Source organism: Ictidomys tridecemlineatus, chromosome 8 (genome assembly GCF_052094955.1).
Source record: "Ictidomys tridecemlineatus isolate mIctTri1 chromosome 8, mIctTri1.hap1, whole genome shotgun sequence".
Taxonomy (NCBI): domain Eukaryota; kingdom Metazoa; phylum Chordata; class Mammalia; order Rodentia; family Sciuridae; genus Ictidomys; species Ictidomys tridecemlineatus.
Genome location: NC_135484.1, coordinates 124,635,638 through 124,706,443, shown reverse-complemented (window position 1 = coordinate 124,706,443; position 70,806 = coordinate 124,635,638). Strand labels below are relative to the sequence as shown.

At 41.4% G+C, this 70,806-nt stretch overlaps 4 protein-coding genes and 1 long non-coding RNA gene across 7 annotated transcripts; 2 read left to right on the top strand and 3 right to left on the bottom strand.

Moving 5' to 3' along the window:
• Positions 1-13,396: 13,396 nt before the first annotated feature.
• LOC144366303 (uncharacterized) lies at positions 13,397-49,407 on the bottom strand. Its single transcript, XR_013425326.1, has 2 exons — positions 49,306-49,407; positions 13,397-15,678 (listed from the first exon to the last, which is right to left on the bottom strand). It is a non-coding gene; the product is annotated as an uncharacterized LOC144366303 (long non-coding RNA).
• LOC101956707 (putative uncharacterized protein ZNRD1-AS1) lies at positions 43,818-49,238 on the bottom strand. 2 transcript variants are annotated; one of them, XM_013364527.4, is made up of 3 exons: positions 48,839-49,238; positions 44,935-45,010; positions 43,818-44,584 (listed from the first exon to the last, which is right to left on the bottom strand). In XM_013364527.4, exons 1-3 carry the CDS (start codon positions 48,934-48,936, stop codon positions 43,829-43,831), a joined length of 930 nt encoding a protein of 309 aa, XP_013219981.1. In that variant the 5' UTR covers positions 48,937-49,238; the 3' UTR covers positions 43,818-43,828. The 2 variants fall into 2 exon arrangements, with proteins under 2 accessions (XP_013219981.1, XP_040138180.2); XM_040282246.2 differs by lacking the exon at positions 48,839-49,238 and adding an exon at positions 45,454-47,181.
• A 368-nt stretch (positions 49,408-49,775) lies between the features above and the next one.
• Polr1h (RNA polymerase I subunit H) lies at positions 49,776-54,056 on the top strand. Of its 2 annotated transcripts, none has more exons than XM_021735609.3 (4): positions 49,776-49,911; positions 50,127-50,227; positions 51,467-51,576; positions 53,828-54,056. In XM_021735609.3, the coding sequence occupies exons 1-4, from the start codon at positions 49,776-49,778 to the stop codon at positions 53,850-53,852; spliced, it is 372 nt and encodes a 123-aa protein (XP_021591284.1). In that variant the 3' UTR covers positions 53,853-54,056. The 2 variants fall into 2 exon arrangements, with proteins under 2 accessions (XP_021591284.1, XP_077876536.1); XM_078020410.1 differs by lacking the exon at positions 53,828-54,056 and adding an exon at positions 52,637-53,793.
• Positions 54,057-57,230: 3,174 nt separating this feature from the next.
• Positions 57,231-60,553, top strand: Ppp1r11 (protein phosphatase 1 regulatory inhibitor subunit 11). The gene is made up of 3 exons (XM_005338818.5): positions 57,231-57,524; positions 58,598-58,706; positions 59,316-60,553. The coding sequence occupies exons 1-3, from the start codon at positions 57,237-57,239 to the stop codon at positions 59,516-59,518; spliced, it is 600 nt and encodes a 199-aa protein (XP_005338875.4). The 5' UTR covers positions 57,231-57,236; the 3' UTR covers positions 59,519-60,553.
• On the bottom strand, positions 60,492-65,819 carry Rnf39 (ring finger protein 39). Its single transcript, XM_005338817.5, has 4 exons — positions 65,215-65,819; positions 63,604-63,626; positions 63,283-63,374; positions 60,492-61,900 (listed from the first exon to the last, which is right to left on the bottom strand). Exons 1-4 carry the CDS (start codon positions 65,575-65,577, stop codon positions 61,320-61,322), a joined length of 1,059 nt encoding a protein of 352 aa, XP_005338874.2. The 5' UTR covers positions 65,578-65,819; the 3' UTR covers positions 60,492-61,319.
• Positions 65,820-70,806: the final 4,987 nt, after the last annotated feature.

Sequence of the window (70,806 nt, the reverse complement as noted above, 5' to 3'; positions counted from 1 at the left end):
CCTTAATTTTTCCTCCCAAGTGTTGGTTTTAAACATCTAGCAAGCCAGTTTTACCATTCTTAAAGTAGGAGTACTGGGTTTTACAGTTATTTACCCCTATTTGTATTTTATTTAATTGGGGTTAGTATTAGTATTGGAAGACAGCCTTATATCCTGTCTGTCCTATAGGTGATGGCTTATTATCTTAAATTAACTTAGGTTGTTGTATTAGAAGCTGTACTTCTGCAAGGCACTAACAGACAATAGTTATAATGTTTACAAGGAAAATACAAAATGAACTTAACAAGAGTAAGAACATATTTAGTTCATATAATGCTATGAACTAAGAAACCCAATTTTTATAATTCCAAACCTTTACTTTAAACTTTAATTTGAAGAATACCAGCTTGGTAAAATGTTCTAAGCTTTATATTTTAAAGATCTGTATATTTGGAAGATATCAATACATCTAGTATACAAAGAAACCAGGAACAGCACCACAATTATACTGATGTTCTTATATTAGCAAAATTTAGGTTTTAAAGAAGAATTTAGAATCTGCAGTGTAGCATAATACTCTAAAATGACAGTTGTTTAACCAGAGTTGTACAAATGTTAATCTTTTTAAGAGTAGTTTTCCCAAATAAAACCCAACAGACACAAGAAATTATCTTGTTAGATAAGAGCAGACCATTTTTTTGGGGGGGAGGGGGACTGGGGATTGAACTCAGGGGCACTCAACCACAGAATCACATCCCCATACCTATTTGTATTTTATTTAGAGACAGGGTCTCAGTGAGTTGCTTAGTGCCTCACTACTGCTGAGGCTGGCTTTGAACCTACAATTCTCTTATCTCAGCCTCCTTAGCTGCTGGGATTACAGGTGTGCACCATCACACCCAGAAAGACCAGGCCAATGTTTTAGGAAACCCTTGTTACTCTAATACACAGAGAATAAAATTCTGGTTCATATCAGTACACTAAAAACATTAAATAACTTATTGTGCTAATTATATCCAACTTAGTCACACACAAACTTTTTGACATTTACCCTTCACAAACCTTGTGTAACTTATTTAGATGTTCTACAACTTGTTACATACTTAGTTTTTCCACTTTTTCACAAGAATATTACTTTACCAGACAAAACACCCTCTGATCCAAAAATGTTTCTTTTACCTTCTCATTTTCCATACCAAAAATATATTTCCATATCTATAACTTTCCTTTATCTTTTTCAGTTTCAGACCAACTTATGTGCAGCCAATTTGGAAAGCAGTATGGAGATTTCTTGGAAAGCTGGGAATGGAACCACCATTTGACCCAGCTATTCCCCTTCTCGGTCTATTCCCTAAAGACCTAAAAAGAGCATGCTACAGGGACACTGCTACATTGATGTTCATAGCAGCACAATTCACAATAGCAAGACTGTGGTACCAACCTAGATGCCCTTCAATAGACGAATGGATAAAAAAAAATGTGGCATTTATACACAATGGAGTATTACTCTGCATTAAAAAAATGACAAAATCATAGAATTTGGAGGGAAATGGATGGCATTAGAGCAGATTATGCTAAGTGAAGCTAGCCAAGCCCTAAAAAACAAATGCCAAATGTCTTCTTTGATATAAAGAGAGTAACTAAGAACAGACTAGGGAAGAAGAGCACGAGAAGAAGACCAACATTAAACAAGGATGAGAGGTGGGAGGGAAAGGGAGAGAGAAGGAAAACTGCATGGAAATGGAAGGAGATCCTCAGGGTTATACAAAATTACATACAAGAGGAAGTGAGGGGAAAGGGAAAAAATAATACAAGGGGGAGGAATGAATTACAGTAGAGGGGGTAGAGAGAGAAGAGGGGAGGGAAGGGGAGGGGAGGGGGGATGTAGAGGATAGGAAAGGCAGCAGAATACAACAGACATGAGTATGTCAATATGTAAATCAATGGAAGTATAACTGATGTAATTCTGCAAGCTGTATACGGGGTAAAAATGAGAGTTCATAACCCACTTGAATCAAACTGTGAAATATGATATATCAAGAACTATGTAATGTTTTGAACAACCAACAATAAAAAAAATAAAACTTATATTCTGAAACAATCTTTATGAATGTTTTCTGTCAGAGTCCAGCTCCAACAGGGGGTCTCAGGAGACGAACGGATGGTGAGGAGTCGGCAAAAGGGGGATGGAGAAACAACACAGACACCAAAGTGAAGGTGTTGATCCCAGTCTTTACTTGTGAAGTTGATCATATATACTTTTCATTTTGGGAGGCTCACAGTACTTTGTGGTTACAAAACAGAAATCATTATTCAAAGAAACAAAATATTACGTAGCTACAATTAGAATAGAAGAATGTATCTTGGCTTATGCATAAGCAAGCATTTTTCCTTTCAGTTCGAGTTTTGCTTTGAGCTGTTTCTGCTTAGTTAACTTTTAATAATAGTTAGAAATGTCCCAACTATTGGCCTACACCTTGACTATTCTTTCTTGACTTACTGACTGGAACCGGTGCCATGGTTACGGCAAGTGGTTGACTTGTTATTAATTTTAATCAAACAAGAGTAAGAGCACAAACCATTGTGCACAGGAACAAGAACAAGTTGCCCAGTACTAAGCACTTATCTGTCTTCTTAACATTAATTTTTTTTCTCTAGATTTTAATTTAATTTCTCAAAAACTTCCTTGACAGGAATACAGGGAGTTTTTCATTAGACATTAACAATTTACACTCCACAGCTGAATCATTGCATTTAGAGCAAACAGATCTATTCTTTAGAAGTAGTTGCATTAATTGGGAAAGTCATGTTTTTCCTTCATACTTAATGGTCATATGAGAAATTGCAACTATACTTATTAAAGGAATACAAAAACAAACCAGCCCATTCCCAGAAACATACTGCACTCCTCCAGAGGATGGACGCCTTGCGCCATCCATCTCAGTAGGGCCTTGCCTTTGCCTGAGTCAGGGGAGGGGCGCAGCAGTTTTCTATGCCTAATTTACACAAAAAATTTCATCCTGGGAGAGGAATCAGACAATCTAGCATATACAAAAATTGTGCCTTAATCTTTTTCAGAGGTTTCATTCAAGGATTGGAGCACAGGATATTTGGTCCTTACGTGTCTCCCTTATCATTATCATAATGTCATCAACTTTAATGAGTTTTTCACCATCAATTGTACCCAGTCTCCTTTTTGGGGCCCTTTTTCCTCATACCAGTCATATTGCTATCTAGTGAAAGAGGCTCCAGTGAGGTGATCTGCAGCTGCCTGGGCCAGGCTGAGAAACAGTGTTGGGACTGCCAGCACTGGATTAAAAGGATTCAACTCTTTTGTAACCCCTTCTTTTGGTGTTCTGCTATCCTTGCATAATAGAGACACTGCCTTTGGCACCCTCAACTTAGTTCCTGACTGTTCAGACTCCTTATCATATAACTGGACAAATATCTGTATGGAATCTTCTATATACTTTATATATACTAATGACAAACCCCAACTGTAAGACTTTATAATTATCCATAAAACCATTTAAAGGCCAGATTTGTTATAGTGAAACATCTTTCTCTTAAACAGGTCCATACTATAGATAGCCCATTCAGTCAAAAATGTTTCCAAGACACTACTGGTGAGATTAATGTAGTATGGCCTATGTCTTAAAGGGCCAGTAAAAGATAGGAAAAACAGACAAGAGTGGATCACTAAAACCAGTACTGACAGATGGGAACTGTTAGACCAGGATGCAAGAAAAGACCACTGATTCCAATTAAAATCAAATTAAAGCAAGCTTATTATTTTGACCGGCTGGGCTGCCTTTCCCACCCAAAACCACAGGAACAAGACAGCAGCCTCAGCTTTCCTGCAGCCTAGTTTTATAGCCCAGAAAGTTACACAAAGGGGGGGTTACAGATAACAAAATTCTGACGAGCATAACATTTTTGCTGGCCCTGGCATCGGAATTTATGAAGGTCATTAGAGCCTCAGAGAAGGTCGTTATCTGGCAAGGGAAGGCCAAGATTTATGAGGCATCACTAAAGTTTCAGAGAGGGCTGCTATCTGGTCAGAGAGCAAGGCATGGGTGAGTTCAAGGCAGGGCAGGCATTCCAAGCTAGTTCAGAATTTGCAGTAATTTATAGTAAAGCTGAAATTATCTTTTCATGGCTTTGTGGCGAGATGGCTCCCAATTTAAAGAGAAAATCAGGCTGGGTCTATCAGGAACATTTAAAATAGACAAACTAGCACATACAAATTTTTCCTTAATATGGATAGTGATGGACACAGGGCATGTGGAGAAGTGGGAGCCACTGCAGCTGCCTCAGATTCTCCTTCTCTTTCATTGTTGGCATTATTCTTGGAGTCAGAAGTCTTTGAGCATTGGCCTTTAGGAAGCCTAAAGTTTGAGTCAGAATACAGAAGGCTTACTATGTCCAAATAAAACAACAGCATTAAATCATCTTCTTAAATCCAATATATGAAAGTAGAATTTTAAACCTTAATCACCTTGCTTTTAGTGATGATCCATAAACAAAGCAATCTAAACTGTCTTTCCACTGACCAACAATTTTTAAAAATTTATAAATGTTTATAAATTTATATTAAATATATTTATATTTATATTAAATCTGATTTACCCATTTTTAACTTATGAAAACCAAGTTTTTAGTTAATATTTTAAGCCATCTTTTTCTGTTGAAGAAAAAATCCCAGAAGCAATGAACATTACACTTTAAACATTTTATAGAAAACAACACCCTTTATTGGCTAATCACCTAGGAAAAAATGTGTGGGTTAGTAATTTCAAAGATGTTTTAAAATCTTTATCTTTTTAACTATTTTAAGTCATATGAACTGAAAGGTATTTGGATCCATTCTTTTAATTTTATGAGGGCTCTTTATATGCTAATTTTTGGAACCATGTACATAATATATAGACACAAGCCTACATGTAGATACAGCACACAATACACAGCTGTGCACCCATATATATGAAGATTAGCAGAAAACAAAGATTTTATAGCTTTTTGCTAGATATGACTTCCATAGGTAGGATACAAGAGCTATAAGGATTTATTATAATAGATTGTCAGATTTAGCTCTTTGTAAGGATGGGCCTTAGGCCTTAGCCTAAGCAACTCCATTTTAAAACTATAGTTTGAAACCTTCAGTCTCACCAGGCACACCTACTGAACCCTCTAGTATGGCCTTCAGGCACAAACAAGTAAGTTCTCCCCACCCTGACAAACTCAGTGAAGTCTCTGGCATGTTGCCCTGGCCCTGATAAGAGTGAAAAGCAAGAAAATCAGGGTGGGGACCACCAGACCAGTTGCTGTAACCTCAGGATGAATGACGTCACTGAGAAATCTGGTAACAACTGATAGGAATTGAAAGGGTGGTCAGAAGTTCCAAAATTCAGTATAAATGATGGAGCAAATGAACAGACATTCAGCCAGCCAACACTGATGCACACAAGCCTGAGAGCCTGATGAGGACCTGGACGGACATCCTAACTCTTCTCATCTGGTTGATATTCTGCATGTTCCTCACCACTCTCAAACTCTACAGCAGCCTCTTGACACTAGTGAGAAAAGGACTTCTCCCTACGATGACTTCCTCAACAAGCTGTCAGCTCCACCCGAGGAGAAGCCTGCCTTGGTTCCTGATCTGATCACCATGGTCTGAGTGAGTGTGTATCTGCTGGACTTAGAGTCTAAGTCTTGAGACTTTTAATCTGACACTTTTTTTTTTTAAACTTTTTTTTTTCTTAAAGAGAGAGTGAGAGAGAGAGAGAGAGAGAGAGAGAGAGAGAGAGAGAATTTTTAATATTTATTTTTTAGTTCTTGGCGGGCACAACATCTTTGTTGGTATGTGGTGCTGAGGATCGAACCCGGGTCGCACGCATGCCAGGCGAGCGACATCCCCAGCCCTAATCTGACACTTGTTCTTAGCTTGCAGAGGGAATGTCTGTCATGAGCCTGTCATGATTAAGTGTGTTTGCAGTACTTAGAATTAGTCTAGAATTGTTTGCTGTGAATTGATTATGTCTATTGCAGTGCCTAGCATTAGGATTGTAATTTTCTTGATTAAGAACCTACAGAGTGAAATTGTATTGTGATTTGAGTGAATAAAGCATTGAAAAGGGCAGAAGTGCGTGGACATTCTTTAATTTCTCCCCCTTGACTGCATAAGTTGCACCATTTGCCCATTGCGACACCCTTAGGAATTAAAATAGTGCCTGTGGAAGTTGGGAATACTAGGAATAAAGTCTTGTTAGTCATGGTTGATGCTGAAGTCAAAGTTTCAGCTGGCCTTTTGTTCTTTGTGGAGGCAGATTTACTACCATTTATTTTTCTGCTTAGGACTCTTCAAAGGAGAAGATCTTTTTCTTTTTCTAGAATATTTGAGCAACTGGCGTCTGAATAAAGATAGTGGAAAGAAAAACAGAGGACAATAAATTTCAGTTAGACAAAACAAGACTAATTGGTTCAGAAGAAAGGGTGAATTCATCATTAAAAAAAAAAAAACTTGAGCTCAGAAGACAAAGACTTAAAACAAAAATGACATGGCCATAACTACTCTTGAAAGGGTGCACATAGAACAACTTTATCAGAACAGAATGTACTTTTGGATCAGATTAGAGTCAGCTCAGATATCTAAAGAATGTGAGAGCCTGTGAAATCCTCAGAATAAAAGTTTTTTAAGAAAAAGAAAATTTGCGCATTTGAGATCTTTCCATTTTCTTCCCTGTGTCCATCTGGAGAGAGGAGAAAACCATTTAGGAAGGAACTTATTGAAAGAACAGAATCTTTCAGGAGAAAACAATCTTGTATGTTCCATAGCTTGGATTTAAAGTGACACCCCCCCCTCCATTCTGCCCAGTATCAGTGTTACAAGACAGACAAGAGTCAGTCATACAAAATATGCAATCCAAAAGGAAATTAGGTGCTTCTTGGTTGAAGGCAAACCATACCCATATAAACCCTGGGCCTGGTCAGAGGTCCTATTACAGGATGTGAATTACCATTATATCATACAAAGTCATCATGGAACCACAGGTTAGGCCTCACTTGGACTCCATAGCACATACCTTGAAGCCATATATAGTTTCATGCTCACTATCACATGCATTCAGGAATTTATATATTACTTCTAAGAATTTTAACATTGTTTTCCTTGTCTCCCCTCTTTCCTGGGAGCTCAGCCTGTACTCAAGCTATTTTTCTTCCACCCTCTCCTTTACAGCTGCATTTCCACTCCAAACCATCCTAGAGTGTACTTATGCTGCTCCAAGAGTTGATCATTCTCTCCTTCTGTTCATAGGGACAGGCCAGACTCTGGTCCTGGGACATACCTTATCCTGTGGCTAATGGTTCCTGGTTGAGTTGGTCTGTTCCTCCTCTGAGTCTGCTTAGGGCTTGTTATGGGGAGTGACCTCAGAAGAATTCAAACAAAAGAGAGCTTTATTTACCTGGCCAAGGACTATCTCCCATGGTAGAAACTGATGCTCTGTGGGAGAATAGCAATTTCCTGGCCTCGGTCTCAGGAATTTAAGGATGAAACACACACACACACACACAAACACACAAAATTCAGGGACTTTTCTCAGCATCATGCAAGCAAACAAGTTACAGAAGCTAAAAAAAAGGGAGTTGGTTAATCACATCTCCAGTCAGAACAAGTGTTAAACAACCGTATCCTGAATTTCAGCTGAGCAGGGGTAATAATCTATTTTAAAGTCATGTAGACCCAAAAATGTACTCAAACCCAGGATGTAGCTCACCACAACCACCACCATATCCTAAGTTGGGTACATTCTGTGGGATACAAAGTACAGAAAAACATTTTTTTTTTGTTTTTTTAAAGCAGACAGCTTTCGTTTCTGTTTCTCAGAAATGGGTCATGCAGTTCCCTCTTCACAGGAGTAGTAATAGAAAAACTAAGATGGAGTCTAGAAAAGCTAAGACAGAGTCCCTGCAGCCACAGTTTTTGTTCATACAGCCACAGTGACTCCATTCCCGCTATCCCAGTATTAGTAACTTATTTGATGCTTGCAGTTATCTCATTTACTCATCATTTTACTACTGATATCTATAAGCCTTATGTCTATATGATCAAGCTAATACAAATGTTTTCAACTATATTGATTTAACCTTATCTTTATCCATACTAATCTATCAGCCTACATTTATCTATAAATATACTGGCTTACTGACTTATCACCTTTCACTGTTCTGTATCTTTTTCCTGTGGCTTAAATCTTATGACTTACAGTTACATGTTATTGTTACTATTACTTAGGCTTATTCCTGATGAACTTATCTATAAACTTATGTTTTACTGTTGTAGGGACAAATGAGGCAAGGCACTGAAGATAGCAGGAAACAGTTTTATTTGGCTGCAGCTGGGTTCAGAGGGCACAGCTTTTGCTGTAATCAATCAATCCCCTGAACCCCAAGTTTAGGGAGTTTCAGAATTTTATACCCAGCATGTAAGTGGAGGGGCTCAGAAGTTCACATAAAAGCAGCCTTTTCTTTCAATGTTTTGGGCAAGTTAACCCTTTAAGGACAGCACCTGAGAAGGGGAGAGCTGCTCCTCCCCTCTCTTTCCTTCCCCTGCCAGCTGTTACCATGGAGCCCAATTGGTAACTTCTCTTATATTAAAAATGTAGATATCTCTGTGAAGCCCAGCTCAAGGCCAGAGGCCTTGTTTGCACATTTCTTCAAAGTACTATACTGGATATGTTTGTGAAAAACTAGTAAGGGGTGTCCAGCACCTGGAGTGCTGGTATCTTCTCGGCCAGTGGCCAAGTAAACAGGGTAACATGAAAACAGGAAGTTTATCTACATTGAACTCTTTTGCACAGACTTTTTTACTGACAGTCCTAAAATCAGTCTGGGTGAAGATTTCTGGATAGGCTCAGTTAAAACTTTTCTTGGAGAAAGGGGGTGCCACTTCATTACTATTGCTTATCCTGTTATCTTACCTTATTCCTATAATCTTTAACCTGTATCTATGACTTATTGATTATATTGATCAGTTCACACCACAACAAGTTCAGCAGTCCTGGGGGACTGAAGTGTCAGCTGAAGGTGTAATGCCAGATTTGTGGGACCCCAATAGACTTCCAGGAGCTATTGAATCCAATGCAATCACACAAGAGTCATTATTGCAAGCTTGAGCCTGGACTCACAGCCATTTCCAACGCAGCAGTCCCAGGGAGTGAGTCTCTGTCCTTTGTTCAGTGAGATTTTATAGATTTTGGGGGGATATTCTATGCGTCACAACACCACACAGCAAATCATTCCATACCACAGGAAAATCTAACAACAACTCTCTCTCTTTTTTTTCCCCCGCCCAGTGCTTTATTGAACTTTTTTTTTAATTGGTTGCTCAAAACATTACAATGCTCTTGACATATCATATTTCACACCACAACTCTTAATGTTGATTAGCACATTAACTGGCAGGAAAAGTTGGGTAGGGGTATTGGTTAGTACAAGAGGGGAATTCATTTGAACTGATTGGTTTAAGCCATGAGGAGTGTACCTGTTAAACTACATGGTTTCCCAAAATGTTATCAACCACCATAAACTACTAGGGGGTCATCTGGTATCCCAGGTATTTTCCCTGTCTCATGCTGATTGGTGGTTGCTAGGGGGTTTCTATGGGTCCCTACCTAGCCTGACTGAGTCAGGGACACCTGGCACCGCAGATCTCTCCTGTTATTTGCAGACAAACTTCTCAGCAGAGTGGGTATGTGCCTAGAAAGGCTCTGTGGGTTTTTTCCAAGGATAAGGGTTACGCCTGAAAGACCTAAGCAACCTCATTCTACTTGGGACCTCATTTTGCTCTGAAACTTAACTCCTGACCTACTGCAGTCCTAAAATACCACAAAAAATCCTAAAATACCACAAAGTCAGGAAAATACCACAGAAAAGCTCTGTGGAAACAGTTCTCGGAAAAGCTGCACATGGTGATTGCCTAAGATAGGCCAAGATATCAAAATATCTGAAATTCCAGATGGCCCCCCACCTAGGTGTGGTGACCAATATCTAAACTAGAAGCCCTGCAGCTTGGCACGTACCCCCCTTATGACACCCTCACAGTTTAAAGCAATCATTTTTAAATGTGTCAACCCCTTGAACTAACCAATAATCCTTTCCAGATTCTTTCCCACCACTTGATATGCTAGTCATGTTTTAGAGTTGTTGTTTGATTTTCCTGTGGTGTGTGATGATTTGCTAAGAGATGCTATGATGTATGTGAAGTCCCCGCCTTCCCCAAAGAGTGTATAAAACTGCTGCAAACCCTGGGCTCAAGGCCTCTCAGCGTCACCAGTTGCTGTGTGCACTTAGCTTGCAATAAACACCTCTTTGCTGCTTACATCAATTTTGGTCTCTGGTGGTCTTTTGTGGTCCCGAATTTGAGCATAACAATGCCCCCTTCCTTAGGACAGGCCCTGAGATAGAAGCTGCTGTTATTTATCTATTTTCAAAAATGGAGTCACATCAGTTTCTCAAAGGGATCCATCAGGTAGTGTACTCTCAAGTCTGTCTTGGTGCTCACTCCCTCCAGTTGGGCCAAGCTGATAAACCCAGCCTAATTCCCTCTTAAGATTTGGAGCCATCTCCCAATCTTAAAAAGTTAAAAAAGTTCATTTCTGTTTTCTGTAAAATATTAGGATTTCTATTTGGCCTGACCATATTTTGATGTTTTAAAACTCACTTGGAATGCCTGCCCATGCCTTGAACTCACCCATACCTGGATTTTCAGAGAGGGTTGTTGGATAACAACCCTCTCTGAAACCTCAGCAGCATCTCATAAATTCTGATGTTGGGATTTGAATTTACTCCCTAACTTGAAATGTTGAGCCATGTAGATCATTAACCTACTATTTTTGTATTATGCTTGAAAAAATCCTGTTAATTGTAAGCTCTCAAGACACCCCCCCCCACCCCGCTTTGCAACTTTTTGCACTATAAAATGTCTTTCTTTCTTGGAGAGCTGGGGGGTTGGTCTCTAGCCCATATTAGGAGAGACAGCTGCTAATCAGCTCTCTTTGTGTACGCAAATACAGCTTGCTTTAATTTGTTTAAAATTGGAGTTGGTGGTCTTTTCTTTGTGTTGGGTTTCCACAAAGCTACTGAAGCAGTAGCTTCAGTGGGCAAACATCCTGGGGCCTCCAGGAAATGTTAAGGAAATCACACACAGCAAATGACCAAGCACCCCTGGAGGATTGGAGAACTCAGGTTTATTTATGCTGGGTGGATTAAGACAAGCTAGTGCTCTAAAGTTCTGGGGCCCAAGTGGAGGTTACATGTGGCTTTTATAGGAAACTTGACATTATTTCTTTCTTTCTTTTTTTTTTTGTTTTTTAAAGAGTTTTTTTTTTTTTTTAGAGAGAGAGAGAGAGAGAGAGAGAGAGAGAGAGAGGGAGAGAGAGAGAGAGAGAGGAGGGAGAGAGAGAGAGAGAATTTTTAATATTTATTATTTAGTTTTTGGCAGACACAACATCTTTGTTTATATGTGGTGCTGAGGATCGAACCCGGGCTGCACGCATGACAGGCTAGCGCGCTACCGCTTGAGCCACATCCCCAGCCCTTGACATTATTTCTTAACCATTATAACCATTATTGGTGAGTTTGAATTCTTGGCCTACTGTGACCAAAGACCATGGACAGGGAATTTGTGATAAGTAGTTCACATGTGTGGAACAAAGACAGTAAAAACACTTGCAAGTGGCCTTCATCACAGGCAGCAGTAACTGAAGATAACTTGAGGTTACTTCCCTAAGAACTATATTCCTAATAACTAAGCCTATAAGATTATAGTTTAGGTCTGGGGATGTGGCTCAAGTGGTAGCGTGCTCACCTGGCATGCGTGCGGCCTGGGTTGGATCCTCAGCACCACATACAAACAAAGATGTTGTGTCCGCCGAAAACTAAAAAATAAATATTAAAATTCTCTCTCTCTCTCTCTCTCTCTCTTTATAAAAAAAAAGATTATAGTTTAGACAGCAGTTAATTGGCCTAGCAATTAAGTGATGTAGCTACATTACAAAGTATGAGAAGAAATGACTCTTTTACAGGCTTCTATTGAATCTCTGGCCTTGAAAGCCTGACACAGGGGTATTTACATTTCAAGAGGGAGTAGTCAGATTCCTAGAGATAGTTATTTATAATCCAATAGGTAGGGAATCTTGGTTAATTAGGCTGACAGTAGAGAAGGGGAGTTAACTTTTCCTCAGGCATTGATTCTTTATCATAATGTACTTATAATTTCATTTTATAATAGGTTAGTTTTCCATCACAATTCCTCATTATGCAATCTCAAATCTCCCCACCCCTAGCTGGGGATAGAACTCAGGAGCACTTCTATCACTGAGTTATATTTCCACCCCTTTTTTTCATTTTGAGACAGGGTCTCACTAGATTACCCAGGCTGGCCTCCAATTTGTGATTCTCTTGCTTCAGCCTCTTAAGTCACTGGGATTACAGAGATGCACCACCATGCTCAGCTAGTCATTTTATTTTATTTATTTATTATTTTTTTTTTAAAGAGAAAGTGAGAGAGGGGGAGAAGAGAGAGAGAGAGAGAAATTTTTTAATATTTATTTCTTAGTTCTTGGCAGACACAACATCTTTATTGGTATGTGGTGCTGGGGATCGAACCCGGGCGCACTACCGTCTGAGCCACATTTCCAGCCCCAGCAGCTAGTCATTTTAAATTAAAGGAATTTAGCAGCAAATGCTGACAGAAGCTCTACTCTAAAGTCCCCTAATCTGCCAAAATCTGGGCCCAGGGTTGTGGGTAAACTATGCCATTAACAGAATGAACATGTTTGTGTCCTTCCACAAAGTCAGAATCTACTGAATAATGGATGAGATAGGAGAATTCAGGGATCCCAATTAAGCCTTTTTAAAATGTAAAGGCCACTCTAAGAGATTAACCTGTAGAAACATTCCAAACATTCCAGCCAACTCCTTGTCCTGGGTTGATGGGAATAGGGAGGTGGGACAGACCTGAAGGCTATGGATTAAAGGGCTAACCAATAGCCTTAACACTTTTCCAATGCCTGTTTAGCATAGATTTTGATCTATGCCCCTAACCAGAAGTTCAATAAGCCCCAAGATTAGTTCACTTAAGTGAACTTGTGATCAGATCCTCTCTCACTTCCAGGAGTTTTATCTCTTTTCCTTTTCATTTAAATGAATCCTGCCTCTTTCACCTTGCCTTCCATTGTTGTCCATGTATTTCATTCTTCAAATTCACAATAAAAGAACTAGGAAAGAAATTGGCCTCTTCTATCCTGCATAATAAATTAGAATACATAAATAATTTAATTAAAAAAACTGGCCTTGAGCTGCTAAGTGTTATGCTTGAGTTCCAGATCCCCAAAAGACCACCAGAGACCAAGATTGATGTAAGCAGCAAAGAGGCATTTATTGCAAGCTAGCTAGGTCCTCTGTGTGCACACAGCAACTGGTGATGCTGAGAGGCCCCAAGCCCAGGGTTTGTAGCAGTTTTATACACTCTTTGAGGAAGGCAGGTACTTTATATACATCATAGCATCTCTTAGCAAATCATCACACGCCATGGGAAAAATCAAACAACTCTTAACATTGATTAGCACATTCACTGGCAGGAACAAGTTGGTAAGGGTGATTGGTTAGTACAAGAGGAGGATTCATTTGAACTGATTGGTTTAAGCCATGAGGGGTGTACATGCTGAACTACATGGTTTCCCAACATGTTATCAATCACCATAAACTACTGGAGGGTCATCTGGCATTCCAGGTATTTTCCCTGTCTCATGCTGAGTGATAGTTGCTAGAGGACCCTGCTATGGGTCCTCACCTAGCCTGACTGAGTCAGGGACACCTGGCACCACAGATCTCTCCTATTATTTGTAGATAAACAACTCAGCAGCATGGGTATGTGCCTAGGAGTGCTCTGTGGGTCTTTCCAAGGACAAGGGTCACACCCCCTTCCTTGTACTGGCTTTGCTCTGAGGTAGAGGCTGGTTTCTCATTCCCCCCTTTGTCTGGAAACTTGGGAACCCATCATAGTCCCCTCAGTTTGGGGTCTATTTGGGCAGGCCCTACTTCTTGGTAGCGTAAACAGTAACCCTCAGGGGACAGTCTTCAACTTCCCAGATTCACTCAAAATTGGCCTCCTAGATCCAACCTGACTCAGTTTACCTATCTACACTGTCTATCTATTTCTGGCTTCATTCCCCCCTCTAATTTTAGGAATTCCTTATTGCTGTAAGGAGAAGGGGCGATGGCTCGTTCTGGCTGTTTCAAAGCTGAGAGGGGGCGTCAAACGTGAGGAGGCTCAATGACATAGGGGACATGAGTTCCCTTTTAGAAGTCAGTTCAGTTTTAAATCTGGTTGGGGAATAACAGGTTGTAAAGTCATATGGGTATGGGTGCTTCTATGAGAGAAACAAAAACCATGAGTACTGAATAAATGTTGCAGTAGCTGGAACCTGTCGCTGTATAATAGAAGTGTCCTCAGCAGGCTTTAACATCCCCAGTAAATATAACATTTAACTTTTAGTGTTACATATATCCTTCCCCATAAGATAGTTTAATAATTTAATGTCATCTGATCTTGAAAAATCCTTTTACTAGTATGACCTCTGTGTCTATTAGAGAAACCTTTAATTCTGATACTTAGGGCTGCATGATCATACTAGCAAACACCAAGCCTACCTATGTAGGTTAGGAATATCTGTAGGCCTTAAACTAAAAACTACTCTGGCAGTTTCTCTTGATAGTTTCTTTTGATTGTTATCAGGCATTCCTGCCTAAGAATCTCTTTTGTAGCCTCCAGTTTACTTATTCTTGGGGGCTAACACAAGGTGTATACCTTAAGTTACATTTAATTATTATTATTATTTAAAATGCCCAGCAACAACTGTGTTTTGGTTTTAACTGTCTTCGCTAAGTGTTTAAGATGAAGCAGTCAAACTGAGTTTTGTTTCTATCTATTGTTAACAGTCAGTTGAGTTTCCATGGGAGTCCTGGGGGAACTTGAGAGCAGCTTCTCAGTTTGGCTAATGCCATTTGAACTAGGATGGGTCCAGATCTTGCTTGACCATGTGGCTTCCCTTGGAAGCATCAGGGATGTTTCCCTTCTCCGATGACCCTCCTCTTCATAGCAAATGCACTGATTGGCTTTCTGTTCTCCAGTGGTCTCATTAATCTCCCTGATCGGGAGGTTATGTGGCCCAGAGTTGCAAAGCTCTTTAGAGAAGTCCCCTGTTCCCTGGATTCAGACTGACTCAGATGGTAAGAGCCAAATATTGGTTTTCTTGGCCCTTTTAATTTAATTTTAATTTTAAATCTTAATCTTAAACATCCAGCAAATCAATTTCAACAGCCTTATATTAAGAGTACTGGGCTTTAATGTCTATCTCTCTATCCTACAGGTGATAATTTATTATCTTAAATTAACCCAGGTTGTGTGTTCTTTTTTTTTTTTTTTTAAGAGAGAGTGAGAGAGGGGAGAGAGAGAGAGAGAGAGAGAGAGAGAGAGAGAGAATTTTTAATATTTATTTTTTAGTTCTCGGCGGACACAACATCTTTGTTGGTATGTGGTGCTGAGGATCGAACCCGGGCCGCACGCATGCCAGGCGAGCACGCTACCGCTTGAGCCACATCCCCAGCCCCAGGTTGTGTGTTCTTAAAGCAGTACCTCTGCAAAACATTAACAGGCAATCTTTAGACCATTTATAAAAAAAAACTACAAATAAAATTAACAAGAGTAAAAACATATTTAGTTCATATAATAGCTACATTGAACTTTGGCAGAATTATACATTATATCCCCTGTTTGAGTTCTAGTAATCTTGACAAAAACCAACTTTTGGACACAACTTTAAATGTATTGAAACCTGTCCTATTTCTTTCATAGTCATTCTCACATGCAGTAAGATGGGTTTCAGAGCCTTATCTCAGGTAAGTCAGGGCTCTTCATAAATCTTTTTTTTTTTTTTTTTAAGAAATAGCTTAGTGAAGGATGAAACAGGAGCTTAGAGATGGGGGACTCAGATCTGCAGGTGTAGCTGTTAAGTAACTTTGGGAAAATTCCATTTCTTTTTTTTTTTTTTTAGAGAGAGAGAGAGAGAGAGAGTTTTTTAATATTTATTTTTTAGTTTTCGGCAGACACAACATCTTTGTTTGTATGTGGTGCTGAGGATCGAACGGGCTGCACGCATGCCAGGAGAGCGCGCTACCGCTTTGAGCCACATCCCCAGCCCTTCATAAATCTTAAGTAAAGTGCTATAGTTCTGAAGCTGATCTTTGCTTTTTAAACATCATTTTACAAAGCTTGTATAAATTGTTGCTCAAGTTCACATGAATATTAGCTAACACAATATAATATCACATCTAAAACATGAATTAAAGAAAGGCTGAAAGCTTTTAACCTTTTGTAGAAAAGTAGCAAAGTATTTTTGTGTTTTACAATATTAAACTTTACACAGATTAGGCTCTCATTAACTTAAAAATACATTTAAATTGTACCTCAGTATAAAAAGTAACATAAAACTTTACATATCTTATTGATAACAGGTCCAATTATAGGACTTCAAATGATATAAGTAAATCTCCAATATGTTTTTCTTTTAAGCCTAAAATTACCATACAACTTTAGAACACCAGCTTGTATATCTGGATGATATGAACATATTTAATTATACAACAATTACATTGATGTTTTTATATTCATTAAGTTTATCTCTTAAAGAAATAATATATTATAATATTGCAAAAATAGCAGATGTTATTTAACCATAGTTGTATAATTTTTAATTTCTTTAAGATTACTTGCTCAAAAAACTTACATATATAAGCAACTTACACAGACCTTCTTTATCACTTACTTAAACCTATGTAGCCAACCTACACTGACCTGCTTTATCACTTACTTAAACCCTCTTATTTATTTAATCACATAGACTCTCTTATCCAGAAACACATTGTCCTTCTATTAAATCCATACTTAGAACCTTCTAATTTATCTTTTCCATTTGTTAACCTCCTTTTCTGTCTGCATTTTGAACAATCCTTGTAAATTTCTGAATTTAGGCAGATTATTTCATAGACATCAACATTTTATTAGTTTTTTTTTTGAACACCTAGAAAAACTTGTAAGCTTAAATTTAAAGACATCTTTATTTTCACCTGTTTACCCAATTTAAATTGAACCATTTACATCACATGAATCAAAGATATTTGGATTCATTTTTAAAATTTTCATGAGTGCTCTATATATCTGCCAATTTTCATGAAGACATCATTATTTTCATCTGTTTACAAAACATAACACAAGTGTGCACACATAACACAATAGTAAAGGCTTTGTAGCTTTTTGCAGGTGAAATCTCCATTGCAATATTTAAAAACTCCACAATTGATATCAACACATTATTGCCCATGTCTTAAAGGGCTAGAAACAAACACAAAGAAAGACATATCGACAGACAGAAAGGAGCGCCAGACTATGGCTGACAGACAGGAGCTTTTAAAACAGTCCAGGTAAGAGAAAAATCTTCCCAAATTTTTAACTCCCATTTAATTATGACTCCTACACCAGTGGCACCATAGATGTCCCCACTAATGGACCAGATTCTCACAGAGGGGCAACCAGAAGTGTAAAATCAAGGGTCTCAGTGTGGTGATTTTATTGCATTCAGTGTCCCCCCGCTTTTTTTTTAGTAGACAGAGATAGATGGAGTTCCCCGAAGCAAAAGGGGCTTTGGCAGCTGCTGGGAGTCCCTTAGTCCCTCCTTTTACTCACAGGATTAGCTCCTCTGGTTAGGCTCTTATCCCAGACATGCTGGCATATTTCCTAACTTTCCAGTAGTTAGCTCTCAAAAAGTTAATCCTCCACATGCATTGTTTGGAGTGCTACGCTTCCCCAAGAAAACAGAGTGGGGGCTCCTTTAGAGTCCTCCCTGGGGGGTCAAAATTTGTAACTGAAAGTTTGGTTCCTGTCCTCAAAGCCAATTAATGCCAATTTAATAATGAGGACAGGGTTTTGAGAAAAAGAAAAGGGGTGATATCAAATTCTTAGATCCCGAGCAGGCATTTTCCCCAAAAGTGCGTGTACTCAAGTCAGCTAAATAGGGAAAGAAAACACTGCTTCCTTAATCCCACTTAACAAAGGGGGATAAAGTTTATCAAAGTTCTTTAAAACACAGCTAAAAGGGGTGTAAAAGAGAGAACAGAAAATTTTGGCAGTTCTATTGACTTTTGGTCCCTTTCAGGGAAGCAGGAGAAGCATACCAGGGACATTTTCAGGCTACAATTTAGCTAAAGTTACCTCCACACATCTAAGGCAGATCAGAACTTGGGACACTGCATCTGTCCAAAGTAAAACAATGTCATCACACTTAACAGAGACACAGACAAAAAGACACACAAAGATATAAATTCCCTTTTCAGATTGTCAACAAAAATGGAAGTGGGGTGCTGGTCCCAAGCCAACTGGGGCCTTCCCTTCAAACAAACAGATTGGGGGGAGTATCCCCCTCAGATTGGGTCTGACAACCCCAGATTGGGGGATTAGTTCCCTTGTCAGGGTGTTGGGGTGGAGGCAGACAGGCAATAGAAACAAACACAGATAACACAGAACTGTACAGGTCACTTAGCACTGGAGGATTCAGGGTTCAGTACTTGTTTCCTTTATCTTCTATAGCCAACCACTCTTTTAGTGGTTTTATTCATTTTAAGGTTTTAAATATAATTTATTCAACATCTCAGCCCAAATCTATTTTCAAGCCTCATATTTTCTCCTGAGTATCTGCAAACTCATCTGACCAGTTGCCCAATTGACTGCTTCATTTTCATTCCAAATGGACTTCTGAGATTCAACATCTCCTGTACCCAGTGCCTGTGACACCAGCTCCTTAAATACCTTAAGTATGCTCCTTCTCACATCTCCCCCATCTCTGCTAACAGCAGCTCTATCCCTCTACTTTCACAGTTAGAAATTTTTGGTGTCCTCCTTACTCTTTCTTATACTTAAGACTTAATTCACCTGGAAATGCAAAGTCCATATTCAACATAAATTAAAAATCCAATGGTTTCCCACTACTTTTTTGTTTGTACTATAGGGGAAATTGACCAATATCTCTAGCCTGGAATACTGCACAAATTTTCTATTCATTTTTCTACTGTCTCACTTGCCCCTTGCCTCTCTATTCACTTCTCAGCATAGCAACCAGAATGGTCTTTTTTAAAAAAGAGGTATACCAAGTCTTTCTTCTGTTTAGTACTGTCTTGTAACTCCTCATATCACTTAGAGAAAAGTCAAAACCTTTCTGGTATCCTACAGGCCTCCAGAATCTGACCACATTCCTGATCTCATCACACTCCTCTCTTCTAGGCACACTGGCATCCCACTTAGAATACACAAACATGCTGTTGTCTTGGTGCATTTGCGATGGAGGCTCCCTCTGTCCACAAAGAACCTGCTCCAGACAGCCTCCTGGATAATTCCTCATGTCCTTCATATCTGTCTCAAAGGTCACCTTAGTGAGGCCCACACTGATGACCCCAAAACAGTCCCCCTACTACCCCCACACCTGGGAATAGCTATCCTATACCTCTTACTATCTTCTGATGTAAATTCCTTATTTACTGGCTTATAGTATGTAGTATACTTCTTCCCCAGAACACAAACTCAAAACTGTTAGGGTAGCTGGAGCACATATCCATGAGAGACACAGCTCTGAGTCAAGCTTGACTAACATCTTGGTGCCGAAACCCAGGACAGGGTCCACAGTATTGCCTGCTGGCTCTCCTTTCACGGGGATCTGAGCTGCCTTGACCATGCCCATCCTTCCAGGTCAATATCCATGATAGAACGTTTCCACCTCTTATAGTTGCTGACCTGGCCCACTACAGAATGACTCTTGACAGTCTTCCCTCTCTACTGGTGGTGAGTTCTCAGAACCCCTTTATGGTGGCCCTGAGTTCTCTCTCTCCCTCAAAATGTGGGTGCTGGGTCAGAGCCTCCTTCTATTTTTGCTGCAGACTTGTCAGGGATGGTGACAACACTCACTGACAGTCTGCTCCTACATGGGAAGTCGTGGGGACACTCCTTCCTCTCCTACTTCCCTCCTCTTGGCTCCTTAGAACCCTTTGCTATGGGCTCTGTCCAAACGAAGATTCCCTACAACAACCCCCCCCCCCAGCTGTCTCCTCAAAAACGTTTGGCTTCTCCATTTTACTCCAGATCTCAAGCCTCACAAGCTTATTTTCTATTGTAACACAGCCTGGCCCCAATATAAATTAGATAATGATTCTTCTTGGCCAGAGAATGGTACTTTCAATCCCACCATTATACAGGACTTATATAACTTCTGTCACCACAGTGGCAAGTGGGCTGAATTCCCTATGTTCAAGCCTTCTCTTTTCTTTCTTCTAGTACCTCTTTGTGTCAGTCCTGCTTCCCTGCACAGGTCCTCCTCACTCACTCTCTCTTAACCCTTTCACCTCCCAATCCCAGTGATTTTCCCACTTTCAACCTACAAGATCACTCTTCACTTCTTTGACCTTCATGTATGCTTCTTCGTGGCCTCACCCAGCCACACCTTCATCACCTCACTCAGACACACCTTCACTAAATAGGGACCCATCTTCCCTGTCCAATCCTGTCCTTCATCTCCATTTCCCTTCTCTTGACCTCAACACCACATGTCCTAACACCTGCCTCTCTTCCTTCTTTTCCCTTCTTCATACCCATTCTTGGGGGCCCCAGCGGGAGGCTTCAACAGCCCCCCCTCTTACCATTGTGGGAGGTGGCTGCAGCTGAAGGCATCGTATGTGTTTGAGTTTCCATCTTATTCACTGACCTCCCCCAAATCGAAAAGTGTTTGGGTTCTTGTTCCACAGATTTCTATACTAAAGTATTCCAATACCTTACCCAGTCCTATGATCTTACATGGCACCACATCTATATTATTCTCTATTCTACCCTCCTGTGGAATACAGAGGATTTGGGCTGCACCCAAGCACATGCAGATAAGACACATAGAACCAATCCTGCCCATCCTTTTGGAACTACCACAGTTCCCTCAGAAGAGCCTAACTGGGATTATCAAACCAACGGCCATACACTAAAAGGCCAGATGGTTATTTTTTTCCTGGCAGGTCTCCAAATAGGTGGTTATTTTTGACAATCTTAGGGAAACTACCCAAGAACCTAATAAGAATCCAGCCCAATTTCTCTCTCATCTCACAGAGGCTCTTCAGTGCTATACTAAAGTAGACCCATAATCCCCAGATGGCACTATCATTCTAATGACTCATCTTATTTCCCAATCTTCCCCAGACATTCAGAAAAAACTTAAGAAGTTAGAGGAAGGCCCGCAATCCCCCTAACCAACCATTCTTAATACTGCCTTTAAGGTTTTTTTTTTTTTTTTTTTTGAGAGAGAGAGAGAGAGAGAGAGAATTTTTTTTTCATATTTTATTTTTTAGATTTTGGCGGACACAACATCTTCGTTTGTATGTGGTGCTGAGGATCGAACCCAGGCCGCACGCATGCCAGGCGAGAGCGCTACCACTTGAGCCACATCTCCAGCCCAGAAATTTTTTTTTAATATTTATTTTTTAGTTATCGGCGGACACAACATCTTTGTTTGTATGTGGTGCTGAGGATCGAACCTGGGCCTCACGAATGCCAGGCAAGCGCACTACTCTTAAGCCACACCCCCAGCCCTAAGGTTTTTAATTATTGAAAAGAATAAAAAAAAAAAAACCAGATAAAGAGAAAAGTGATAAAACCAAATTTCAAGTTTTATCGCAGGCTGTGCAAGGCAAATCCAAGGGTACAACTTCCAACAAAGGGCAATATAAGGCACCTCTTGGACCTTGTTTCAAAAAAACAAGAAGAACAGGAAGAATGCTGGGCCCATGCATGCCCTAATCCCAGACTGCCACCCGGCCCTTGCCCTAAATGCAAAAGGGATGGACACTGGGGAGTCGATTGTCCCTTTACCCAACAAGGTAAGGAGCCAAACCTTCCCTTTTCATCCTCCCTAACTAACTTTATAGGATTAGCCTCTGAGAGTGAAGGTACCCAGGACTCTCTGCCCCATGACCATTACCCACATGGAGCCCAGGGTTACCTCCACTGTTTAAGTTAGGCCAATCTCTTTCCTCACTGATATGGGAGCAATTTTTTCAGCTTTGTCCAAAATTTTGGTGACCAACTAAGCCCTCCAAAACCTCTACAGTCACGGTAGAGGGAATAACTTCCAGCCTACTTTAGTATAGCATTGAAGAGGCTCTGTAAGATGATTGAGAAATTGGGCTGGATTCTTATTAAGTTCTTGGGTAGTTTCTCTAAGCTTGTCAAAAATAACCACCTTTTTTTTGAGACCTGCCAGGAGATAAACCCTCTACGATGCAACACTGAGGGAACTCTTTTTTACCCATTCCTTTTAATTTATAATTTATTGCCCCACTCCCTTAAAGGGACGAGATCTCCTCTCTAAATTTCAAGCCTCCCTTACACTTCATTTCCCTTTCATAAGTCCCGATATAGAACAACCCACCCTGGGGGCTACAGATCTTTCTCCCTCCTCTTCTTCCAATTCCCTTTTTCCCTTCCACACATACTACATTACTTCTTTCTTTGGCCCTGAGTAACCCAGCTCCTCCACCCCCTGTCTCCACACCTAGTCCACTCTCAATCTTGGGATCTGACCCATCCAGTTATCGCATCTCACCATATGCCCACCCACATATCCCTGAAGGACCTCTCTTCCCATGTCAGCCTCAATATCCGATCTCCCTGAATCACTTTAAAGAGCTAAGACCCCATCATAACAAATGTTTAAAAAGGTCTCCTTCACCCTATACACTCTCCTTTTAACACCCCCATCTTACCCATTAAAAACCCCAACATATCATTTAGTCCAAGAACTCCACATCATCTATAAGGCAGTCCTTTTCATCTAGTAGTTCCCAACCCTTATACTCTATTGTCTCTTATACCTAATGACATCTCTTACTTTACAGTCTACAGTCTTAGACTCCTTTTTCTATCCCATACATTCTGACTCATAAGATATCTTTGCCTTTACATAGACTGACCCAGATACTCATCATTTCCAACAGCTCACTTGGACAGTCCTCTTGGAGGGATTTCGAGACAATCCCCATTTCTTTGACCAAGCACTTGCTGAGAATCTTTCTTCTCTTTCCCTGTCACCTATTCTTCTCCTACAATATGTGCATGATCTCCTTCTCTGCAGTCCCACCTTTTAGAACTCTCAAAATCACACCATTACCCTCCTCAATTTCCTGGTGAAGAAAGGGCATCGTGTTTCTCCATCAAAAGCACAAATATCTAAAAACTCTGTCCATCTCACTCCCTCACACTGATTACAAGTCAGCTATTTCCCATCTACCACCCCCACCACAAAGCCAGACATACTCTCCTTCCTGGGTATCGCCGATTTTTCTACCTTTGGGTTCCCAATTTTGGCCTGCTGGCCAAATCTTTATATGAGGCAGCAAAGGGAGATTCTAAAGAGCTCCTGATCCTTCTAAACTCATCTCTACCCCATTCGAATCCCTAAAGAAGGCCCTCATTATCATACCTGCACTTAGTCTCCCCAATCTCTACCAATCTTTTCTTCTCTATGTTATGGAGGGACAGGGCTTAGCCCTGCCCGGGTGTTCTGGGACAACAGAAGGAACCCTCCTTTGCCTCTGTGGCATATCTCTCCAAACAATTTGACTCTACCACCAGGGCTTGGACTCTCTGTCTCTACACTCTTGGGATCACTGCTCTGTTAGCCCAGGAGAGCAAGAAACTCACCTTCAGATAACACACCACACATATTCTCCCCCCATCACCATTCTGACCTCCAGACCCACAAGGCTCTTCAGAGTATGGCCCTCTCCCACATTCTACTTCTCCAAGTCTCTTTCACTGAAGACCCTACACTGTCTTTACACTCTTATCCTTCAACCCTGCTACACTTGTTCCTAATCCTCAACTACCAGTTACAAACTCATGTTGAGAAGTCCTGGATGAATTTCTCCCTCATCCCTCCCATATACAGGAAGGACCACAATTTGACCCTGACCTCTCATGGTTCATTGATGGGAGTTCCTTCATCCATCAAATGCAGTGACATGCAGGCTATGCCATTGTCTCCTGCACTAATATCATAGAAGCACAATCTTTCCCCTGGACACATCCTCCCAAAAGGCTGAACTTATAGCCATTACCCAAGCCATAAAATTAGCAAAAGGAAATCATTTAACATTACACCAATTCAAAGCATGCCTTTTACATTCTTCTATCACATTCTGCCATATGGAAAGAAAGAGGTTTCTTATCAACGAAAGGTACTCTCATTGCTAATTGGCCACTAATCCTTGAGCTGCTTAAAGTGGCTCACCTTCCTTCCAAAATGGGGATCTTTCACTGTAAAATTCACCAAACTGACTCCTCTCCTATTACATATGGGAATAATAGAGCTGATCAAGAAGCCAAAGCAGCAGCACTTTCTGGTCCACCTAATACCCAACTCTTTCTTACTCCTTTAATAACCCCTCATTATCTGCTGGAGGAACACAATTTATTTATTACAAACACAGGTGTCACAACAGAAGGCCCCTGGTTAAAGATTAATAGAAAATAAGTGCTCCCACAGGAACAGCTTCTCACTGTCCTCACTCAGATCCTTGTCTCCTTTCACACTGGTTTCAAAATCTCTACCTCCTCTGGCCCCTTTTCTTTCACCCCCGAGCCACTCCCAAATCTCTGTGAGGTCACTGAAAAATGCTCCCTATGTGCCATCACCTCAGCACGAGGTGGCTCCTGGCCTCCCATCTTTCCTACCCATCATGCCCAAAGCCATACTCCAGAGAGGACTGGCAACTTGATTTTACTCCCATGCCCCCCAACAAAAAAGACCAAATACCTCCTCACTTTTTCTCAGATGGATAGAGGCTTTCCTAACAACTACTGAAAATTTGGCCACCATCACTGAAGTTCTTCTGGAAGAAATTATTCCCAGATTTGCCCCCCCCCTGCTCACTTCAGACTGACTACCCCCCCTGCTCACTTCAGACTGACTATGGTCCCTCCTTCATTTCTCAGAAATCCCATCAGGTGGAATCCTCCCTTAATATTTCCTGGAAGCTACACATTCCCTATCATCCTCCGTACTCAGGAACAGTACAAAGAGCTAAATTTCTCCTTAAATTCCAACTCACTAAACTGTCCCTAGAGTCAAAGCAACCCTGGACCATCCTTCTACCTTTGGCCCTAATGTGCTAGAGAGCTACTCCATATTCCCCTTCTTTTATTAGCCCTTTTAAACTTATGTATAGCTGCTCTTTCCTCCTAGGATCTGCTTCTATTAGTACTCCCAGTGACTACTTTCTCACTCTTTCTCTAATGCGGCATTTGTTCCATGAACATGAACATGTGGACAGAGTCCTCCCACAACCACAATCCTCCTCTCCACTGTCTACCTATCACCTTCATCCTGGGGACTGGGTATATCTCAGTCTTCATCCTTCTCCTCTATCCCCCAAATGGATAGGACCACTGCAAGTTCTCCTGACTACACTGATGGCCATTAAAGTTGCTGGAAGACCCTCATGGTTTCATCTCTGCAAGGTTAAACTGGTCCCCGCCAATGGCTTGCCTCCTCTGCCTCTTCTTCCCCTTCTGGGTCCCAGGTACTCTGCAGCTAAAACAAATCCCACTACAATCAGATTAACATGGATCTCAGAGGAACCATAAGTCCATGCATTCTTGGTAACATTACTGGTCTTTTGTTCATACCTGTCTGTGGAACAACAATATTTCCCTTGTTCTATATCTTCCCCAGCCCAATTTCAGGCATGGGTCTAATTCCCAAAAGAAATCTCTTATTTCTCTTCCTTACTTCTATTCTCTTTTTCTCTCCTATGTACTACAAATGTTAGGCTCTTGGCAATTCCAGGTTCAAAAACCTGGGGCACACCAAATCTTCTTAATTCCACCTGCTGGGATAGCACACCCAACACTCCTATTGTTCTCTAATTTGATGCCTGCCCAATCACCATACCACAAGATTTCATCACAGAGTGCTACTCCCTTGGTTGAGATTGAGAATGTGCTTCCCCAAATTAATATATATGCTTTAGACACAAACAAATGCTTTCAGCTTGCAAAGGTAGCCCTGATGAGGCTTATTGTCCTAGTTGGGGAGTGGCCCCTCCACAAATGTAAAAGTAACCAATGTAACCCTGTACAATATATCATCCCTGACACTCAAAATGTGCTCTGTGACTCTTCTGTCAAGGCTGGAGTCTGTATAGATGAACAGGGCAAAGATTCAGCAGGAATAATCAAAAATTATTAAGGCCTACATCCAACTGGTTGACAAGCCAATACACAACGTAGCTCAAACCATCAAAAACACTACTAAACCCTAGACCCCCTCTACTCACATTTCTCAACACAATCTCACAAGTTCTTAACAATTCTAATCCATTTTATATTTCTGACTGCTGGCTCTGCATCTCTCTTACCCCCGGCTCATTGATAGAAAACCCTATCCCTTCTCCATGGACTTCCAGGTTAATCTCTCTCTTCACCAATTCCTCATGTCATTCCTCACAGCTACTTTATTCCAATGTCTCCTACTTTGCTGCACCCTCCCCTACCCTATGTCTCTACTCCACTATGTTACCTAACAGTGATCTGTGTAACAAAACCTACAATGTCACCCAGCCACTCCAAAGCCAACCTGGCATTTTCTTCCCCTGCAGAAGCTCCATTCTTCACTCCATTCTTTACTGAGGGAGTGTTGAGCCTTTCTCAGAAATGCCCTAGGTGGGAAAGTGAAATTTTTCTTAAAATACCCCCTATTCCCACCTTCTGCCTCCCTGTTCTCCTCACACCTGATATAATCATATATTCTGAAGGGGGGGGCGTGAACTTGTCCTTTCCTCCCCCTCCTGGATGCCACTTGAACATCCCAGACTCAAAACAGCAATCCTTGCTCCACTCCTCATTGGATCAGGCATATTGGCAGCAGCTAGCACAGGGTAGTAGAAATAGGTATAGCCACCTATCTTTACTATAAACTCTCCCAAGAATTGAATGAAGACTTTGAGCAGGTGGCAGACTCCCTAGAGTCTTTTCAAATCCAAGTCACTTCTTTAGCCAATATAGTCCCCCAAAATAGGAGAGCCATTAACTTGCTAACAGCAGAGAAGGGAGACACGTGTCATTTTAGGAGAGGAATGCTGTTATTTTGTCACCAAATCTGGAATATTCCAAGGAAAAATAGCTGATCATCAAGAAACACTACAGGGAGCAGCAGCAGTCATCTCCCTGGAACTTACTGGGCCAGACTCTCCCTTGGCTGCTCCTACAGTCTTATATTCATCATACTACTTTTAATAGAACCTTATCTGACAAATTGCCTTAAATTTTTTTTTACAAGATTGGGTAAAGGCACTCACTAATCAGAATGTAAACCAGCTCTTTATGAGCCAATATAACCCTCTCCCCGAAGTTCCAGCCTAAACCCTTCATGGACCCTGTTCAGCTTGAAGAAGCAAGACCGAATGATACCCCTTATCATTATAAGTCAAAAGGCCGGAATGTTAGGTCCTTAGGCCAAAGTAACCTTTATTTTGAAAATCAGCACACAGCCATCTTAAGAAGTTCACCCAGGCACGACCTTCTTCTTAAGCCACCTTCTCCTTAAACCCACTTCAAAGAGTCCCAAATTACCAAAACCAAAGACGCTAACCATCGCAGGACCAGATGGGTTTCTTTAAACTACTTCCTTGTACATGGCTATATAGCTAAGAAGTTTTTTTTAGCATGTTGCTGCACCTTACAAAAGGGCAGCCTGGCAGATATTCTATGTCAATAAAACTTTGCTTAACTCAGAGCTGTGTCTCTCATGGATATTTGCACCAGCTACCTTAACAAAAACAATAGGCAAGTTTTGTCAGTTTTTAATTCACTGATCTTCCTGATTGCAAAAAGTATACGCCATGTAAGCAGTACTCAAAAAATGTTAGCTGAATGAATGATTGGTATAAAGCACCTTCGTATTTTACAACAGTATCTTTACTAATGAAACCTCAGACTAAAGGCTGCTGTATGGCAGCTGCAGCATAATGTTCTCTCATACTGACATCAGGGCTACTTGGGCCTTTCTCACAAATGAGGTTTGATTGTTCAACTCATGACAAATGACATCTTTTCACTCATTCTCTGAAAGGAAAGCGAGGAACTACAAGGCTGGTGAGCAAGAAACGAAAGATGGAGACCAGGCACACATGAGAGTTTATTTGTCAGAGCTGACAAATAAAAGGCACATCTCTCCATAGATGGAGAGAGGCAAAACAGGATTGGGGTTCAGGACTTTTATGGGGCAGGTCAGGGATTAGAGCCGGGTGGGTCCTAATGCAGATGGTTAAAGGAGGGGTTGGTGTGAGGGAGTGTTGAGCCTTTCTCAGAAATGCCCTAGGCGGGAAAGTGAAATTTTTCTTAAAATGGCCATCCAGATGCTAAGAAAGGAGCTTACACCCTTGATAATCTATTTTGAGGTACAGCTTTTGTCTATACCATTCTATACTTACCAAAGAATTAAGAGTGGTATTTTGGGGGTAGTGAAATGATTATTCAAAACTTCTTGTGCCTTTATAGGATTAAAAGATCCTATAAGATTTCAGAAGAGGCTCGTAGCCAACCTCAGCAATTTAGGAAGAGTTTCTCTCTCTCTCTCTCTTTCTCTCTCTCTCTCTCTCTCTCTCTCTCTCACACACACACACACACACACACACACACACACAAGGCTGGGTATGTAGCTTAGTGGTAAAGTGCCACTGGGCTCAATCCCTATTTAAAATTTAAAAAAATCAAGTTCAATTCCAACCTGAGCAAGATAATGAGACCTTGTCTCAAAATAAAAAATAAAATGGACTAAGGATGTAGCTCATTGGTAGAATGCCTCTGGGTTCTATCTCCAGTATTACAAAACAATTGGAGGATCTATGTGTGTGTGTGTATGTGTGTGTGTGTGTGTGTATAGATCTCCACCCCAGAAGCATTACAGATTGATCCTAGGGGCACTCTACCACTAAGCTACATCCCTAGGTCTTTTTAAAATTCTTACTTTGAGACAGAGTTTTGCTAAATTTCCAAGGCTGGCCTCAAACTTTTTTTTTTTTTTTTTTGAGAGAGAGAGAGAGAGAGAGAGAGAGATTGATTTTTAAAAAATTTTTAATATTTATTTTTTAGTTCTCGGCGGACACAACATCTTTGTTTGTATGTGGTGCTGAGGATCGAACCCGCATGCATGCCAGGCGAACGCGCTATTGCTTGAGCCACATCCCCAGCCTGAGAGATTTTTAATATTTATTTATTTTTTTGGTTTTCGATGGACACAACATCTTTATTTTTAAAATTTTTTTTATGTGGTGCTGAGGATCAAACCCAGCGCCCTGCGCATGCCAGGCAAGCACACTACTGCTTGAGCCACATTCCCCAGCCCTAAATTTTTATTCTTCTGACTCAATCTCCTGCATAGCTGAGATTAAAGGTGTGCACCATTGTACCTAATATAAATTTTTATATTTTTAAAAATTTTTTTTTTAGTTGTAGATGGACACAATACCTTTATTTTTATGTGGTGCTGAGGATCGAACCCAGTGCCTTCCACATGCAAGCTACAACACCAGCCCTTTATATTTCTTTTTACATGAACATATTTCTGGGGAGAGTATCTATAACATTTTTCAGATTTTTTGTCATACCCCTCACCCCCCCCACCATACCAAAGTCTAAAAAAGTTTAGAACTGATACTCAAACTCTGGTCCATGAACAGATAATAATGTGTTTTAAGTACACCAAAGGCCAGGATGTAAATGCTCATTGTTTACCTGTTATCAGCCTGAGACAAGGTAAAGTACAGGCTTACTTGATTACTCTCTGTGCTAGTCAGCTTTTTGTCACTATGTGATCAAAATACCTGACAAGAACAACTTAGAGGAGGAAAAGTTTAGCTTGGGCTCACAATTTCAGAGGTCTCAGTAGATGGTCAGCTGACTCCATTGCTCTGAGCCCAAGGTGAAGTGGAAGGGCATGGTCAAAGCTCAGCTCATAGTAGCAGAAAGAAGAAGAAAGAGAAGGGGAAGAGGCGGAGAAGGGGTAGAGGGAAAAGAGGAAGGGGGAGGGAGAGGAAAAAGAAGAAGGAATTAATAAGAAAGGAAGGTGGGAAGGAAGGAATAAGGAGGAGGAGATGAAGAAGAAGGAGGAGGAAGAAGAACGAAGAAGGAGAAGGAGAAGGAAGAATGGAGAAAGAGGAGAACAACAATGATGGCTGGGGAGTAGAAAAACCCTTCCAGGGCACACTCCCAGGGACCTACTTCCTTCAACTAGGTCCCCATATCCCAGTACTTGATTTATCTATTAAAAAATTAATCCCAGGGCTGGGGTTGTAGCACAGTGGTTAAAAGTTCGCCTAGCATGTATGAGGTACTGCATTCATTCCTCAGCACCACATAAAAATAAATAAATAAAATAAAGGATTAATCCAATTTTTAATGTATTCCACTGATATCAGAACTCTAGTCATTGCTTAAAAGCCCCACCTCTGAACTTTGTTGCATTGGGGACCATGCTTCTAAAAACACATAAGTTTCTGAGGATATTGTAGTTCCAAATCACATCAATCTCATTCTCAATTTTTATTTGTATCTTCTTGGGGGCTAGTTTAAGTAGACCAGTGCTGGCCCACAGACTATAATTCAACTAGCATTGTTCTATATAGATTTATATTCCAGCACTCACCCTGGTGTCAGGTAAATAGCAGGGATTAATCATTAGTTAACACCGATTCCATTTCTAGTAATATAGTAAGTTAGATTTTAAGATTGCCTCTTCTGCTGAAAACAACTAAAAATACTAAGTAACACATTAAAAGTATCTAAAATTATAGAAAAATAGCAAGAAGATAATCACTTAGGCCAAAATATAAATGTGGATAGGAATTTAGAGAGAAAATTATGTTTTTTCATGAATGAATTTGCCAAATTTTGAAAAAAAAATTGTTATTTTTGGGCTCTCAAGCTGTAAGAGACAGGAGGTAGTACCTAGAGCTTCTTCACATGTGGAGTGTAATAGGGTATGTCCCTCATCCTAGAAAGCTGAGAAGACCAAAGATTCATTTCTTCAGAGTAAAGGTGAAGTGAAAAAAAAATTCTGTTTCATCTCCTAATACAAAAGTATTCTAAGGAAATTTGTCTTTGAGCCAGAAAAAGGGAATAGATGACCTTTCTTAGTAACCACCAGTCAGCTGTGCTATATAGATTTTTTTGTTCAAAATAATATTTATTGTTCAAAATAGCTTTACCATGGTAGGTCACAAAAACCTGAAGCCATGGTTTTAGTTTATAATTCTCCTAGATTGATAGTGAGTCAAAAATTGGAAGGAAATTATATCATTTTTGCATGTAACCACCAATTTTAGATATTTGGGTTCAAGTTACCAGAATGTTTTATAATACTTGGAATGGAACCAACATTTGACCCAACTATCCCACTCCTCGGTCTTTACCCAAAGGACTTAAAAACAGCATACTACAGTGACGAAGCCACATCAATGTTTATATTAGCACAATTCACAGTAGCTAAACTGTGGAACCAACCTAGAGACCCTTCAATAGATGAATAGATAAAGAAACTGTGGTATATGTCAGGTTGGTGGCGGTGACTTAGAACAAAGCAGCCCACACAGGAAAGAAATATCAATCAAGCGCCAACAGAAACTCCTGTCAATCATTGAGATCTCCTGACTAATGCCTGTCAATCAGCAGGACCCCCTGGCCAATCCTGGAGTTCAGCCAACTCTCCTGACCAAATCCAATGGGACTAAGGACTCTAAAAACACTTTAGAGTTTTTGCTGGCTCCAAGACAAATTTCCTTAGAATACTTTTCCTGTCCCAAACCCTTCCCTTCCTGCTGTAAGCCCCATAAAAGTCCAGTCTAGTCAAGCTTCCATGCGGTTTCTCCTCAGACCCTTCTCCTGTCCACTGTGTCGGTCTGATTGAGTTCTGCCCAGGAGTGATATTTCAAATAAAGCCTTATTCGGCAGCCTTTTTAAATCTGCCTCCTTTGGTCACTGCCCGCCTCGCCTGATCTTACAGTATATATACATGGAATATTATTACTCAGCATTAAGAGAGAATGAAATTATGGCATTTGCAGGTAAATGGATGGAGTTAGAGAATATCATGCTAAGTGAAATAAGCCAATCCCCCCCCAAAAAACAAATGCCAAATGTTTTCTCTGAAAAGTGGATGCTGATCTGTAATGGGGGCAGGCATGAGATGAATGGAGGAACTTTGGAAAGGGCAAAGGGGAGGGATGGGAGGAGAGGGGAATGGGGGTAAGAAAGATGGTGAGGGCTGGGGATGTGGCTCAAGCGGTAGCGCGCTCGCCTGGCATGCGTGCGGCCCGGGTTCGATCCTCCAGCACCACATACCAACAAAGATGTTGTGTCCGCCAATAACAAATAAATAAATAAATATTTAAAAAAAAAAAAAAAAAGAAAGATGGTGAGGGCTGGGGATGTGGCTCAAGCGGTAGCACGCTCGCCTGGCATGCGTGCGGCCCGGGTTCGATCCTCCAGCACCACATACCAACAAAGATGTTGTGTCCGCCAATAACAAATAAATAAATAAATATTTAAAAAAAAAAAAAAAAAAAGAAAGATGGTGAGGGCTGGGGATGTGGCTCAAGTGGTAGCGCACTCGCCTGGCATGTGTGCGTTCTGGGTTTGATCCTCAGCACCACATACAAACAAAGATGTAGTGCCCGCCGAAAACTAAAAAATAAATATTAAAAAATCTCTCTCTCTCTCTCTTTAAAAAAAAAGAAAGAAAGATGGTGAAATGAGATGGACATAATTACCCCAGGTACATGTAGGATTGCAAGAATGGTGTGACTCTACTTCATGTAGAACTAGAGAAGTGAAAAACTGTGCTCCATTTGAGTACTATGAATTGAATTGCATTCTGCTGTCATGTATAACTAATTAGAACAAATGAATAAATTTAAAAAATGTTTTAAAGGGCTGGGGTTATGGCTCAGTGGTAGAGCACTTGCTTAGCATGTGTGAGGCCCTGGGTTCAAACCTCAGCATCACATAAAAATAAATAAACAAAATAAAGGCACTGTGTCCATGTGCAACAATAAAAAAAATTTAAATGTTTTAAAATGCTAATACTCATATTTCTTCCCTTTCCTTCCCTTCCCTTCACCTCCCTCCCTGCCCCCCTTTTCTTTCTTTCTTGGTACTGGAGATTAAACACAGGGGTCCTTAACCAGTCAGTCATATCTCCAGCTATTTTACATTTTATTTTGAGTCAGGTCTCGCCAAGTTGCTTAGGGCCTTGCTAAATTGCTAAGGCTGGCTTTGAACTCTTGATGCTCCTGCCTCAGCCTCCCAAGCCACTAGGACTACAGGTGTACACCACTGCACCTGGTCTCATATGTTTTCTTTAATAGTTTTCTCAGCAATTGCTTATAAAATCCAAATCCATTAAGCACATCTACTAGAGATTGCCTCCTCAGAATTAAAGACCACCAGTCTTCCTTGTTACTTAAATATTCTATTTAATTAAAATTAAGTACAAATGATCATTAAAGTTACCTTTAAGAGCTGGGCATGATGGCACTTGCCTGTAATCCCATGGGTTGGTAGTCTGAGACAGGAGGATTGAGAGTTCAAAGACATCCTAAGTAACGGCTAAGTGCTAAGCAACTCAGTGAGACCCTGTCTCTAAATAAAATACAAAATAGGGCTGGAGATGTGGCTTAGTGGTTGAGTGTCCTGAGTTAAATCTATGACACACACACCCCCCTCCCCGCAAACAAAAAGTTATCTTTAAGGAAAATCTCACAATTACAGAATGGGGCATATGTGGAAGGTGCAAGGTAGGTTTTTCAATCATCTGCATTTTATTTGTGAATTTATTTTTTGCAGTACTAGGGATTGAACCCAGGGACACTTTATCACTGAGCTATACCCATAGTCCTTTTTTTTTAATTTTTAAGTAATTTATTACATAATAAATGGCAAACTATTAAACTTCTGCTGTGGTTTAAAACATTTTAAATTCTTAGATGAGTAAATACACATACATATTGTATTTCCCTTGAAAAGTGCATGACTGTTGGGGGTGGAGTCATTTTGGAGAAGGGCTGGATGGAAGGGCTACTTCTCAGAGGATCCCCTGCCTCCATACCAGAATGGGTCCTGACCTGTTTGTGTCTTCTCACTGCTTGAAGTGGAAATTCAACTGTACAGAGTGAGACTTGTCATCTTCAATCCATTTCAAGAGATTTTTGTTTGCAGATAATAGTAATTTTTATTTTATTGTTGTTTTCAAATTCATTCCTCCAATGTGCAATGTGGATTCCTGCTGTTGTCACCCTTTTGCAATATCATGTGACCTACATTGAAGGTTTTCCTTTGACATTCCGACTTGCATTCTTCTGCAGTGGATATATCTATCAAGAGCTTCCAACCATTTCCTGACTTTCAGGGTTCTCGGCATTCTCCCTGTGATTTGTTTTCAGCTTCTGCATAACACAGAAAACTGGGCTCCGGATCCAGAACAGAAAGCCTACAAAAAGATTGAAAGAATGGTCCCATAGTCCTTTTTTAAAAAATTTTTTTTTTTGGTGGGATACTGGGGATTGAACTCAGAGGCCCCACATCCCCAGCCCTATTTTATATTTTATTTAAAGACAGAGTCTCACTGAGTTGCTTAGAGCCTTACTGAGGCTGACTTTGAACTCAAGATCCTCCTATCTCAGCCTCCTAAGCAGCTAGGATTACAGGTGTGTGCCAGCTACCCCCAGTCCTTTTTGTTTTTTATATTGAGAGAGAGCAACTTAGGGCATCAGTGAATTGCTGATGCTGGCCTTGAATTTGTGATCCTTCTGCCTTAGCCTCCTGGGGAGCTTGGATTACAGTGATAAACCTAGCCTAAATCACTCTTAGAGAACTGGGGTACTATTCTCTAACCCAAGGTTTTTGCAGGAGAGTCTTGGCCAGTATTATAAGCTAGCTTTACTTTGATTAAAATTGGAGTCAGTGGTCTTTTCTTTGCATCATAGTTTAACAACAGGTATGCGCCATCAAGCCCAGCAATCATCTGCACTTTAGATCCAAGCAGAGTGGGTTATTATCAGAGATGTTTTGGTATACATCCCTACAGATTTTTTTTTTTTTGCCATTTTTAGTTCCAACCTGTTTTCTGGTTGTGTTGTGGTTTAGGTAAATATTCCTCAAAGGTCCATGTGTTAAAGTCTTGGTCCCCAGCCCATGATGCTGTTGGGAGGTGTTGGGGTGCTGAGTTGGAGGTCTTCTTATCACTGGGAGTATGCCTTTGAAGGAGATACTGGCACCCCTATCTCTTTCATCTTCTCTTTTGTTCTGGCCACAAGGCAAATAGTTCTGCCATGTGTTGCTGCCATGATGTGCTGTCTGATGTGCAACAGGGCCAATCTTTTAAAATCTCCAAAACTGTGAGCTAAAAGGAAAGTTTTTTCTTTGTAAGTGGATTATCTCAGTATTTGTTACAGTAATGGAAAGCTGACTAATATATTTTACTTCTCCTTTGAGAGGTTTAGCTGAATAAGATTTAGACTCTCATTCCTGTTTGTACTACTGCCCATACCCTTCATGGAATTTCCTAACCCATTTTTAGTTTTTATTTTTTGGTATTGGGGATTGAATCCATGGGTGATTTACCATTGAGCAACATCTCTAGCTCTTTTTTTTATTTTGAAATAGAATCTTGCTAAGTTGCTGAGATTGTCCTCAATCTTGTCATCTTCCTGACTCAGTCTCCCGAGTCACTTGGATTACAGGTATGCACCACTATACCCTGTTCCATTTTCATTTTTGAAGCCCAACTTTTTATAACTCAATTTGCAATCCTGTTTTAATAAATGATTGATGCCACTGGTATATTAGAAACACTGAACTTTGACCCAAATGGAAGCTTTTTAATGTTGCTTTATGAATTCAATCATAACAGTCTTTCTTGTGCTTCTGTTATTTGTAATTGTTTGCATTAAACTGAATGCCATTACAAGGCCTCAGTTGACCTGACCATGACAATTTTTCAAAGCTTCAATTACTGTCACGCCCTAATCCTTATGCTTGTAGGTCATTTATACCTAGATTTTTTCTTTCTTTCTCACCTCTAATCAAACTTTCCATTCTTCAGTTCAAAAAAGTGTTTACCTCTTCTCCAAAGATTTCCTAAGAGGCTCTTTAGCTCCATTCTGAAGAATTGAGCAATCCTTCATTATTTCTGTTAACTATTTCCTTCTTGCAATGTAATTATTTCTTTCTTCACCAGATTTCAAGTTGTTACCGAGCCAAGGAAGGCCTCTTACTGATCCTTCTATCATTGGCATTAATAAAGTACCTGCTTAATAAAATTAAATATTTGGAATTACTAAATAAATCCTATCTTTACCTCTTAAGTATTGACTTGCCATAATATGCAGGTTTATCCCAGATTCTACCTAACACAGTATCCTATGCCTAGATATTTCAAATAATTGACAAGCACTTGGCAAAACTTAGACACTCTTATTGTTCAGCCTAAATTCCCCAAGGTTTGCAGTTTTTCCTAGTTTAGTAACTTCCCTCGTTTCTTCTTCCTTTTGCATTACAAACTTGAACTACACTCATTTCCATGATTCTGGTAGAAGTTCATAGTACAGTATAAAAAAGGGGAAGAACACACCTACTTATTGTATTACCACCTACTTGGGAGGCTGAGGTAGGAGGATGGCTTGTACCCAGCAGTTAGAGACCAGTTTCAAAAATAATAAAATTAGGGGAAGACAATGGATAAAAGGGCAATAATGATTCATGGATTCATGACACTGTGTGGCATTTTATGAATCACTTTTCCTTTTTTGGGGGGGACAGAAAATGCTGGAAATAGAACCCAGAACCTCCCTACATGCTAGGCAAGAACTCTAACACTAAGCTACACCCAAAGACCCTACAAAGCACTTTAGTATCCCTTATCTCAAGGAGATAAGGAAAGTGTATATTTTATTTATTATTACTTCACAGGTGAGATCCCTGTGAAGCATGAAAATCCAATATAGCACCACAGAAGAAAAGCAAGGTACCCTTCCTCTTACACACTGCCTTCCTCACCCAGATAATCTGGGAGCCAAAACTAACTTCTCCTTATGGAAAAGGGAAAGCTGGAGACTCCCAATGGTCCCAATTTGTCTCTGCAGACAATAGCACAGGAGACCAAACTTCAAACAGTCTGGGGAGTTGCCTGTAGTTCACATGGATATATTGTCACAGAGTAGGAAGTCACATATTACATACACCCCTTCCCCAGTGACTTAAGTTGCTATGGCTTGTTGTCATTTGAAAACCAGACGTATTGCTAGAATGTACCCTTCCCTAGTAGTCAGAGTGTATCTCTATCCTTAAGACTGCACTCTTATTCCAGGATGCTCACAAAGGTGGCTGCAGCACTATGACCTCAGCTGCTCAAGAGTGTAAGCCCAGCAGAAAGGCCAAGACCCTGAATCCAAACCCACATTGTGCCCCATCCCATGGGAAAGGACAGACTTGCACAGAAGGGACTAAACACACAGTTGTGGCCTGCATGCACCTGTACCCAGCCCTTCAGCAAGCCAGGTATTGGCTCCATATCCCTATAGCTGGTTGATCTAACAGAGCCAAGAGTACCTGTGAGTCACCTGCCAGCCAGTCAGGAGTACCTGTGAGTGACCTGAGAGCCAGTCAGGGGTGGCCCTTCCCCACTGAGAACCCAACAAATGGTTGGCTAGCTCAGAGCACCTATATGCCTGAGTCAGGCCTGATAATCATTTAGAATGCAACCCCATACTTGATGAATTTGCCATAGAGGTGAATGGCCTGTAGCATCTCCATGCACCTGAGCCCATTTGATAGCCATCTGGGTGACTGCCCTGACCCCCTCACCATGAATTTGCTTCTCAGCCAGCTAGTCCAACATGTTCTCATGCACTTAGAACTGCCCAACACACAGCTAGGTGGTGCCCCTCTCTCCAAGAGTACACCAGATAGCCAGGCAGCCTGCAGCACCACATGTCCTGAGTGTAATCCACCACCCAGAAGATGGCCACCCTGCCCTCCAGAGAAGCCATCATACAGTTACCAGTCCACAGTGCCTGCAGTTGCCCCTTTTCAGCCTGAAAGCCAGTAGGTGGTGGCCTTACCCTCAGCAAAACTATATTATGCCATACCAGTCATAAACACCCACACTCTCTGTCACTGACACATTGAGGATTACAACTAAACAGATGCCACACTATTGATTGTACTCAAAAATCAAATCCAATATACCACACATACTCTAGCACTAATCCACAAGAAAAAGCCTCTCTGTCACTGGCTGGAGGGAAAAAGTGGCTGTTGCACTATAATCATAGATATCAATATAAGGAACAAGAAGTATGAGAAGCAAGGAATAAAATAATTCTCTTGTAATAGAATTTCCCCCAAAGGAAATTTATAAATTGTCTGAAAAAGAATTAAATATAATGATCTAAAGGGAGCTCAGTGAGATACAAGAGATACAAACAATTTAATGAAGTCAGGAAAACAATTCATGATCTGAATGAGAAATTCAACAAGACAGACAACATAAAAAAAGAACCAAACAAAAATCTTGAAAAATGAAAAATTCAGTGAATGAAAAATTTAAAAAATATATGTCAGATCCCTAACAACAGACTAGATGAAGCAGCAAAAAAAAAAAAAAAAAATTTATGGTAATGAGGTTTTAACTTAGGGGTACTCTATTTCCCAATCCTTTCAATTTTAAAAATTTTGAAACAGGCTCTAAGTTGCCTGGGCTGACTTAAAACTTGTGATTCTCCTACCTTAGCCTCTAGACAGCAGCTGAGATTACAAGTATGAAGAAAAAAAAATTGAACCTTAATAACAGATCTTTTGGTTTCTGAGCCCAGTCAAGAATAAAAAGATAAAGAATAAAGAATGACTAAAGAAGAAAGAGCCTGAGAACCTTTCAGACACTATTAAATAGACATCTGAATTTTGGGAATTCCAGAGGAAAAAGAGTTGTAAAAAGGTACAGAAACATATGTAATGAAATAAGAGTTGATACTGCCCAATTCTTGGGAGAGATATGCACATTCAGGCTCACAAAGCTCAAAGGATCCCAATTATAAACTCAACCAAAGGGGATCCTCTTCAAGGTATATTATAAGCAAGCTATCAAAAATCAACAACAAAGAGATTTCTAAAAGCATTAAGAGAAAAATATCAAGTAATATATAATGGAATCTCCATTCAACTAAATGCAGATTTATCAGCAGAAACTTTGCAAACAAAAAGAGTGTGTGTGTGTGTGTGTGTGTGTACACACACATATATATACGTATACACACATACACACAAATGGAGTAGCAGAAAAAAAATCAGCCCTATTTATGACAGCTACAAAAAGAATAAAATAATCTGAAAATAAATTTAAGCAAGGAGGTGAAAGAACTCTATGTAATGGAAAGCATAAAATACTACTACAAGAAATTGAAGAGAACACACACACAAAATGAAAAGACATTTAATGTTCACAGACTGGAAGTATTTATTTTGTTACAAAGTCCACGTTACCCAAAGTGATTTACAGATTCAATGCAATCCCTTTTAAAATACCCATGACATTCTTCAGAAAAATAAAAAGAAACCACTCCTTAAATTTGGGAGGTGGGACCAGGGATTGAACCCAGGGGTGCTTAACCACTGAGCCACATCGCTATCCCTTTTAATATCTTACTTAGAGACAGGGTCTTGATAAGTTGTATCGGGCTTCCTAAGTTTCTGAGGCTAGCTTTGAACTTCGGATCCTCCTGCCTTAGCCTCCAGAGCCGCTGGGATTACAGGTGTATGAAACTGTGCCTGCTACTCCTTAAATTTTTATGGAACCACAAAAACCCCAGAATTGCCAAAGTAATAATGAGCAAATTTTGACTTCAAAACATACTATTTTACTGCCATCATAATAGTGTGATACTGGCATAAAAAGAGACATGTACACCAATGCTTCAGAGTAGAGAACCCAGAAATAAATCCACAACAGATTTTTAACAAAGGTACCAAAAATACACGTTTGAGAAAGGATGGTATTTTAAACAAATGGTACTAGGAAAACTGAATATTCATTTGCAAAAGAATAAAACTAGGCACAAATCTTATATCACATACAAAAATGAACTTGAGCTGGGTGAAGTGGTGCAGACCTATAATCCCAGTGGCTTGGAAGGCTAAGGCAGGAGGATCTCAAATTCTAAGCCAGTCGCAGCCACTTAGTGAGGCACTAAGCAACTTAGTGAGATCCTGTCATAAATTTAAATAAAATAAAATAAAATAACATAAAATAAATAAAATAAAATGGACTGTGATGTGGCTCAGTGGTTAAGCACCCCTGAGTTCAATATGTAGTAGAAAAAAATTTTTGAAATGGATCAAAGATGTAAAACTCAAAGCTACTACAGAGAAACTAAGGAAATGCCTAGGACACTGGTGTGGACAAATATTTTTTGGATAAGACCCCCAAAACACAGGCATTAAAAACAAAACTTGACAAACAAGATTACATTCAACTAAAATTCTTCTGCACACACACACACACACAAAAAAATAGAGTTAAGAGACAACACATAGAAAGGGAGAAAATATTTGCAAACCATTTATCAGACAAGAGACTAATATCACACATACTTATAGGTGACTTGAATTTACTTATCAATTTATAGGACTTCATTATAACTAATTATTATAACTCATTATAACTAATATTCAGAATATATAAAAAAACTCAAACAACTCACAACAACAACAAAAAAGATCTGGATATTAAAATGAGTTCTGAATAGGAAAAAAAAGAAGATACACAAATGTTCTCAGGAACTATGTGAATCACTAATCATCATGGCAATGCAAATCGAAACCAAAAAAAAATATCATCTCACTCCAATTAGAATAGCTTCTATCAAGAAAAAAATAACAAATGCTCATAAGGATCCAGAGAAAGAGGACCTCTCATACACTGTTGGTGGGAATGTAAATTCGTATAGTCATTAAGATACAATATGGAGGTTCCTTAAAAATTGAAAATAGAACTATGCATCATCCAGCAATCCCACTACTGGATATATATCTAAAGTAAATAAAATTAGTATGTCGAAAAGACATTTGCACTTCTGTTTATTATGATACTATTCACAATTGCTAACATACAGAATCAACCTAGGTGCCCATTAAAAGGCGAATAAATATAATAGATATGGTATATATACTGAACAGAATATTATTTGGTCATAAAAAGGATGAAATTATATAATTTGTGGCAACATGGATGGAACATTAAATTAAGTAATATAAATCACGCACAGAAAGATAAATACTGCATGCTCTCGACTTGTATGTGAAGTCTAAAAAGTTTATCTCACAGGAACAGAGAATAGAATAATGGTTGCCAGAGGCTAGAAAGGATAGAGAGGAGAAAAGATACGGAAAGAAAGGATAATGAATGGGTACAGATGGGCAGTTTAGTAGGAGAAATAACTTCTAATATTCTACAGCACAAGAGGGTAATACATTGACAACGGTATTTCTAAATGGCTATTAGAAAATTTTTTTGAATGTTCCTAACACAAAGAAACAATATTTCAGGTGGTAGGTATACTAATTACCCTGATCTGTTTATTATACAATGTACACATATAATGAAATATCATTCTCTAATCCCATAAATATGTACAATTACCATGTGGTCATTTGGATATTTTTTTTTAAAGAGAGAGTGAGAAAGGAGAGAGAGAGAGAGAGAGAGAGAGAGAGAGAGAGAGAGAGAGAGAGAGAGAGAGAGAGAGAGAATTTTTAATATTTATTTTTTAGTTCTCGGCGGACACATCTTTGTTGGTATGTGGTACTGATGATCCAATCGGGCTGTACGCATGCCAGGCGAACGTGCTACCGCTTGAGCCACATCCCTAGGCCCCATTTGGATTCTTTTTTAAAGAGATAGAGGAGAGAGAGAGAATTTTAATATTTATTTATTTATTTATTTTTTAGTTTTCAGGAGACACAACATCTTTGTATGGTGCTGAGGATCGAACCCGAGCCACCCACATGCCAGGTGAGCACGCTACCGCTTGAGCCACATCCCCAGCCCCCATTTGGATTTTTTTAAATTTTAAAGAACTACTATGTATTCACTCTAAGCCCATTATTTTTGGGCTTATAAAATAATGTAAGTTCTCACAATCCTTTGAGGCTAAAAGAAAATAAAAGAAGCAAATACTATCAAAGACAGAAAACTGATGGTGGTACTGGAATCTGGAACCCAGGATTATCCTATCCAGTGCTACACTGTGTAATAGGGCAGTCACTTGCCACATGCGGCAATTTAAATTTAAATTAATTAAAATTTAAAAATCTAGTTCCTTTGGCTGCACTAGACATATTTGTCAGTGGCTAATCTACTGAGGAACCCAGATGTAGAACATTTCCATGGCTGCTGAAAGTTCTATTGTGCGATACAGATCTAGAAATATTCATGGTCAGGAGAGTACTAGTAGTACAAGAGGGTGAGCATCAGGATTACTACAACTTAAGTAAAATATTCTTTAGGGCAACTAGTTTCCATTTCTGTGGTTCTCTATTCACCAATGATGAATACTGCTTCCACAAATTTCTGGTATCTAGAAAGAAAATGACTGTCTCGAAAACAATAAATTACATCGTGCTTGGTAATTAAAATTCCACTAAATTCATAAATTTGCTTTCTGGTTTAAAATAAGTACTAGTGGCATGTGTTTGAGAAAGGCTGAGTTTGTTAACCCTGAGTGAATCCACAAATAGAGAAAGCCTTACTTAAGTGGATGATAGAAAATAATAAAATGTGGAACTGGAAGAAATATGAGACTACTACACTACCTTCTCTGACTTCCATCTTCTTCACCCTGCTCATCTAGGTGGGTTACTGTCCTTTCTTGTACAGTGTTCTGTACACACCTCTGTCATAACCCTCACCATATATGTTATCTGTTTACTGAGTGATTTTTGCTATTAATTGTAAACCACTCAATGGCAGGGATTTCTCTTTATTCGTCCCCAGTAATTAACATGATGCATTATAAATAGGAGATTCTTAAAATCAAATTTATCATGCAATAAATTATATGGCACAATTTAGATTTTTTAGGGCCCAGTTAGTAGTTCTCTGATGAAGGTATGAAGGTATCCACCTAAATAAAAGGGGGTATTTTGAATCATAGTAATATCAAGATAATCTTGAGGGTGGGATCAGGAGGAATCAGAGAGGCAGATGAAAAAAGTTCCTTATAAGTTCCTTATTTATCACCATCACTCAAGCTAGATCTTCCTCATGGAGGGAAACTAATACATATTAATGCTCTATAAAAATCACAATCCTCCCATAAATTCTATGAAATATTATCCTCACTTTACAAATAAGGAAACTGAACATTGAAAAGGATAAGCAAACTTTATAAATAAGGAAATTGAACACTGAAAAGCATAAGCAACTTGATTACAAAGCAACCAAAAATAGCTAAGCAAGTTTTCAAGTTCAGAACTTTCTTAATACTTATGCATGTGATACAAATGGAAACAATGACTACACCCTTAGCAGAGACAACTCTTAAGAAATTAAGGTTCATTTAAGAGGTATGATTTCATCACAAAAGCATTGAAACTTTACTAATCTTTTATTTTCCTTATTTGGCTTTTCAAAAAGGGTGGCACAACCAAGAATCTTCTTTGATGTGGCTTTATAATTGTATCCACTTCCTCTGTATTCTGATGCTTTTCCATAAGAATATTCACCTTAATCCGACTTCTATTGCGAGGCTGGAAAAGTGGATATGCAATAACTCTTTCAAACTCTTTTACCTCTTTCTGTATTCTCTCTTGCTTCTCATATGTAGGTAGCTGGCTCTGACTTTTCCTCAAAATCCTTTCCTTGAGTTTTTGCTCTATAAGTTCTCTACCTCGAATCATGCGTTCTTGATGATCTTTAATTTGCATCTGTTCTCTCTCATTTACCTGCTTTCTTCTCTGTGCTGTTGGGATGCTATGCTTTTCTGGCTTAATTTTTGGTAATATTGTTGCACTGAGGGATCTTGGTTGTCTAAATGTTTTGCTTTTAAATTCTCTGGCCTGGCCTGTTCGATGTATGTGCCTTTGTATCTGTTTCCTTTCTCTCTCAGGTACCCAATAGTACTGTTTTTGTCCCTCTATGCTTTGGGTTGTTTTCTCCTCCATTTCTGTATTCATTTCATTGCCAGTCTTCTCTTCTTTCAACATTTCCACTAATCTTTTATTATAATAAGACTCTGCTTTGGCAAGCCAGTAGTCAAGAGAAACAGCTTGTTCCCTACAGAGTGTTTCATACTCTTCTTGACATTTTCTACTCATCAAGTGTCTTGCTGCTGTTGTATGCACACCACCTAGATTCTGTCAAAGTGAGGTTCAGAATTTTATAATGTGATCATATTTTTCCTTTGAACATATTTAAACAGGAGCTTACCTTTCTTATTAATACTTGCTTTTTAAATTTACTTTAATGTAATAAGTTCAATATTACTATCAAAAGTATAAAATATTAAGTACCCACCAATGATCAATAACTAGCTTTAAAAATATATAATGTTGGGAATCTTCAAAATGATATTTCACTTTGCAACTATGAAAATATCTGGGAAACATTACTAGTGTGTAATGTTTCTACCTGAAGTGTCACTGGACACCTAAAGTTCCTTCTCCGAGTAGTTCCTAAATGTCTGATATGAATATAGCTTATTTACCAATATCTTTTTCTCCAGTGGAGAATGTTGATCTGCAGCAATCCTAGGGTCTTTAGATGCTTTAGCCCAAGCCAATCTGGAAGATTAAAAAGCAAAGATAGATTAAAATGTGGGAGATGTTAACATATCTACTTACATATTGTCTGGGTCAAAGACCCTAAATATTTTGGCCAAGACTAGGAATATTTCTCCCACAAAGAGAAAACCTGCTAATAGGCAGGACTATACAGGCAGTGGGGAGTCAATGCATTCCTATAGTGGAGAATAATGAATGCTCTTTTTTTTTTTTTTTTAAGAGAGAGAGAGAAAAAGAGAGAGAGAGAAAAAAAAAAGAATTTTAATATTTATTTTTTAGTTTTCAGCGGACACAACATCTTTGTTTGTATGTGGTGCTGAGGATCGAACCCAGGCCGCACGCATGCCAGGCGAGCGCGCTACCGCTTGAGCCACATTCCCAGCCCAATGAATGCTCTTTTAATAAGAAGAGAATCTTTCCTTTCATATGAATTAAAAGCATACTTCTCTTCTGGACTCAATGTGAACCATTCTGAATCTTGTATCAGGGGTTTCAAGAGGGAAGAAATAGGCTCCTTGGTGACGTGTTGTCCAATTATACTTATTTCAGATGGCTCAGTCCCCTGGCCTCTTTTGTCTTTTGATATAATTCTAGACTCTGGTTTTATCAGTTCATTGTCTTTCTGCAGTTTCTTGAGCCGGTCCCTCTGTGCCTCTATCAGTACATACAGCATCTCTGCTCTCTAAAGTTTTGTACTGAAATTCTGTTTTTATTTGATGGTCCACCCCTCTGCTTGTCCTCCTTATGTTGGCAATCATCCTTCACCCTAAATGCATTACGAGACCACTCCCTGTTGAAGCCCGCAGGACGGGAATTTACGGTTACTCTGGTTTACTTATAGTGCAGGCTGACAGCAACACAAGTGAAGACTACCAACTTTTTATGTGTTGTCCCTGAGTTTATGTGTCTAGCCTGTTTACTGTGAGGTCATACTTAAGCGATTGAGGATGCCTGATATATATCTCTGTGCCCTTTATAGCACTGATGGTTAAAGGCATGGACATTAGAGGCTGACAAGGCTAAAAGTGAATCTTAATTCCATTACTTCCTAGTTATGTGACTCAGGACAATTCATTTAACTTCTCCCTAGGTCAGTTTCCTCATTTATAAAAGACATAAGACCAAAAACTACCTCTCGGGGTGATAAAAAAACAAATGTAAATTAGATGTAAAGAGACTGACATGATGTTTGATGTATAGGAAGTTCTCAGTAAATGGTAAATGGTAGCTATCTGTCCTTCACAAGTCAAGCCTCTGATTCTTTTAATATTTATTTTTTTAGTTGTTGATGGACACAATATCTTTATTTCATTTTTTACGTGATGCTGAGGATCAAAACCCAGTGCCTCACGTGTGCTAGGCAATCACTCTACCACTGAGCCACAACCCTACCCCCAAACCCCCAATTCTTTTTTTTTTTAATTTTTTTTTAAGAGACAGAATTTCAATATTTATTTTTTACTTCTTGGCGGACACAACATCTTTGTATGTGGTGCTGAGGATGGAACCCAGGCCGCACAAATGCCAGGCAGGCGCGCTACTGCTTGACCACATCCCCAGCCCCACCTTCCATTCTTTATGAAGTCTTTCCGGTCTACTCCATCAGTGATTTTCCTCCTCTAAACACTATTTCTACAGCTCATTTGAAAATCAATCATGATTTCCATTATGATGTGATATGACTTTTAATATTTTGATTTTGAAACTTAGGTTTATAAAAGATGGGAGCTATAATTTATATCTAAAAATATAAAGACTTACCTATATTATTGGAGGAGATATCTAATATTTGGTCTCATTGATTTTTTTTTGGTACTGGGGATTCAACCCAGGGGTGCTTACCACTGAGCCACATACCAGCCATTTTTTATATTTCATTTAGAGTTAGGGTCCCATTGAGTTGCTTAGGGCCTCGCTAAGTTGCTGAGGCTGGCTTTGAACTTCCCATCCTCCTGCCTCAGCCTCCCAATCTGCTGGGATTACAGACATGTGCCACTGCAACTAGTGGTCTCGAAGACTTTGAAAGCACATTCTTTTTTGTCTATGTGTACCTAGCTTGAGATTTAATAAAAATGGCATCTTTCATTTTTTTGTACATACTCATACAGTACATATCTAATACAGTACTTAGTCTATAATTCCAAATTCTCAAAACTCTTGATTTGGTTGCTGATTACCTCATCACGTAATATCTAAGAATCTTTTTCTTATATTCACCATAATATTGTATTTACCTATCCTATCTTTTTATTAAAGCATTTACCAGTCTTCCTTGAGGTTTATAGACATGTTTGTTTATATGTCTGACTCAGGGTCTACCATTTTGTACTTACTAATGCACTTTCATTGTGCTCTAATTATTCTTTTGTGTTAGTAAAAACATGTTTCAACTTTGTAGTCCCAGCCTCACTGAAAACCTGATATAGGTTTTCAATATTCACTATAACATTGTCTACATCTTTTTATGAGAGCATTTAGCAATCTTCCCTAAAGTTGATGAGTGTTTATTTTATCTGTCTGATCCAGGCTCTCATATGTTATACTTATTAATGCACTTTCATTGTATTGTTCATATGTATTTATGATTGAACCCAGGGGCACTTTACCACTGAGTTACATCCTCAGTCCTTTGTATTTTTTATTTTGAGACAGGGTCTCACTAAGTTGCCCAGGCTGGCCTTAAACTTGCAATTCTCTTGCCTCAGTCTCCCAAGTTGCTGGGACTAGGTACATGCAACAGCACCAGGCTTCAACTGTGTTCTAAGTTCTCAGATTTCAACTTTGCAGCCCCAACCTCAGCTCAAAGCCTGGCATAGGTGTTTAACAAATAATGTGCAGATTGTAAGCTTTTGTTCAGAAAAAGCCATATCGTATAATGCTTGTATTCTTTTATTGCATTAGGCAAGTATTAAAATACTGGGTGTTTGCTGGATATCAAACTATAAAGGGCAAGATGTGAACAAGGATGACTAATTTCAATTTCCACTTTGAAAGGAAAAAGACACACAGAAAAGCAAAAATAAAGACTGCCTACCACTGAATGTGGTGGTCGCACACCTGTAATCCCATATATTCTGGGGGCTGAGCTGGAAGAATTCCAAGTTCAAGGTCAATTTGGGCAATTTAGCAAGACCCTGTCTCAAAATAAAAAATAAAAAAGACTGGTTACTATAGTTCAGTGATAGACGTTCTTAGGTTCAATCCCTAGTGTCATCAAAAAAGACAGAAAGAAAACAAAAACACTTGCTTATCATCATGGGCAACACACCTCCTTTGTAAAACAAAATAACACTTCCAGAGTTAAGTGAATATGGGCTTGTCATTCTACAGTAGCTTGCCAAGAGTCTTAGCTCCTTCACCATGAAGTCATATTGCAGAGATATGTAGACAGATGTCTTTCCTAAGGAAAGACCACAGCTTGTATCCTTCAAAAGAGAAAATGGTAATGACTTCAGAACTTTTATATGAAGGAGCTTAACACTGCTATGAGATTGGATAGTGCAGGGAGGGCTGAAATGGAACTAGGAAACTCATCTAGAAGCTGCCCCTTCGGGACAAGTTTCTATTTACACTATAGGCTAAAATTTTTCTACAGAGACTTATTGTTTTATAAAAGGGAAGAGGAATGTCAGCTGCCACCCAAGGAATGAAAAGGATGATTCAGAGTTGGACAAAAAGAAAGTAGGGGAGGATGGAAGAAGTCACAAAGCAAAAAAAAAAAAAAAAAAAAAAGTCTTATGAAATCCTACCAAAGGGGCGCTCTTGACTAATGCTAGCCTCAGCTGGCAGGACCCTAGGAGAAAGTGCCCCATCTCATCTGTTCATTACCTCCAAATCCTGAGCTCCTTCCCAAGCGACCCATTCCATCTCTTATTCCTTTCGTTCCACGGGGACCAGGCATCTTCCTCTTTCTTCACTCTCACCATTCCCTGACCCTTAAAAAATGGACTCACCCCTTCCAAGTGCCCTGAACTGCCCCCAAAAGAATACACGACGCACGCTGACTGCAGCCTAGGCTAGGCTAGGAGGGCCCAGGCAACACTACAAATCCCAGAACGCTTAGCTTTGTTTTTAACCACTGCGCAGTCTCAAAAGAGACGTGCCCGCTGAGGAACGATAGGAGTTGTAGTTCGCTAACCCAATCGAGTAGGTATTCGGTTAAAAAAAAAAAAAAGTACGTTTTTAGGGAGACCACCCCCACCCCGTGACTAGGTCTCTTTAGGATACAAAGCAGGAAAAAAAAAATCCCAGGACTGAGTCCTAGAGGTCCAGCACTGGTTCCTCGTGATTCTTACTTGACGTCACAGTTTCCGGCCGAACGTGGAGTGAGACAGCTACCTCTCGGAGAAGTTCTACTTCTTCCCTAATTCAGGAGAAGGTTCGCGATTAATTATGACATCCGCGACTGATTATGACGTCACGGGCCAAGCGAAACGCTAACGTGTTGACGCTCTAGCACACCACGCGCTCGCTGCTCCACAGTCGGCTCACAACCCGCGCTCTAGCCTACGGAGTTAGAGAGTCCCTTTGCCGGTCCCAAGAAAGGTCACAAGTCCCTCAGTCCTTAACAGCCGGGGAAGTCCGGGCGTATCGGCTCCTTAGTCACCGAGGCAGGAGGCGTGTGTGAGGGAAGGGTGAGGGTTCTCCGTATCTGCGTTCTGGGGCCGAAGAAGAATGATCCCTAAATTGGAAGGAGTTTCCGCTTTATTGTTGGTTTATTAATAAACTTTGCGTTCCCTTCCTAGCTCTTGACCTATTGTCTATCATGGACCACGCCAGTACCTGCTCTAGCTTTCAGTCGGACTTGGATTTCTGTCCGGATTGCGGCTCGGTCCTGCCTCTGCCTGGGGCTCAGGATGCGGTCACCTGTATTCGCTGTGGCTTTTCCATCAATGTGCGGGGTGAGAAGATCCTAGGCATTTGTTCCAGCCGAGGGCCCAACTTGGAAGGGTTGGAGGCTGGGGATCTCGAGACTGGGGAGGGGGACCCAAGAGCAGAAGTCAGGCGCTTGTACATTTAGTCCAGGAAGGAAACGGAAAGAGGCCTCCGGGACTAATTGGGAGGGTAATTCCGTCCCTCAGCCCGGTTCTACAGTTAGTTTTTACTGCCTGTACAGACTTTGAAGGGAAAATCGTGAAGACCTCAGTTGTATTTAACAAACTGGGGACAGCCTTGCCTATGTCGGTGGAGGAAGGACCTGAGATCCAGGGACCTGTGGTAAGTTATTCCAAGATCAAGGTCTGGCTCCATAAAAAGAGTGGGAAAGTTATGGAGGTGTGATTGCAGAGATCTGGAGTTTTTGTACTGAATTCCATGAGATTCCCGCCCCCCTTCTTTCCTTTTTCCTCTCTAGCTTTCACCTATGAGAGGAAATGTAATCATTTTTAATTTTTTGAGTTTGACTTATTTTAACAGAATGCCCTGAAATTCCATTCATTTTCCTACAAATGACATAATTTCATCTTCTTTATGACTTGAATGAATAAAACTCCATTGACTACATACACCACATTTTCTTCATTTTTTTCCTGTATTGAGCACCACCTAGGCTAGTTCCATAATTTGGTTATTGTGAGTTATGCTGCTAAAAACAGGTATGCATATATAGCTATAATATAATGTCTTTAATTCTTTAGGATAGACACTAAGGAGTGGGATAGCTGGGTCACATGGTGTTTCCAATATCTAGTCTTTTGAGGAACCTGCACATTGATTTCCATAGTGGTTGAACTAATTTACAACCCCACCAACAGTGTAAAATGTTCCTTTTCCCCAATATTCTCATCAGCCTATTGTTTGTATTCTTGATGGCTGCCATTCTAACTGGAGTGAGATGAAATCTCAGTGTAGTTTTGATTTGCATTTCCCTACTTACTAACAGTGTTGAGCATTTTTTCATATATTTGTTGGTCATGTGTTTCTTCTTTTGGGAAGTGTCTATTTTAGTTCATTTGCCCATTTATTAATTTGTTATTTAGTTGTTTTTTTAAAAATTTTATTTACATTTTAGTTTTCAGCAGACACAACATCTTTGTTTGTATGTGGTGCTGAGGATTGAACCCGGGCTGCACCCATGCCAGGGGAGCATGCTACCACTTGAGCCACATCCCCAGCCCCTAGTTGTTTTTTTAAATATTAAGTGGGCTTTTTTAGTTCTTTATGTATTTTGGGTATTAATCCTCTTTCAGAAGAATAGCTGGCAAACATTTTTCTCATGTATGTTCACTCTTCACATTCTTGTTTCCTTTCCTGTGCAGAAGTTTTTTAATTTGATGCCATCCCACTTATTATTTCTTGGTATTATTTCCTGAGCTTTAGGGAGTTTTGTACCCAATTCTAAGAGAGAGCAGGTGGGGGCGGGGTTAGATGAGGCTATCTGAGGAATATGATAGCTTGACTTCTGTGAAAAGTAAGGAGGTATGACTAGGCCTTCCTAATCCACCAGTTTCTCTCTAGGTTGACAGGCGCTGCTCTCAGTGTGGTCATGAGGGAATGGCATACCACACCAGACAGATGCGCTCAGCTGATGAAGGACAGACTGTCTTCTACACATGTACCAACTGCAAGTAGGTATCCTTTCCTCTCCCTCTGCCCGTTCAAACTCAAGTGAGACTTGTAGTATTAAACAATTGTTTTATATTTGGCTCCATCCCTAATAGGGAGATTTGTGGCCTTTTAATTTTTTTAAAATGATACTTTTACCCCTTTTTATACTAAGTGAACTGAATCTTGTAAGTTATTTAAAAGGAAATTTTAAAACACAGGCAGGTATTGCTTGGTGATCAGTATGTTATGCTGGAATCTTCAAATGCAATCAAAGTAGTTTTCTTTTGGTGAGAGACATGCATGAAGTAAAGAACATGGGCCTGGTGCATTGGCAGTCTCCTGTAATCCCTGCTACTCTGGAGGTCTAGAGACTAAGACAGGAATTGAAGTTCTAGGCCAGCCTTGACAACTTAACAAGACCCTAACTCAGAATAAAAAAGGGACTGGTAATGTAGCTCTGGTAAAGAGCCTCTGGGTTCAATCCCCAGTACTTAAAAAAAAATAATAATAATAATAATAATAATAAGGAAAAAAAACATGGGCTTTCTAAATAGTTTTAAGAAGTCCTCTTTGTCTTTGCTGTTCTGCAGTTTCAATACAGGATATCAGATATGGCTTTCTTTTATTTATCCTGTATAGTTTGGGATTTATTAGACTTTCTGAAGCTGAGAATTTTTCATTAACCTTGGAAAATTAACAGCTGTTATCTCATTTAACATTGCTTTTCTCCCATGTTTTCAATTCTCACTTCCTGAAGGTATAATTTGTTATTAAATTTTCTCTTGTATCATCCATTTTTATTATCTTTCATATTTTATCTTATTTCTTTTTATATTGCCTTCTGGATAATTTCTTCAGGTCCTTCTAGGTCACTAATTCTAACTTCAATTTATTTCAGTTATTGTTAGTTACTATTATTGATTTCTACTTAATTATTTTTTCAAATATCCTCATTTTAAAAAATTTTCACTCCTTAATCATATTCTAAACTTCTCCTTTTATTCTTGCCTTTCTTTCATTTTTTTGATCCTGCCTGTTAACAACCCTTGCTCCTTTTTTTCTTTTTCTTTTTGGGTTCAGGGATTGAACTCAGGAGCACTCGACCACTGAGCCACATCCCCAGCTGTATTTTGTATTTTTGAGACAAGATCTCACTGAGTTGCTTTGCTGAGGCTGACTTTGAACTCATGATCCTCCTGCCTCAGCCTCCTGAGCCACTGGGATTACAGGTGTGAGCTACCATGCCCAGCCATTCTTTAAATGTATGTTAAATAACATTACACTTGTTTTTTCTGAGTCTGATAACCACAGTTCTTGTGGTTCTGATGCTGCTATCTGCTATTTCTGCTGGCTCTCTCAGTGCTTTTTTGTTTTGTAATTTTGGAATACAAGCTCAAATCCCCCCAACTGTTTCCCACCCCTGGGGGGTGGTGGTAACGCTGTATTCTCAGCATTTCTTTCTTTCTTTTTTTTTTTTTAATTTCATTTTTAAAGCTTTTATTTATTTATTTAATGTGATGCTAAGGATCGAACTCAGTGGCGCACACATGCTAGGCAAATGCTTTATCACTCAGCTATAACCCCAGCCCACATTTGTTTCTTTTTCAAGTGCCTTGAGGCATTACCAAGAGGGGATCGCTCTACTTTCATTTCTGTGACAGTGCTGGGAATCAAACTCAAGGCCTTGCCCATGTTAGGCAAGTGCTGTACCACTGAGCTACATGTGCCCAAATCCTAGAATCACTATGATAACTTCTTGGCTTCATATTTTTAAGAGCATGAAAGTAATATCAATTTTAGCTGCGTATTCATGTAAAAGCCAGCTTATAGAAGAAATTCTCACAATATTTTCTCTCCTCTATCTGTTGAGGCAGTGAAATTCCTTTCTTATGAGAAGAAGTATTTAATAGGGATAAAACCCAGGGCCTTGCACATATTAAACATACTCCTTAGCACAGGCCTAAACCCCAATCTGAAGTTTTTAATTTTTTATGAGGCCCGGTTTATTTTTTCTTCTATGAAGAGTGCTAAGAAAATCTTCATATTTTTTGATTAATAATAGATATTAATTAATTAATAATTAGATATTAGTATTAATCCTAGCATTTTCCGTTGTTTTAAAGTTGGAATTGGAAGATTGTTTAAGGGAGCTAGTTCTCTACAATGCACAAATAAAAAGTCCTTTCCTGATTATTTTATTGATTATATCATCTCACATAACTAGAAACTCTTCCTTTGGTTGAATATTACAAGTCCTTTCTTTCTTCATAGGTTTCAGGAAAAGGAAGATTCTTGATCTTTTTTTCTGGGCAACTCTACAGTACATCCTCTTCTTCCTTGGAAGGTGAAAGATATTGGTTCTTAAATGTCTTGTCTATCTCCTCTGCAGTATTTTGCTCCCAGAGAATAATCAGATCTTACATGGGGACTACCATTGGTCTCCCACCTACTACTATCCCAGTTGAATTTATTAAAGTTACATTTTTCTATAAAACCTGAATATATGTGTAATTTTTAATGTGTCTTATTTCAAAAGGAACTTAAATTAGCTTATGAAGGAGAAAAATACAAGGGCAAAATAATGAAACTGCAGGAGTGAGGCTAATGCAAAAAAGCAATTATAAGCCCAGCATAGTGGCACATGCCTGTAATCCCAGGAATTTGGAAGGCTGACACAGAAGTATTGCAAGTTTGAGGTCAGCCTGGGTAACTTAGAAAGACCCTGTCTCAAAAAATAAAAAGGAATGGGATGTAGCTCAGTGGTAGAGTGCCCCTGGGTTCATTCTCCAGTATTGTAAAAGAGAAAAAAGCAATTTTAAGTATTTCCTCTGTCTAAATCTGTTTGGTTCCCGATTATAAGGAAACAAAAACCGGGGGTTTGGATAATGAGAGATTCAACATAAGATTTAACCAGATCTATTTGACATATAAATTTAACAGACAACAAAACAATTAGATACCCAGGGGTTGGGCACAGTGGTGCACATTAATCTCAGGGAGGAGGCTGAGGCAGGAGGATTGCAAGTTTGGGACCAGCCTCAACAACCTAGGCCCTAAGCAACTCAGCAAGACCCTCCCTTAGAATTAAAAATGAAAGGGCAAGGAATGTGGCCCAGTTGGAGAACTCTCCTGGGTTCAATTCCAAATTACTGTCCCCCCCCCCCATACAAAAGATACCAAGGGATGCATGGGCATTTTGGAAAGTTTTATTTCATTGACTCTTGAGATTAATATACATTCATTGTAAATAGACTCATATAAAATGAAACAAAAAGTCAAATTCAAAGGAATCCCACTTCCCAGAGATAATCAATATATATGTGCTTATATAGGTATGTGTGGAGATCACATTTTTAAAAATGGGCTATGTAGTATACATGCTGAATTTTTCTTTTCCCCAAAAACTTTCCAGAGAAACGAATGCACAATACAAAACATTCAAATTTTGATTCTGGGAAACAGCATCTCTGCATTCTTCGATATAAACTATGATCAAGGGACAAGAGTAACAATGATTTCTTGTAGTTCTATGGTCCTTCATATATTCATAGCTCTTAAACATCACACTATCTTGTTTGATTGATCCTCACAAGGTGCAGATGGGCAGGGCATTCTTCCCCACTATACATTTGACTGTTCTGGCAGTGGACCCTCCTGACCTCTCTAGAAATTTCACACAAATATGTTTCTACCCTACTTTAAGCCTTTCTATGGCTAGTAACAACAGGCTGGATAAAGTTCTCTTAGCAAAGCATGCAGGGCCTTCCATGAAACCACTGCTTAACTGTCAAGCCTAATATGGCACTCCCCCTACTCCCAGTAGTATTAAACCATAATGTGTAGTATAAATCAATGTACACACCTACTACTTTATAAGTTCTCTACCTAAAAACAAACAAAATATGTCTGCCCTCCAGTTTTTCTTTTACCACTTATTCTTTTGCTCCTTGAAAAACGTGCACATATTTGTATAAAATGATATAACTTTCTCTGGTTAATGTAGAGAATCAGATGTGACTGCATTACTATTACTGTCCTTGATGGAGTCTGCCTGCAAACGGGATATTCTGTCAAGGTATAGATAGGTAACAGCGGACATGCTTGAAAATGAGGTGTCTGCTGTCCTTGGGAGGGCCTGCTCGAAAACGAGAGGCTCCCTCAAGGTTTAGATAAGGTAACAGCAGACATGCTTGAAAACGAGGTGTCTGCTGTCCTTGGGAGGACTTGCCTGCAAATGGGATGTTCTGCCAAGTGGGCTAGGAGGGCGCTAAGAAAAATTTTATTATCTGTTCTTAACAAGAGCAGAGTTCGACATGCTCCAGGCCCAGAGTAGATCAGCCATGAGAATCGGGTCACTTCTGATTAGAAAGTAAAACTTCTGTGTGCTATGTTTAATTAGCTGAAAGACCTGATTCATTGATGTTGGAAGGCTGCCTTCTTTGTTCACAATACTATAAAAAGATTGCTTGTACACAATAAAGGACTTTTTTTTTTCTGCTGCTGCTTTGCTTGCTCTGCTTCTTATTTCTTTCTTTCTCATGCTGACCTGCAAGTGAATTACTGCAACAGGTTAATGTACTCTTGACCCCAGAGAATATGTAAGCGGTATGTAGCTAAATTCACGTCATTCATCAGATTCACTAATACGTTAATATTCACTAATATGTTAATGCCTCCTCAGTGTTTTATACTTCGGTTAGTTTTGAGCATGCCTGTCTTTTTCACCAGACTGGGAGTGAAAAAGCATCTACTAGGCCATCTCCAAGGCCTAGTAGAATGACTGGAAAAATCCAGTTTGAAGGTGCATTAAGTGCCCTCTGCTCAAACACCTACAGGCAGGGCGACAACTAGAATCCTGATTGCTTTTTCCAATTTTTTAGTTGTAGATGGACAAGATATTTTTCTTTTCTTTCTTTATTTTATGTGGTGCTGAGGCTTGAACCAGTGCCTCATATATGCTAGGCGAGCGCTCTATCACTAAGCTACATCCCCAGCCCCTGGATTGCTTCTTTTTTTTTTGGCCGGGTGTCGAATCCAGGTACCAGGGATTGAACTCAGGGCACTCGACCACTGGGCCATATCCCCAACCCTATTTTGTGTTTTATTTAGAGACAGGGTCTCACTGAGTTGCTTAGCGCCTGGCTGTTGCTCAGGCTGGCTTTGAACTAGCAATTCTCCTGTCTCAGCCTCCCCAGCCGCTGGGATTACAGGCATGCCCCACCCCGCTCAGCTCGATTGCTTGATTCTTAATCGTGGGTTTCCAACCGCTCCCAGGTTCCATTTTTCGTTAAAGAAACCGAGAGGGACCAATAATGAAACGAAAACTAGCCAAGATTCACTACTGCACCTATTCCGCGGGTCTCTCACCCACTAACTCAAGTTTAGGGAGGGGGCGGGGTGGGGTCAGCCACTAGCATCTCAATTCCGTGCAACAGCCCCCAAGCGACCCGTCTCGCCGCTCCTGGTCCGCTGCGTCTGACCCAACCCTACCCCTCCAGGCGCCCCTTTCTGCTTTAACCCCTGACTGCCCTCTTCCCACACCCGCAGTGACGCCTCTTCCGCTAAATTTATTTCGCCTTCTTGCAGCGCCTGCGCGCTGTCACATTAAGGCGGAACTAAACTGGCGACGCCTGCGCTTTGACGCATTTGGTGCTGGGGAAGGGAAATGTGGGACTGCAGAATGCGTCACACCCGGAAGTGGAGAGCCGGAAGTGGGGTTGGACAGGTTATCCCCACGGGTGGGGAAACGGAGGCCCTGGAGGAGGGGGAAAAAAGGAGGCCGAGGATCCTTGCTACTAGCCTGAATCGGATACCGATTCTCTTAGAACCCAGAGACACAGAAAAAGGGAAGGGTGTATCATTCCCCTTCCTCCCCTCCTCCTTTTCCTCAGCCTTAGCCATGGCCGAGGCAGGGGCCGGGCTGAGTGAGACCGTCACTGAGACAACGGTTACCGTGACAACCGAGCCCGTGAGAAAGGCGGGGGGCGGTGCTCTTTAGGGGTCTGGGAGATACCGGGAGGGAGGGCACAGGGCTTTCGAAAGGTGTAGGAGCGACTGGGCATGGGAATCTGGGAGGTCTGGGATTGAATATCTGAGGTTGAGAGAATCGCAAGGGATTGGGGATATTTGGAGTGACAGAGATGGTGCAGGAGGCTGTTGCAGAGACATGCAGTAGGACGTCATAGTTGGGATATAGGTGTTGCTGCTTGGGGTAGTGGTTTGTAATAAAGCGTATAAATAATAAAAAGGAAATTGTGAATTAAGGAACAAGAAAAGTGCTGAGAGGAAATGAAAGGTCAATGTAAGAAAGTATGGTTGAAAGCCAGCTGTAGGGGTATTTAACCAGAAGCATGCTTATTAATACATAGCTATTAAGTGCATGAGTATAAAAGGAAATAGAGGAAATGAAGAAGATGAAGGTAGTATTTTCAGAAATCAGAGGGGAGGATGTGAGTGGGAAAACAAGTAGTATATTTGCAAGAACAAGTTAAGTTGCTTTCAAAGGAAGATAATTGCACTGGGTTTAATCTCCAAATTAAGGGAGTTAGTAATTGTTATTAAGGATGAGAGGAAATAGGTGGATAAGAGATGGGGAAGGTGGGCTTGGGAATGAGTGAGGTAAGAATGAATGAAGTTCCTCCTTCAATGGGAAAAGGAATAGGGGAATCTGGAGAAAAAAGACCAAAGATTAGTCACTGGGGACTGAAAGTAATTTTTATGTACTAATACCACCAAGGATGATATGGGCAGAAAGAGAAGCAACAAGGATTGTATTTTCCTTTGAAGATTTGCTGGGATCTTCCCTAGGTTAGAAATTGTCTTTTTTGTGTACTGATGGTTATTGAGAACAGGAAATTATATCCATTAAGGACGCCCTGAGGGCAAAGACCTGTTCTATTTTATTTTCTTCCAGTACTTGGCTCCTCTGGTGCTATATCTGTGGAACTTATTGAGCTAGGGAAGAAAAGAAAGGAGATCCTCTGGGAGGGAATAGGAAGTCAGTAGGAGACTAATATGTATGCTCATGCCTCTCAACCTTAGGAGAACCGGAGTCTAACTATCAAACTTCGGAAAAGGAAGCCAGAAAAAAAAGTGGAATGGACGAGTGACACAGTAGACAATGAACACATGGGACGCCGTTCATCAAAATGTGAGTTATTGTGGGCTCAGAGGAACCCTAGAGTTTAGATTTCTTCCTGTATATCTACCTTCTAACATCCACTGGCCCCAGATGCTCACAATTCTGTCACTTTCTTGGTGATTCTTTTGGTGGTTCTCAGGGAAAAGAGGTTAAAGTTAGAAGGAAAAAGGTAGGAAGGGGCTAGAACAGTGATATATCAAGGTCTGATGGCAAGAGGTATAAGAAGTAGGAGTAGTAGGGTTTCAGATTCTTGTCTGTCTAAAGGGGCCAGGGGCAGTGGGGTGCACCTGTTATCCTAGCAACCCAGGAGATTGAGAGGCAGGAGGGTTATAAGTTTGAGGACAATCTCTATAACTTTAAGTAAAACCCTGTTTCAAAAAAAAAAAGGACTGGGGATGCAGTTCAGTGATAGAGTCTCCCTGGGTTCGGTCTCCAGTACCCCCAAAATAAAAGGGGTTAGTGCCTGAGTCCCAGGGAATGGGCCTGGGAAAACTGTATCCTAGAAGGTAGGAGGAAACAGAGGTGGAAGTAGGAATTTTCAGAGATCCAGTAGGAATGGCACTGATTGAACATCTTATTCTTCTTTCTTTTTAACTGAGCTCCTCCCTCCAAATCCAGGCTGCTGTATTTATGAGAAACCTCGGGCCTTTGGTGAGAGCTCCACCGAGAGTGAGGACGAGGACGAGGAAGGCTGTGGTCATTCACACTGTGTTCGGGGCCACCGCAAAGGACGGAGTCATGCAACCCCAGGACCGACCCCTACTACCCCTCCTCAGCCTCCAGACCCCTCCCAGCCCCCTCCAGGGCCAATGCAGCACTAAATTCCTCTTTCCCCCATCATTCCTGTGTCTGTTTGGCCCTGAATGTATCCATGTGGCTACCTGGGGGCTAAATCCATGGTTTGATTTCTTCTTCAGCCCCCCTCCTTCCCTTTTCTTTGCCTCATAGAGGGAAGAAGTAGAGGAGGGTGGACAGAGATCCTGGAATTCTGACTTGCTGCTATTCCAGAACCCAGTCTTCTGGGTTCTTCCAGCCCTCATTTCTCTTTCCAGTCCCATCCTTACCAGGGATCTAGGCATCTTGGACCCAGTCTCTTTCCTTTGTTCTTACTGCCAAACTGCCTGTCCTGGGATCCAGTTATCTTGGCCCCTCGCACCCTCAATTTGAGTCCCAAACACTTAAACTGGGTTTTCAGTAGTCCCAGCTTTCACTGCCAGGGTCCCAGTCAGATTCCAGGCATCTCACCCCAGCTGTGCTTGTTAATCTTGGCTTAGAGCTTTTCCACTTATGCATTTATATAATCCGTAATCTTAGTCCTTGCCTATAGGATATGAGGTCTTATGGGACACTGCAGGGCTCCCAAATTTTCCCCTCCTTCCTACCCCTTCATGCCCTCAAACGGAGTTAGAGAAAGAGGTCTTTGTCATTCTCACTTCCAAGGGAAAGTGGAACAAGAAAGTCATGTCCTCTGTCCCCACCCTTTTCATTTGATATAGGATTTTTGACAGAGATAATTTGATATTGGTCACTTAGAGCCAACTATCTTTTCAGCCTTTTATCCTTTAGCTTCAGAGCCATCCAACATATTCCAGGGGCCTAGGACCCTGGGAGAGGAAGGAAAAGGGAGAGAGCAAACAGATGTATTACACTCCCACCCTTTCCTTCCTAGGCTTTGATGCGTCTGCCAACCCAGATATCCAGCTCTCTCAGCCCTCCCCCACCCTTCACTGGGACCTGGTTATCATTTTCCAGGTCTCTTGCCATGCACAGTTGCAGAGATCAGTCAAATCCATATCAGCACTGAGATCTCATTTATTGCCACAGATGCACAAAATAAATAACCCAACATCACAAAATGTGTTAAATACGGGCCCATTTATACATGGGGTGGAATGATGTGAGACTATGTATAAGGATGCATTTGGGGATGTCTGGGTGTCTCCCAGGTTGAGGAAAAGAGGGATAGCACCATTCTTTTTTGTGAGTATGTGCAGGGGAAAATTTTACAAAGGGTTTTAATAGGCAAAATTTGTGAGCACAGAAAGCAGTCACAAAAGGAAGGTAGAATAGAACTGGCTTACACTCCCCCCCCCCAATCCTGAAAAAAAAGTGGGTGTGCTATTAAGCTTCCTAGAGGTCCCTACGGCCTAACCAGCCTCAAGCTTCTTGTTTTAGGAAAAGGCTTTTTCTCTCTTGAGGAGAAACCTCAAAATGGACAGGACCAGGAAGCACAAGCCTTCCAACAGTGGAGAAGGCACTGAACCCTTTGAAGTTAAGAAAGCCAGGACCTCTGTGTAGTAAATGTGGATGGCTCACCAGTACTTAACAAGCTGAACCAATTCCACAATTGAGGCCTAGAATAGTGTAGAAAGGGAGAACTAACAAAGTACTGGAATAGTGGGGTGGGGGATATTCCCCAAGAGAAAGGGGGCAGGAGCTATTGGATTTGGGGCCAGGATGTGAAAGCCTAGAGGCCTGGTAAGGTTTGTGGGGATGGGGATAATGAGAATTGGTGATGAGTGCTTATTAATACTATTGCATAGGCTTATAAACCCGTTTCAGCAACTAGAGGAAACAGCCTCAAAGTAGCTGGTCCAAACTCAGGGGCCAGAAGGGAGGCTCTCAGCCTTCTCCTGGCACAATGCGGAGCGGGGCCCGGGGATCACAAGTGCAAAGCAGAGGGAAAACGCGCTCCCCCAGGGGTCCGGGCGCCTGGAAGGCGAAGAGCAAGTCCAATGAGCGGCCGTCGTAGAAGGCCACGCGGCCCCGCTCCCAATCCAAATCCACACGAATGCGCTTCGGCGGTGGTCCAACGCCACCCAGCAGCGTGGGTTCTGGTGCGGTGAGGGCCCACAGGCGGCCGCCGCGGCCTTCCACTGCCCACACGGCCTCCGCTGGGCACAGCCTGATGCGGCCTTTGCGTTGCACCGATTCCCCGGCAGCACCCACCGCATAGCAGCTCTCCCCGTCGTCCTCATCCTCTCCGGAAGAGTCTCCGTAAGAGGCAGCATCCGTGGTCTCCACTTCCCAGCAATGGCGGCCGGCCCCGAAGCCCTGTGCACCTAGTACTGCTGGGAGCTGATCGAAGCGCGCGGGGCCGTCCAGGGGTACAGGGGTGCCTGGTGGGGCCAGTCGGACGCTGCGACGGTCGGTGGAGATGAGCAGGCGGCGGTGTGCGGTGCCAGGGTCCAGCGTCAAGTCGGCTGGAAAGGAGGAGGCAAGGAGAGGACTATGTGAGAGGGGTTTCTAAATCCGGCCGGGTAGCGCAGAGAATAGGCAGTGGCGGTACACAAGAGACTGTTGAAGACCTTACAAACGAGGTCAAAAGGAGGCTGCAGGACCAAAAAGGATAAAGGCTTATGAAGAGCAGGCCTGGACAGGATAGGGGCTATGCACAACTTCTGTGGAATTGGTCGTGAGGAAGGAATATGTTAGCCCAGGGAAGGAGGCACAGCTCAAAGAGCAAAGGTTTCCCTCTGATTTGTAGTGTTAGAGAAAGGAAGGATGAGACTGACCGGACTACATGGGAAGGAATGAAGACTAATACTTCAATATGCAGCATCTGGGGTGGGGCATGGGAGCTGGGTCAGCAGGATAGGGAAGGAGGATCTAAAGAGAAAGACTGATACCTGATAGAACCCGAGAGACAAAGGGGAGGGGCAAAACGAAGAATCCAAGGTATCCTGCAAAACCAGGCCACCCACCCACAAGCATAGGTGGGGGTGGACAGGCCCATTTCTTTGGGAGGTGTGTTGCAGAGGAGAGAGAAGGAGGTGATAGCCAAAGGGATCAGGAAAACACACACACATTGTCTTGTATGTATGGGGTGCTTTGAGGAAAGATTTCTGGATTGTGGTACTAGAAGTAATTGGATTAGGTGAGATGATGGGTGACTAAAAGGATGTAATATCTTCTCTAAGCATTTGAAAGAAGGATGGAGAGCAAGGAAGGAAGGGGAAGGAAGAGGCTCTGTAGAGAAAAATGATATGAAGTGGTAGAAGGAGAGATTCCTGGGAGGCAGCTGACTTCCTGGGTCTGTTTGAATGTATGAAAAAGGAAGAAGAAAATGGCTGGAATAAGAAGAATTGAGGACAGATATTCTTCTGGGTTAAATTGTACCCTCCCCCCCAAAGGTATGCTGAAGACCCCAATACCGTGGAATTGACCTTATATGAAAATAGGCTTTTTACAGAGGTAATAAAGTTAAAATGAGACAGTTAGGGTAGGCCCTAATTTAATATGACTGCTGCTTTATAAAAAGGGAAGGAATCTGGTCACAGACAAATGCAAACAGGAGGAAGATAATGTGCTGACCATCTCTGAGCCAAGGAATTAGTAAGGCCATGAGAAGCTAGCATAGACATAAGGAACAGATTCTTCCTCAGTCCTTAGGAGAAACCAATACTTCTGACACCTTGATTTCAGATTTCTACCTCTAGAATTTAGGATAAATGTCTGTTGTGTAAGCCACAAAGATTATGGTACATTGTTATAGCAGTCCTAAGAAATAACCATTTTTGAGAACTAAAAGGGTACAAAGTTAACACAGACTCTTATTCAGTTCCCTCCCTACATTCTTCCTTACCTGTCAGTCTGTGAAGCATGTTTTTGACCACTGGATAATCATCAGGGAGATTTTCCTCTGAGTTAGACAGCTTGGTTGCTGGGGCATCAAATCTGGACAGATAAGACGAAGAGTCAGCAAATCATTAGACACTCCTCTGCTTTCTGATGCTGATTCTGAAGTCCTTACTCCTAACCCACTCAGTTCTCTGGAGCAGAAATAGATGAGGCCAGCACTCCAGAAACATTGCCTATTAGTGGGGATAAAGATATGGGCCCAGTGGTAAGTGATGGCTATGACTGCTGATAGTAGAAAGGAAGAAAGAGTAAAAGTGAAACTTACCGCCTCCACGTCTTCCTAATATCCTGGGATGGGCAAAAGAAAACATGGATGTGAGCTCTGAGTTTCATACTGTGGGGAGTCCTCTCCCTCCTCCCTGCTTCTCATGGGAACTCTAAGTGGGTAATATTCCTCCCTACCTCTCAGAGTGATCACCTTCTTTTCCTCCTGTGCCCCCACTATTGCCTTCCCCCTCTCTATTCCACAAAGGTTCTCAATTCCCCTTCTCCAGACTATTTCTTGTCCCAAGAGACCTTACTTTCCTCATTTGCCTTCTCAGTTCCATTCTCTCTTTCACTAGTGCTATCCTTATCACCTTCCAGAGTATATCCCAGACAAATGTCCACCCCCACCCGCCATCACATGACCAAATACACACCCAGAGCCCTTGAGCTAAGAGTTGGTATATAAAAGCCTTACAATAACGCTGCTTCCCATCTTGCTATAAAAGCCCAGTGGCGTTTATTGGGCCCTTTGCTTTGTGTCTCCACTGTGCCAGGGAGGCAACTGGACTTGGAGGACCTGTCCCAAGAGGCCCAATAGATCTTGCAGAGAATCATGGGAGCCAGAAGAGGGCGCTGGATCCCCTCCAAAGAGTGGGACATTCCCCTCCCCCTCTTCACTGCCCAGTGAGGATGGCTGGAGCAGGCTGGTGTGGTGGCAAGGGGGGAAGAGAAGAGGAAAGGCAATTTGCCTAATTATGCCAATTACACCAAGACTAATTAGGTCTAGGAAGACTTCAAAGGGCGGAAGCGAGACCCAAGACCGGCTGGGCTGCTGGGAAGAAGCCAGCCTCAGACGCCTGGGGGTCGAGCAAGGGAATGGGGTTGGTTGGTGGCCAAGCAGTACGGGGCTAGGAGGGGGTGTGGAGGCGATAAATAAAGCTGGTGCGTGGAGAGAAGCCAGAGGCCCCAACGGCTGTTCTCCCGGACCTTGCCTCCACCTGTCGCCACCCCTGCCTGGGGATCTGGGAGGAGCTGAAAACAACAATAACAACAACACACATCTAAGGTCTGAGGAAGGGGCCCAACACTAAAGGGACTGTTGGATCTGCTCCCCCTCCTTTCTCCGTCCTTTTTGCCAGTCTCCCCCTTTCCCTCCCCTCCACTCCGCGTTTTCTCCGCCTTCTTCCACTCTCGACGCTCGTTCTGATATCTCTTACCATCCTCCCGGGCCTCCTATTCGCGCTAGCCGGGATCACTTGCCCTTCTGCAAGCAGGATCTCTCCCCTCGGCCAGCTCTGCTCCTCCCGGACGCTTTGGAGTCCCCGTAATTCCCGTACTCTTTGCATGGTCTCGAGGGGTCCCGTGCTCTGTATACTACCCGCCTGTCTCTTCCTGTCCAACCTCTTCTCTCCTGCTCCTTTCACAGAATCTATCCATCCTCCTCCTCCGAACAGTGTCAATCCCTTACTACCGTCGTTCCCGGCACCTCTCACCTTGAGGACCGGGTCAGACCCCGCCTCCTTATTCTTTGCAATTCTCTCTCCAACTTCACCCTTACCTAAACTTCCACAAGGACTTTGGGGTGCCGACTACCGTTCCCGCCTTTCCCAGGGAACTTATGAGCCCTCTCCCACCCCATTAATAGCTGGTGACCCTCGAAGGCACCTACCTCTCCGTGCGGGTCTAGGCAGCCCATGGTTGGGATACGGCCTCCTCGGCGCCTTCCCAAGCGGGCGCCGGGCTCGGCCAGCTTCTCCCGCAGCCCGCGGCTGATCCGTACCTCCACCGCCAGCCGCACATTAGACCTCAGGCTGCGGCGGGGACACGGCAGGCCGCAGCAGGGGCAGGCGGTGGGGGACCCCTCAGTGCCAGTGGGCGGCGGGTTCCCCCAGCAGCGGGCCAGGCACGCGCGACAGAAGCTGTGCTCACACGCCAGAAGCACTGGGTCCTCGAAGGGGCCCCCACACAGCGGACACGTCGCCAGCTGCTCCAGACGCTCCACCAGCCCCGGGCCCAGCTCAGGCGCCTCCATGGGAAGCTGGGGTCTGGGAGCCACCCCCTGCGCGACCACCGCGACCGCCTACGAGCGTGCAGACGGTGGACCGCCCCTGCTGCTTGCTGACTCGATGTCCTTCTCTCTGTCTCCCGCATTAACTTTATGCCGCTTTTCTGTCTGTCTCCTGGGATTGCCTCTCACTTCAACCAGAGTCTCAGTCTTGGCGAGTCTCCCCACCACACCACGTCAGGTTTTATAGGGAGGGAGGAGGCTCCTGCGGGAGGTAAACAGCAGGCCTTGCGTAACACCTCATCAGGTTCTCCCGCTTCCCCTGGGAGGTTTTGGGGGAGGAGGTTAGGGAGGATGGGACACCTGGCTCCTAGAGCCTACGAGGTAGTCACTAGGGGGCGCTCTGGGGGCAAGGTAGCCTTGTGTGGGGAGAGTAACCCCCTGTCCCCCACTGAAGAGCCCGAATATTCCCTCTCCCTTCCCAGGCCTATGGTGTGAGGGTGGGCAGGGTGCCCAGGCTCGCTCTTGGCATGTGTGCCCACATCGCCAGGGTGTGAGTCATTGCAGGTGGCTGGCACACCTACATCTGGGGGTTGGGGGCCGGAAGCTGGGATCCTGGTTTGTGTGGCTTTAGGAAGCCTCTGAATATTGATGTATGACAGTCATTCCCTTATCTTCCTGCCTTGCCTATTAAGGACTAAAGAACACTCTGAAGCCCACACTCCCGCCTCTAGGAGTCTGTATAATGCGCTCTCAGTTCTACTCTCAGTTCTCTCCTTCTATCTCCTGGTTCTTTCTCTACTTTTCCCTGTGTGCGTTTTTATTTCCATTTATCTCTTTCCCTCCTTTGGAACTGACCCAAGGATTATCTATTTTACTGAAGCCCAGAGAGTTGGGATAGCCAAATTTACACAGCAGGAAGATCAGAAGTGGAGCCACCCAGGCTGAGGCAGGGGCTCCTCCTCCTCCCCCTCCTCCTCCTCCTCCTCCTCCCCCTCCTCCTCCTCCTCCTCCTCTTCCTCCTCCCCCTCCTCCTCCCCCGCCTCCTTCTCCTCCTCCTCTTCCTCCTTTTTTCTTTTTCTTTTTCTTCCTTCTTATTTTACCTTTCATCTTCTTCAACTGCAGATCCCTGGAACTCCCTCCTGATTTCTGATTTTTTCCCCCTTGATCTTTTCTTGTGTCTTCTTCCCTCACCTTTAGCGCTCTCTCTCTCTCTTCTTCCTTCCTTTTCTTCCTCCCTCTTCTCTTTTTCTTCCTGCTCTCTCCTCTTCCTAGCTTCTATGGCTCTCTCATGCAAGACCTTTCTTCCTGGATACCCTCCCTTGGAGGTTGTGAATGAGTAAATATCTGTGATATATACATCTGTGATCAGGCACTGTTATACAACACGTGTGTGCATTCACTGATGTTCAAATGCCCAAATGTGCACAAACTTATTGACATAGATATATGTATAGTCCAAACATCACAGATATACATTAAATAGCACCAGGGTGAACACCCAGGATTATTTAGAGACAGAGGGGCATACTCAAACAAAACATGCAAAGAGACACTCTGTTATTAGTTTTATTGTCAATAATAGCAACAATACAACAGCAGCAAGTCTTTGTGGAGCAGCAGCGCTTTATTAGACACCCCCTCCAGGCACCCTTCTTCCTCCTCCCCCATACCTATTAGGGAGATACTCAAATATGACACCATGATAAACAAACCTACACAAACAAACACATGCACATTCATTTTGGAATAATTCTCCTAGCTCAATGCTCATATAAGACATAGATAAAACTTGACCAAAAGACTATAGATATGATTGAAATCCATTTGTGAAAGATATACTGCTATGCTACAATAGGTAGAATAATGGCCCTCCAAAGATGGCATGTCCTAATTCCTGGAAACTGTGAATGCTACCTTATATGGCAAAGGAGAATTAATTTTCAGATGGGACTGTGTTTGATAAACAGTTGAAGTTAAAGTAGGGAGGCTATTCGAGAATATCCAGGTGGGTCTACAGTAATCATAAAGGTCCTTAAAAGTAGAAGGTGGAATCAGAAAGAAGGACCAGGAAGATAGCAGCATGAGAAATATTTGGCCAGGGCTGGGGCTGTAGCTCAGTGGTAGAGTGCTTGCCTAGCACATGTGAGGCACTGGGTTTTATCCTCAGCACCACATGAAAATAAATAAATAAATAAAGTCATGCTGCCCATCAACAACTACAAATAAAATAATAAAAAAGTCCCTGGCCTGATGTTGCTAGCTTTTAAGATTGAGGAAGGGATCCAGGAGCTAAAAAAAGTGGGTGGCCTTTAGAATTTGCAAAAGCCAAGGGAATGGCTTCTCTACTAGAGCATTCCAAAGGAATGGAGTCCTGCTGACACCTTGATTTTACCCCAATAAGACCCTTTCCAGACTTGTGAATTACAGAATTATGAGATAATTAATGTATGTTGTGTCAAGCCAGTGTTTGTGGTAATTTGTTACAGCAGCATTAGGAAACTAATTCATGTTTGACATTTCTCCCTCAGCCTCTGACCTTTCTGGGCCTGTCTGTACTTGTCTGCTTTTATGCCTCCAATTATGTCCCATTTCTTGATTCTGCTGTCTCTCTTGGCCTTTTTGTCAATCCCCTTTAGTCTCTTTTCCTTTAGATTACTTCATTTTCCTGGCTCCATCCCCACCTTCAAAGCCTCTTAGACAATGAGTTCTTTCTGGATCTGGGCCTAGACACTGGGAAAATGCCTCTTTGGGAAACTTGTATCTACTATCACCAATCCAAGTGACTTGCCATGGCCCTCAAAGTCTTGCCAATGGTTCAACACCTTGGTGGCACCTTAGAATCATCTGAGAAACTTTTAAACTTCTAATGTCCAGGTGATAACCCAAACCAATTAAACAGAACCTCCTGTGATGGGCCCCAAGTATCCATAGTTTAAAAGCTCTCCAGGTGGTTCCAGTGTTTAGCCAAGGGGAAACCATTGTATTGCAGGATGGGATGTGTAGGTGGACCTGCTCCTCCCATTTCATTCTTTGTGCTCTAGCTGCAGTGCCTTGTATTTTCTGTTCCTTGAGCATGCCAAGGCTGATCTCATAGCACAGCCTTTGCTTTCTTTCTGCCTGGGCCCTCCTCCTCCAGAGCTTCACATGGCTCTTTATCTTCTCATTGTAGTCTCAATCCAAAGGTAACATATTTTTGAGAGAATTTTTTCTTTTCTTTCAGTACTAGAGTACTGAACCAGGGCTTTGTGCATGCTAAGTGAGCCCTCTACCATTAACCCTTACCCTCAGTCTCCCCAAGAGGACTTCTTTACCACTTACATCTCAAGTAGTTTTGCTCAAAGGCATTCACTATCTCTTTACTCAGACTTATTGTCTTCACAACATTTCTGAGTGCCTACAATGGTCTATTTATTATTTCCATCCAACAGACAGTAAGCAGTATAGGAATAGGAACCTAACATTTACCTTCACTGCTGCTTGACATGCACAGGGAACAGTGCCTGGCATGGTGTCCTGGTAAACCTAGTCTCAGTTTTTTAATTATTCATCACTGATTGAGCAAAGTGAGAGGATCCTTTGACTCTGCTGACACCCTCTAAATTCCAGACAAGGACATTCTTATCCTTTTCAATCAATAGTCTTTCCTCATTGAGCATGGTTGCACAAGCCTATAATATCAGTGACTCTGGAGGCTGAGGCAGAAGGATCGCAAATTGGAGGCCAGATTCAGCAACTTAGCAAGTCTCGAAGAAACTTAGCAAGAACCTGTCTCAAAATAAAAAGGGTTGGGGATGTGGCTCAGCAGTGAAGTACCCCTGGATTCAATCCCCAGTACCATAATAATAATAATAATAATAATAATAATAATAATAATAATAATCTTTTCTTACTGGCCAGTGCCAGGCATGGTGCTTATAGAATGCTCATGTGATATGAGACATGGTGCTCAGTCTGACTGAAGAAGCTCATGACTAGTTGTCATTTCCCTTCTATAACTAGATGATGAAGATTCTACACCCTGGTTATCATGAGTTCATACCTAATGGTTCTAGGACACTGGTAAGGGAAAAGGCATTTGGAGACAGACTCTGCCAGGAAATATCTCACTTCTCAAAACCTTCTCCCTCCCTCTCCAGACTCCCTAACAACTCTACACTTGATCCTCCAATATCCATTTGAGTTCATTCTTTCTGCAGAGAGCAGGAAGGGTGGTGGTGATTTCATGTATGCTGGCTTGGCTTGGCTTGCTCTGGCTGATTGGGAATGGATCCTGCCTCTCTGTTAACATACACATCTCCTTCCTTAATGTAGGTTCCTCCCACATAACCATTCTCACCCCTTTCCACCTTCTTCATACCCACACTTGACACTGGGGAACATCAGAGGTGGGACAGGCCTTAGCCCCTCCCTTTCTTTTTTTCCCCCATTCTCTTTTTTTTTGTTCTCTTCTCTCCTTTCATTTCCTTCTTTCTCCTTTCATTTCCTTCTCTCCTGTCTATCTCTGCTCCACCATCAGTAACATGCTGTCCTTTTAAGTAGTCCACAAGTCTTTAAGCCTTCAAGTGGGAGAGGTAGAAAAAAGTGGAGAGGGGTATGAGGAAGGTTTTGTCAGAACAGTCATGGTCCCTGCACTTAAGAAAGTGTGATAAGACAGGTAAAGTGTATCCATCATCAACTAAAATCTGTCATTACTAAATTAGGGAGTGGAATAAAGCAGATAAGGTGCATTCATCATTGAGTGCACTGAGAGGCGAAGATGGAGAATTCTGTTGACAGGATGGAGGATGAGTGGGAATGATTTCAGAAAGGCATCCTGGAGGAGGTGACCTATAAAAGGAAAGGAGAGTTGGTTGAGCTGAGTGACAGAGAAATAAAAGAAGCCTGAGCAAAGAATGGGAAGAATTTGGGAGAGAGAAAGCTTCAAGTGGGAAAGAAGACCCAGCAGGTAATAAGCACAAGTGAAGGAGACCACAATTCTTTTTCAGTTCTCACTTGTTAAGTCATTTGCAAAGATTTTATTAAATTTTGATTGCTTCTATATTTACCTGGTTTTTTTTTGTTTTTTTTTTTAGACTCCACAGTTTACAATGTGCTTTAACGTAACTGAAAGTTCTCTTACGGCAGGGCAATTTTTCTAAATAACTGCTCCAAGGATTCTGGGTAAAACATCCCTGATGCAAGAACAAGAATGGGGTAGAATTAAGGTAGAAAGAAGATTCACAGATCAATCCCATCAGTCCTGATGCTCAACAA

Bases quoted from the DNA above. Each gene is read 5' to 3' on its own strand.
- Polr1h (XM_021735609.3), top strand. From the start codon at position 49,776: ATGGACCACGCCAGTACCTGCTCTAGCTTTCAGTCGGACTTGGATTTC. The intron at 49,912-50,126 runs GTGAGAAGATCC...CTGCCTGTACAG, and splicing joins CTTTTCCATCAATGTGCGGG to ACTTTGAAGGGAAAATCGTG. The intron at 50,228-51,466 runs GTAAGTTATTCC...GTTTCTCTCTAG, and splicing joins CTGAGATCCAGGGACCTGTG to GTTGACAGGCGCTGCTCTCA.
- Ppp1r11 (XM_005338818.5), top strand. From the start codon at position 57,237: ATGCGTCACACCCGGAAGTGGAGAGCCGGAAGTGGGGTTGGACAGGTT. The intron at 57,525-58,597 runs GTGAGAAAGGCG...TCTCAACCTTAG, and splicing joins TTACCGTGACAACCGAGCCC to GAGAACCGGAGTCTAACTAT. The intron at 58,707-59,315 runs GTGAGTTATTGT...CTCCAAATCCAG, and splicing joins GGGACGCCGTTCATCAAAAT to GCTGCTGTATTTATGAGAAA.
- LOC101956707 (XM_040282246.2), bottom strand. From the start codon at position 45,683: ATGCTGTATGTACTGATAGAGGCACAGAGGGACCGGCTCAAGAAACTG. The intron at 45,011-45,453 runs GTATGCTTTTAA...TTAATCTTCCAG, and splicing joins ACATTGAGTCCAGAAGAGAA to ATTGGCTTGGGCTAAAGCAT. The intron at 44,585-44,934 runs GTAAATAAGCTA...TCACTTTGACAG, and splicing joins CACTGGAGAAAAAGATATTG to AATCTAGGTGGTGTGCATAC.
- Rnf39 (XM_005338817.5), bottom strand. From the start codon at position 65,577: ATGGAGGCGCCTGAGCTGGGCCCGGGGCTGGTGGAGCGTCTGGAGCAG. The intron at 63,375-63,603 runs GTAAGTTTCACT...TTATCTGTCCAG, and splicing joins ATTAGGAAGACGTGGAGGCG to ATTTGATGCCCCAGCAACCA. The intron at 61,901-63,282 runs GTAAGGAAGAAT...CCTCCTTTCCAG, and splicing joins CATGCTTCACAGACTGACAG to CCGACTTGACGCTGGACCCT.